This window comes from Cnephaeus nilssonii, assembly GCF_951640355.1.
Source record: "Cnephaeus nilssonii genome assembly, chromosome: 4".
Lineage (NCBI taxonomy): Eukaryota > Metazoa > Chordata > Mammalia > Chiroptera > Vespertilionidae > Cnephaeus > Cnephaeus nilssonii.
Genome location: NC_137075.1, coordinates 76583186 through 76655274, shown reverse-complemented (window position 1 = coordinate 76655274; position 72089 = coordinate 76583186). Strand labels below are relative to the sequence as shown.

The following is a 72089-nucleotide window of genomic DNA, read 5'->3' as shown; positions in this document are numbered from 1 at the left end:
TTACCTGAGTTTGTGATTTTTTTTTGGCGTGTTTTCTTTTTAATTTGTAGGCCAAGACTAAAGTGGGGGTGCAAGGGAGAGAGAGAACGAAAGAAGATTCTTGGAACAGGAATCCTCTGTCATCCTATAGTAGACAAAAATATTAGGATAAAATAGCTAGAATTTTCAAAGTCCAAGTGGTGATCCTTACCTTACTGTTTGGGGAAATGTGTGTGTGAGAAGGTAATTTTCATGTAATGAACTCAGAGCCACAGGATATCTAAAAAACCACATGCCTAGAGGAAGAATCATCCCAGACAACCTGACAAGTGGGTAAGAGCAGGTGACCAGCGCTGGGAGGATTTAAGGGAACTGCGGGTCCAGCCTATGTTAGTCATCACTGTGGCTCACATGGGCTCAGAGCTAGCAGCAGTCCTCAAGGAAGATCCATAATTCATTCCGCCTGAAAATATTTATTGAGCACCTAAGAGTTAGGATAGGCGCTGGGAATATAAATAAAGAAGAATATGATTTGGCCCTTGCCCTTAAAGAGCTAACACTCCGGCGGGGGGAGTCAAACGTATAGATAAATTAGTGTATTACAACCTTTAACACAGACGTTTCGGTAAGGTACGGTGGAAGCATTAAGAAGGGAGAGGGAAAGTCTCTGAGGGGCCCAGTCAACCGAGCCAGACTCCCTCCAGGAGGGGCAGGCTTGATGGGTTAGCAGGTCAGCAGTTCTGGGCAGGGGAAACCAAGGGACGAGCGGAAACGGCGCGGGCAGAGGCGCGGAGGCGTGAAACTGCGGGTTCTGCCTGGGATCGCCCGCACGCTCCTTTGTCTCCAGGGGGCGAAAAGGTGGCGAAAGCCCGTCGGAGCCCTCACGCTAGGGTAGGTCTAAAGAAGTCTGGGAACGTAAATCCTAGCAACTAGAGAAGCCCGGCAGGATCGAGCCCGGGGACATTCCGAACAGCTGAAACGGGAGCCGCCAAGTTTCCCGCAGGAGGGGTCTCCGGTGGCGGCGGGGCTGCCGGAGTGGAACGGTGCGGTCGCGGACACTCGGTCCTCAGGGCGCGCTGCCCCTGGTTCGCGCCCCGACGGCTGGCCCGCGGGTGTGCCGAGCGCGCAACGCCCTCACCCTGCGTCTGGAGCCTACCTGCTCTTCGGGCACTGCTCGGGGACTCGCCCGGCGCCGCCGACAGCCGGGCGTCACAACGGTCCGGGGGCCCGGCCCAGCCCAGGGGCTCGCGGCCGCCTGCCCAGCGCGGGCTCCTCACGCGCAGGCCCGACGCGCACGGATGCCCCTCGCGCAGGCCCAGACCCGCGCGCCAGGGGCCCAGACCCCGCGCCGTCAGAGGCCCAGGCCCCGCGCCGTCAGAGGCCCAGACCCCGCGCCGTCAGAGGCCCAGGCCCCGCGCCGTCAGAGGCCCAGACCCCGCGCCGTCAGAGGCCCAGGCCCCGCGCCGTCAGAGGCCCAGGCCCCGCGCCGTCAGAGGCCCAGACCCCGCGCGCCAGGGGCTCAGACCCCGCGCGCCAGAGGCCCAGACCCCGCGCCGCCAGAGGCCCAGACCCCGCGCCGCCAGAGGCCCAGACCCCGCGCCGCCAGAGGCCCAGACCCCGCGCCGTCAGAGGCCCAGACCCCGCGCCGTCAGAGGCCCAGACCCCGCGCCGTCAGAGGCCCAGACCCCGCGCCGTCAGAGGCCCAGACCCCGCGCCGCCAGAGGCCCAGACCCCGCGCCGCCAGAGGCCCAGACCCCGCGCGCCAGGGGCTCAGACCCCGCGCGCCAGAGGCCCAGACCCCGCGCCGCCAGAGGCCCAGGCCCCGCGCCGTCAGAGGCCCAGGCCCCGCGCCGTCAGAGGCCCAGGCCCCGCGCCGTCAGAGGCCCAGGCCCCGCGCCGTCAGAGGCCCAGACCCCGCGCCGTCAGAGGCCCAGACCCCGCGCCGCCAGAGGCCCAGGCCCCGCGCCGTCAGAGGCCCAGACCCCGCGCGCCAGGGGCTCAGACCCCGCGCCGCCAGAGGCCCAGACCCCGCGCCGCCAGAGGCCCAGACCCCGCGCCGTCAGAGGCCCAGACCCCGCGCCGTCAGAGGCCCAGACCCCGCGCGCCAGGGGCTCAGACCCCGCGCCGTCAGAGGCTCGAGGGCTAGCGCGTGCCCCCGCCGCCCCCCTCCCCCGAGCGTTCATTTGTGTTTATCCCCGCGCCTTGATTTTTATTTAATCGCCCGCACCCTTGGTTGTGAGAAGTTTCTGCCCTCGTGCTGCTGGAGGCAGGCGGTCTCCACGTCTGGGAACTCCCAGGCGCTGGACGGGAAACGTGGTGCGTGGAGTTGTCATCCACAGTCATGATCCGGACCCGGAGGAAGGAGCGGCCTTCCCGCGTCCTGGGGCCACTGTGGTCCTATCTTGGGGTGGGGGGGAAGGTCAACCTCCCCGCGCAGGATCGCCTCCTCTAGGGAACCCACACGCTCGCGCCCCCGCCGCCGCCGCCTCTCCGCAGGACTGCAGGGGGGCGCACGGCGGAGGGACGCGCCCGGGCGCCCGGGCCAGTGCGCGGACAATGACCCCTTCTCCCCTAGCCGCCGCCTCCCCCCGACACCGCCCCCCTCGAGCCCCCGGGCGAACCTATTAGCCATTCAGCCCGACAAAACCCCGCGGCCCGCGCATTGTCCCGCGGAGCGCCCGGCCGCCGTCATTAGCCCTGATTACGCTGAGCCGCCTGACAGCCCCGCGGGCCGCCGGGCGGACCCCCCACTCACCCCGCCCCGGCCGGCCGCACAAAGGCAGCGGAAATCGCCGCGCACCCCGCGTCCCGGCTGAATAGAGCGAAAAGCTGCTTCTCCTCTCCTCCCGCCCCATTCACGTTGCCTTTTGATACAATATTTTTTTCCTTTTTTGTTAAAATTAGGGAGAGAGACCGAGGTCAAGGAAGATTTTGCTTGAGCTCTTTGCCTGGCATTTGTTTAATGTAAACAAAGAGCAAGTCCTCCCCTACCCCGGCGTCTCTTCCCCTCCCTCCCAGGTTTTTATAAACACACCGGGGACGGGAGAGGCGGCGGCGGGGGAGCGGGCGCGGCCGGGGGAGGCGGAGTGGGTCTTTAACGTGGAGGCGACGGGAGCTGCGGCCTTTGGGGAGCAGGAGCCATCGCGCTTTGGGTGGAACTGGCGGGAGTTTGAAATACGTATAACCGGTAAAGGAGCCCGAGCTAGGGCTGGGGTTTAATCCTCACATGGGCCAAGTCTGCTGAAATGTAAAAATGCAGCTTCTTTCCACTTTGCTGGAGTAACTGGTGTTTTTGTTTTGTTTTGTTTTGTTGTTGTTTTTTGGAAATTGTTACAGGAAAGGAATTTCAAGAAAGAAAGGAAACCCATCATATGGAGATTTCTCCAAATTCAGGAAACATCCACATTGCTTCCTCCTGAAATTAGAACAAACAAACAAAACAAAACAAAAAAAAACCCACCACCTTTCAAGACTAGGATAAACAAAAAATTTTTAAAGGAAATGAAACGTTTACAATACCTGTCCACGGGAAGATTTGGACCAACTTCCAACATGTGATCATGAAAGACTTGATTATTCACAAAAGCAATTAGGTGCCACCGGGTTTCACATAAACATTTCTTTAAAGTCTCTTAAATAATAGGCCACACATTAGATAAATCTCCAGATTGGTGAAACAGAATAGCTACTTTTAATGTAATCCTTAGGCAGCTTGTTACTTAAAGCAAATTAGATGTATTTTTTAAAAAGATATACTTGAAAGGCTTTCACCAAAGCAGGAAGAAAAATCTTCCATCACTGTTTCCCTCCCCCCACCTTTTTTTTTTTCTGAGCAATTGTTATTTAGAAATTATTTGTAAAGAGAAAGCTTAGTTCTTGGCACGAGCCCCTTTTTCTTGAGAATGCAGAGTGGACATTTCCTTTTGCTTTTAGGCCTCATTTGAACTGGTGAGTGGGATGGGATTTTAGAATCTCAAATTCCTTTACATAAGTCCACTAATTAGTCCTTTCCCTTCCCCGTTGGATCTGGAAGCATCAGCTTAAGAGATAAAATTTGCCAACTATCTTCTTCAAATGCTGGTTCTGGACAGCTCCATAATTAGGATGGGGTGAGGCTGGGGAACCAGGCTGGAAATCCCTTGATTTTTCCATTGAAGTACAGTACTCTTTGGCAGATTCAGGACTAGAGTGAGGCAAGGGAGGCACCTAGAGTGCAAAATTTAAGGAGGCACTCAATCCCGGTGCCTTGCACTTGCTTGACCTTTAGAGTGAATGCCTCCTTAAATTTCAGGTGCCTCCTTTGCCTCCTCTGGAGAACTGGCCCAGTTTCTTGGCATTCTAGGAACTACCGGGGACTCTGGGAAACATAACAAAGTCTGGAGGAAGCTCAGCCATCCAAGCCTTTCAGGATTCGCAGTAGGACTTTTGCTTGCTTTTTGGAAGAGCACAGCTTGATCACATAGACTTCCCCACTCTTCCACCTAGAGCTCTTGTGCAAGAAAGAGAGTGTTGATTGTCAACAGATCTCTGGATAAGGGCTGCTGTCTACAATGACAACCACTTATAAAGCCCCAATGAGGCCAAATCTGTTTCAGCCATTGAGAAACCAAAAATCAACCTTTATTTATGTTGCAGGCTTCCCCGTATATCTTGCCATTTGACTGCTTTTTGTCTTCCGTGACTTCACTTATTTTTGTTCCGTTTGCACATTGGCATATCCATCCAAATAAGTTAGCAGCCTACTGTTAGGGACAGAAAGGCAAATTGAAAGGAGTCCAATGGGGAGGAGAGCTTGAGGAGGGAAGTTCAGCTCAACTTATTTAAATATCAATGTCAAATTGTATAATATGCTATCCTTTTCACTAGGAAAAAAAAAAGGAAAGCTTAGAGACTCTCTGGATAGCATTTACATTTTTAGTGCAAGAACTGTGTGTGTGTGTGTGTGTATGTGTGTGTGTGTGTGTGTGAGTGCCTGCATGTGCCTGCACACTTAGGGAGGGCAAATTAAATACTAAGAATATTTATATTTTTAATTGAAGCCATTTCAGGACAATGAAGCTCTTGGTGATTTCTTTCATCTTTAATATAGAAGTCAAGATTTAACTGAGGCTTTCTATTTCACCTCAATATGTGACATGATTACATTCTTCCCGCATCGCAGTATATTCCTTTTGTTGAAAATAATGCATTTGATTAAAACCTGCTTCTGCGGCAAGAAGATGCTAGTCTAGTTATTACAACCTCTCCTATCTCCTTTTGTCTACATTTAATGAGTTAAATCCTAAATGGAGTATATGCTCACTCTAGCATGATCGTGAGTACCTTCTGCTTTTGTATGGGAGGGGGACTCAGAGGAGATGGAAAGTCTTTCTCACTGCAGAGACTGTCAGATTAATCTTACATTTTTATCAAATAGGATTCACTATTAAGCCCTAGAACTTGGCTTTCTAAATTGTTCTTGAAAGCCGTTGACACTTAATAAAAGGGAGTGTCAGGTGGATAAGCCATAGTTACCTGTGCTGGGGATGTGGGGAGTTGCCTTATAGGGGATGATCACTTGCCAATTTCTAGGTTTAAATATATCATGCACATGTATGTGCATACATACATACACGCAATTTGACTTGGAAGGTGGTTATGGACTTAGCATAAAATATACCAGGAGACATCAGAAAAGGCAAAGGGTACCATTTGCACTAGAGTCCTCGCCTGCCTGATGAAGATAAGGATTTTTTTTTATTGTTTAAAGTATTACATGTCTCCTTCCCCCCCCATTTAACCCCTCCCCCCAAAAAAGGATTTTTTTTAAGGAATCCGAGAGTAGCTCCCTTAATTAGGAAAGGTTGCTCACCAGATTTTTATTGTTTGACTTCCTCATACAGAACCCTGCACCTTTAGAAACAGCAAGTTTCCAAGATACAGGGAAACCTACCATACCAGTCTCTTAAATAAGTAAACAGCATATATATGTTTTGTTTAAAAAACTTTAAAGCAAAAGTTATACATATAGCGTCCTTTCGACTTGAAATACCCACGGGAGATTCAGAGATTGGGGCAGGCGCTCAGTGTGCAGTTCAGGTTCCAGAGGCATCTTCGCAGCACTCTCCTTGGGAAAAAGCAAAGCAAAGAGAACATAGCGCTGGTCGGGCCTCACCGTGGGCCCCTGTAACAATGGCCGGAGGGTGCCAGTGGAGCCGGCTGGCCACTGGGCAGACATGCCAACCCTCTCGCAGGCACCTCATCCAGCGTCCCTGGCCACCTGGCTTCCAACGCGCTGCATTTGTTTGGTGGGTCTCTCCTCTTCCCTCCCGCCTTCATTTTTGTCTGTCTTTTTATACACAGGGTTCTGTTTCTGAGCCTGCTGTGTGGGCAGCCTAGATGTCGCACTCGCTGTCGCTTGACGTGATGGAGATGGCTGAAGTGGCTGCCTTGCTGGATAGGCTGGCGGCTGGGCTGGCTGTGGTTCCCAGCACCTCGGTAGTGCCCTCTTCCTCGGCTCTTAGCACCCGCCCGGAGCCCTGAGACAGGACTTGCTGCTGGAGTCTACGGGGAAGGAATGGAACACACTTAATATATTTCCCATTGCCCCCTGGTCAACGGCTCTCCCACAGAACCCGGGCGTTAAAGCGAGCAAGATGAGGCCACAGGGGTTGGGCAGGAGTCCTCAGCCACCTCTGCAGAGCCCCGCAGTTGCCCCACCCTTCTTCAGAGCCCCTTCTACTCCCAGTCTCCCCAGGCTTCCAATGCTGGGCTCCCCGGCTCATTCCCGGTTGTTGGCCACCTTTGAGAGATTTACAATTCTATCAGGATAAATGAAGTGTGGGTGACAAGGGCGGAGTAGGCTCTGGGGCAGGGTGTGTCTGTGCCTCCAAGGCCTGGTTGGCCCAAAGCTAAGGGCAAAAAGGGCTGCCTGGGAGTTGCAGGGAGCATCTGGGCCTGGGGGAAGAGGCAGTGTTTTTGGCCAAAATGCTCGGCTGATTGAGGGCCATACGCTGGAAAATAAAAAAAGCCATAGCCCACTAATTTGCTGTTTTGAGAGTGGGCTGCCCACGCCTGGGAAGAGCTCCACTTCCCACTTCTTAGAAGCAGAAGTTCACGGAAAACTGTTTTCATAGCATCAGAGAAGGATGCATCCGGGCTCTAAAGAGGCCAATAAACGGCCGCACTGCTAATAAGCCAGGCTTTCCTTAATAATAAGAGCTTGGGCCGCAGCTGACAAGAATTAGCTTTGGGCCTTGCGGTCCCTCATTGTTTCTGGGATTTTAACTTCTTTCCTCCCCCCAGTGCAGCCTGCATTTGGTGACTGGAACCAGCTGCTGGATCGACTCCCCAGGCTCCCAGAAGGCGACTGTGTAGAACCAAGCGCCCGGACGGAACCCCTGCCCAGAATCCCAGAACGCAGGGTCTCAAAACCCAAGGCGCAGACCGCGCTCGCAACCCTGCGGCATCCAAGTCGCGGGGACCGAGGTAACGGCGCCCAGGGCCGTCGCCCGCCCCCTTCCCCGGTGAGTGCAAGGCGGGGAGGCTCCAGGTACTGACCTGTTCTTTGCCGCAGCTGCCCGGTCCCTTTGTCGGCGGTTTTTGAACCAGTTGCCCACCTGCGTAGGGGTCAGTCCGGTCGCCTGGGCGAGCTCACGCTTTTTGCTGGGGTTGGGGTACGGGTCCTGCAGGTACCACTCCCGCAGCAGGTGCCGCGTGCGCTCCTTGAAGCAGTGCGTTTTCTGTTCGCCGTCCCAGATGGTGCGCGGCAGTGGGAACTTCTTCCTCACGCGGTACTTGTCCACCGGCCCCAGGGGCCGTCCGCGCAGCTTCTCGGCCTCCTGGTAATGTGCTTCGAGCCACAGCGCCTGCAGCTTGGCGTGCGACTCCTTGGTGAACTTGTGGTTCTCCAGGATGTGGTAGAGCTCGCGGTAGTTGCCGCCGTGGAAAGCCACGATGGCTCGAGCTCGCAGCACCGATTCATTCTTGTTGAGGGCCTCGCAGGCCGCAGGGGCCACGGGCAGCGACCAGAGGAAGCGACCCAGGCGCTCCACGTCGCCGCTCTCCTCCAGAGTCTCGCATACCCCCGCCACTTGCTGGGGGCTGAAATTCAGGATGGGCAGCTGGAACATCGAGGCGGCGCCGGCGGCAGCGGGGGTGCCGAGCCGGGAACGGGACGCGCGGCAGATGCCCACTGGCCCGCCGGGTGCGCCAGGCTCTTCTCGGGGAACCAGCTCGGGGCAGCCGGACTGACTGCTGGGGCGGCGGCGGCGGCGGCGCAACTGCGGGGAGCAAGCGAGCGGGAGGGATGGGAGGAGGCGCGGGCTCCGCGGCTCAGGTCCAGCTTCGCTCCGTTAGGGCCGAGCAGGCGGGCGAGCAGGCTTCTCTACTCGGGTGGGCGGATTGGCAGCACGGGCGCCATGGAGACCCCCTGTCAGTCACTGGCCGGCTCTGCCAATCAAGACCGCAACCAGGGCGTCTAGGCCATTTCAGCACCTCCCCGCTCTCGACAGCGCCCACTGTCCGCCCGTGGACTTTTCCGCAGTATTTTGCAGAAGCCCGAGGAGGGAAAAGACTTGCGAGTAGCTGGGCGGAAAAAGAGTCGAGAGCAGCAGCGTTTCAACCGGCCCCCCCCGCTTCCTAGCCTTGTTCTTCTGTCCCCCGCCCTCCCCCCACAACTCCCACCTCCGCCCCCAAGAGGCAGCGAAGCTACAGGAATCCACTTTGGGGCGATGCTTTGCCTGGGTCAAGAGGTCTCCAGAGGACAAAGAGGACTGGCCAAATTGAAACCCTCCAAGGATCCGTCATTTAGTTGTAGCCAAAAGGCAAACAGTGCGGGGAGCGCAGGAACGGGAAGGGCGGGAAAGCGGATCCCCTCATTCCTTCCCAGCACCCATCCCCGCATGCCTTTCCTCCCTTTCTGTCTGCCAAAGCAGCCCAGAGGGAAGCCGGTCTGAAGCAGAAGGAACGGACCCGGGATCTGTAGGAGGTCAGCGTGGACTCTGTACCCCACCACCACCTTCAAAAGCCTCCTGAAATCGTTCAGAGCCAGGTGCTGACCACGAAGTCAAACACTCGTAAGAAAAGGGGCATCGCACCCTCCAAAAGTTTATACCTTTCAGCCCTCCCCCCCACCCCCCCCACCCCCCAGTGTAATGGACTTGAATAAATGTGCAGCATAGCCACATCTAGAGTGAGAAGTCATTGGTAGGTCAGGACAGCAACTTAAAAGCTTATTTCAAAGATTTTTTTTTAAATATTGATTTGCTTTTTCTTGAAGGCTAGTTTTTCCCCTAGTCTGTGTTGGAACATTTAACTCTTAAGCTGGGGATAGAAACTCTAACCTTGGCCTTTTTAGCGCAAAAGTAATTCAGTAGAAGTAAAATGGGGGGGGGGGGGAGGAGTGGCACAACAATGGTTTGCAGGGGCGGGGGTGGGAGGGGGGAGGGCAGAAAGCGCTTACTAAGCTGCTGAGCACTGACCCCGCCCGCAGAGAAGGGCCTTCTTGGCCGCTCTGCCTTCAGGCCCGCGGGTTGGATTCGTAACTTTTATTGATTTCCAACTGACGTTTGCATCCTACCGTGTTCTGGGGCCTAGGTAAAAAGCAACCCGTCTCACCTGGGCCTTTCACGGGGGGTTATTTAGTTTGAAGAAAATGATTGGGAGGGGGCGTCCAAGGAAACCCCCCTTTGGAAGGCCCATCCCAAGAAAGGAATCAACGAGGAAGGTTCTCCCGGAACTGGACTGGGCCCGGGCTGCCTTTTCTTTAGTATCAAGTACAATCTGTACGCGGCCGTACAGCTCCGGGAAATCAGAAGGCGGATAGATAGCACAGATGGTTGGAGGTGTCGGGTCAGATCATGCTACGCCTGAGTGCAGGGCAAAGCTCGTTCTGACGGAAAACCCTGATATTATTTTCACAGATCTTCACAGTTCACTCGCAAAAAAACAGCAGAGGGGAAGAAAAACGCCCTGCAACCATTTCCATCATTTCTGTGAGATTGCCAACAGAGAGGCTTTCTTTTCTAAGAGCTCATTTTCTTGAAATGCGACAGGGCAGGGGCAAAAATAAAGAGAGAGATGAGGGTAATGACAAAAGCACAGACCTTTTCTAGCTTAGGGTGACTCCCAAATCCGCAGGAAGGACAACTTGTCGCGAGACACGTCACGCACGAGGGCCCACGGTGCAGAGCACAGCGCGGGCCTCAGGGGCCCGGCCACGGTGAAGGGAGACCACGGAGGGCCGCGTGCGTGGCACTTCTGGCCGAGGATGGAAGGCATCCCCCTGCTCCAGTTCACCTAAGTTCCTCCGGTCTCTCGGGAGGTCTTTCCCAGCAGAGTCGCTTCCCATCCGTGCGCGGAAGCCGCCGGGGGTGTCTCGGGACCTTACAGGCCCAGCGCCCGGAGCAGCTGCAGCTGGAGGTGATAAGTTGCGGTGCCCCAGGGGACCGAGCCTTCTGTACCCCCCTTTTCTGCGCCAATTGAAAGCGGCGAATTCCGAATTCGGGGAAAACTGGCTTCTGACCCTTAGTCTTTGTGAGCAAGTCGTGTGAACGTTCCGAGTCTGCGTGCCATAACCAGGAAATGGGAATATTTATCCCACTTCTTGGTCAAGAGTTATGCAAACAGTGAATTAGAGGACGCGTTGGCTTCCGCGTGTCTGGGGCTCTCGGACGACTGGGACCCAAAGCGAGGACTGGCTGCGCTGGAGCCACCACGGAAGGCTTGAGCCCACGTCCCACCACGTCCCAGTCCCACCCGACGCGGCGCCTGGGCGCGGGGCGGATGGGGTCTGAGAAGTGTCTGGAGGCTCCAGGAAATTCTATCTTCACCATTGCAGGGGGACTTGGCTTAATTTTGTTAACTCAAAGGAAATAAACTGCCCCCCCCCCCGCACATTGGGATCATGTATGCGTTCATCAGCTTCCTTAGGGGGAAAAGGACAAACGGAGGAAATACGTGGGGCTTCCCCATCCCTGGAAAGGAGACAAACTCCGGTGGGTTCCTTAGAAATAATCTTACTGTGGCGAAGGCAGTGACCCACACCCCCCTTTAAAATGCACTTCTCTCGGGTTTGCCAGGCAAAAGCTGGACCTTCGGGCTGGCTTTTCTTAATTTCACTTCAGGCTAGATTTTTACCAGTTTTGGAACTTTGCGCCCGACTCGCTGTCCCCCGCCCCCACCCCGGTTTTCTTTTGCGCTTGACCAGGAAATCTAGGAAGTGCCGGGCAGCCCCTGGGCTCGGGCCTGTGGGTGCAGCTCGGTAACGGTCTGCTGCTGTTTGCAGCTCGTGGGTTTGGGAGTGTTGGTCAAATATTCGATTCTCACTGGGAATCCATAGACGTCTGTTCTGCTTTCTGCAGACTCAGTTTTACTTTATGGGAAAAATATGGAGAGAGAGAGAGAGAGAGAGAGAGAGAGAGAGAGAGAGAGAGAGAGAGAGAGGAGACATTGCCCCCGGGGCTGATTCTATGTCTGTCTAACTGTTAACTATGGAGGCAGCCAGGGCAAAAGGCCTCCAGGGAGTTGTGAGGTTATTACTAGAGATCTTCAGAGTTCGGTCTGGGACTTAATTCTTGCACCTCATTTTGCCCCTTCTGATTTTGCTCTCAAGAGCAGAGGGACCCGTGGAGTCCTGGTTATACTCTGCCGAATAGAGGTCAATACATCATCTCCAATCTCTTGTCTTGTTGGCTCTTGGCGCTTGTCTTACTTTTTATTGGACTCTTCCTAAATCAAACGCCTGTGATATAAATGATGTCTTTGTTTTATTTCCTACACAATTTTGTCTTCAGGGATTTTTAAGAATGTAGCAATTGAAGATATCTGAATTCCTTGATAAAGACATCTGTGCTGCCTGTGAGAGTCAGTCACAGGCTGGAAGGACAGTGAGAGCCCAGCCTTCTGTGTATGTCCATTTTTATTTTGGGGGGAGAAATCTTGAGTTCCCCCCCCTCAAAGCTGTATGTTGCCAGTGAGTGAGAATAATGTTAAAAAAAGGTCTAGAAAAATAAAATTACTGTCTTTAGAATTATAGTATTAAAATTTCACACTCTCAAGTATTTACTAATGAATTTAGGATTCTGATTTCAGAAGATATCATATGCATAAATATAGGTATATTTGTTTATGTATTTGATGGTCTTGAGCTTCAGATTATGGAATTAATTCAATATCCTCGTTTTAGGGTGCTAACTATCCTAATAAGCTCCCAAGGTAGACTGCTCTATTTCATGCATTCTTCCCCTGCCAGTATGCACCTTGTAATGAAGAAGAGAGATGCCTCTTTATTGTGTACTTCTGAGAACAAACACCACTGGGGAATGTTTTGTAGAATGGCACCATAAAATTAACGGACAAAAAAAAATGTTTTAAAATTAAAATATTGATCTAATTTTAAAAGATTAGGATATTTTTGTTATTTGCAAAACTGTTCACCAGCTATTTTTAAAATGATGCAAAATTGCTTATGTTAAGCAGAGGGAAATTTTCATAAGTTTAAATGTGGGGAAATGTACCATTTGAAAGTAACTATTAATTAGCATTAATTTTTTTAAATGTTAGGCTGACTATGCAACTCTGATTTGACCTCTTGTTTGTGGTTGTTCCTAGACATTTGATGAGAATTTGTATTTAAGCCAAAGAGTGTATTGCAAGTCATACTTCTTGTTTAAACTATGGTCTTGAATTCACTTTTCTCTCCCCTGCTTCTGTGGGGTAAGTCTAAATTTTCACAGAGCTTGTTTAGGGATATGTATCAATCAGTGGGTTCTTGTGTGAAGGATTAATGTTAAAAAATGTAACCAGTGTGTCACTTAACTTTATAATGAAACATTAGTTGAATGACTGAAAGAATGATTAATTCATAGTTCTCTGCTTGAACTTTATTTTTTTCCACCAGCAGGTTATTTTTTTACCATTTTCAAATCTACGATCAAAGTATCTTTCTAAAATACACATAGAAACTTTAAAATTCAATGAAGTAAAAACTATAAGTTTATTTATGTCCTCTGGGATGAGCCAAACATTATCACATTAAACTATATGCATATCATATATAAGTATTAATGATGTGTTATATGTGTAGTAATAATTCCCTTCTAAGTACTGTAAAATCAAATAGAGGCATTAGCCTCCAATAAATACCTTATGTTCTCTGAGTTGATCCATATGGTTAGCATAAACTACTTTAAAAATTGCATTAGAAAAAATACATTTACATGGCATCTTACCCTTCAAAGCAGCGAATCTCATCAGAGGGCAATTTTACACCCCCTTCCAAGGGACATTTGGCAATGTCTGAAGACATTTTTGGCTGTCACAACTGGCATCTAATAGGTGGAGGCCAAAGATGCTGCTAAACATCTTACAATGAATAGGACAGCTCTCACAACAAAACACTGTTAAGATCCTGCTTTAAAGGATTCCCAATAATCAACAAAGACAGACATTACTAACACTTGCTAAAATTCTGTTTATTCTGGTGTTGAAGCACTTTCAAAGGAATCAGTGCCCTTTTAATTTCACCTTAGGTCTATGCCACACCGATAAAATTTGTTCCTAAGAACCTACTATAATTTTGTTTCTTAAAATTTGCTATAAATACTTATAATGACTGAATACTTAAAAATTTAAAAATATCTCTGGGGAAAGTGTTTCTATTATGTTACGATCTATGATTTTTGAGTATTTGCTGAGACAGACGACAATGGTTGAAGGCTATTGGTCAGGCCCTCTTCATTTTACAAATGAATAAAATATGAAGACCAAAGAGGTTAAATGATTACTCATATTATATAACTAGTTAGTGGTAGAGAGATTTAAAACACAGATTCAAACCTCTGTCCATTAGATACCTTGCTTTTCCTACCCAAGGAAGATGGTATAATTCCAGCTGAGTTTGAGGGCAGAGGATTTGAATCACACATGAATATGTGTAAGGTCCGATGCTGTTTTCTGTTCTTGTGACTTTCAGAGTTTGGAGCACTCTAGTTCATAGATCTCAGAGATATTTAAACTATTCTGAGTCTTGCCAAGTAGTATACCCTTGTAAACCCTAAAAAATTCTTGAATCTCAAATGTGGCTCTGAGACTTCAGTTGTCTTATTTGGGGGGTAGAAATGTTGACATCTAGGTTTACTGAACACCTTTTTCTGAGTCATCACAGGAAAATGGAACTGAATCCAGCCTCTTGTGGAGGAGAGATTGGACTTGAGGTGCTGTAAGGCTTGGTTTAAGTAAACACACACACACACACACAAACACTCCACCCCCCGCCCCCGCAAATAAAAACCCACCCACCTCCAAACTCTTTTGTCAGGTCTTTCAAAAGAATAACAGTGATGCTCACTAGCATTTCTATAATTAACAAGCTGTCAACATTTCTATTACAACTACAGAAGTCTATTACAGACCACAGAATTGTGATAAATGTTTCTTTAGGTCTGAAATGTTAGCCTTCATCTTCTTTTCAGCTTAAGGGCAATTTTTGAAACCAATTTTGTTTCAATCATTTTGGATCAGTTGTGTGGTAATTTTGGAAGTGCAGATGCTCTAGGCCCACCTATTGAAATAAAGATTTTTAAATGGAAACACAGAGAGGAGTCTGCTTAAGCCCCAGTGGGGACCAGCTGCAAAGCTCTGGCAGGGAATTATGTAGACAGACAGTGGGAGTAGATTTAGAAATAAATAAGAGACAGAGAAATATGTGCATGTTTCCTTTAACAGCAGATTTTTTTCTCAGCTTCTTCAAACTATGGAATTCTGTTTTGTATTTTAACTGTTAATTACTTCCTCTACTATTTCTTAAACTAATATAAGAGAATTTGTCATTATAGCTATTAAAATTTGGGCTGAACTGATTTTTTTATTTTTATCCTTCATTTAGTTAAATTTTCTTTCTACCTTTCTCACCTCCCTTCTCCTTGTCTGCCTTTTTATTCTTATCAGTCCTTTTCATGGACTCTGAAAGTTCATATTTCCCAATGATTGGTAGTTCTCTGTATTATAATAATTTGTATTTATTTTTTCCCTTTCCTTTTCTGTTTGCTCTGATTCCGTGACTCTTTCCTTCTGCTTCCCACGCTCCATTGCCAAATATCTCCTCACTAAACTAAGCCTTGTTAAAACGTCCAGAGGTAGACCAAGACAAAGTGAGTGCTTACTCCTGAAAGCAGATGGGGGATGGGAGTGTTTATCAAAGAAGAAGGGTATAGTGTCTCTAGAATGATGTTTTAGGGCAGTGATGCTTCTCAAACTGAACTTTATGGAAGCAGATAAAATAGTAAAAACAGCAAGGATAGTTTACTTGAAATTCCCCAAATGTTCAGTGTATCAGTTTCCTGTAGTTGCTGTAACAAATTATCACACACTGGCTATTTTAAAACAACAGTTCTCTGACAGTTTTGAAGGCCACAAGACTGAGATAATCACTATTGCTTGGTGCATGTCATTATAGACCATTTTTTCTACATGCAGGTACATATTTTTTCCCTTTTGACAGAAATACTGTTGTATTATTCATACTGTTTTATAACCTTTTATTGTCATAACATTTTGTGAACATTTTCCTGCTAATAATTACACATTATTTTGAATGGCTGTATTGTGTTCCATAGTGTACATACTATAACTTATTTAGCAAGTCCCTATTGATGTTTATTTAAATTGATTCTAGTTTTTCATCAGATTCATGAGGTGGTCCAAACACATCTGACATACCGGCCATTCTTTCCCACAAAGAGGTCGATGGCCACCCTGGATGGTGTGCTCAGTGGTTAGAGCATCAGCACTAGGGTCGTGTATTTGATTCCCACTCAGGGGCACATGCCTGGGTTGTGGGTTCACTCCCCACCTCCAGTCAGGGCACATGTGGAAGGCAACTAGTCAAGGTATCTCTCTCACATCAGTGTTTCTCTCTCTCTCTCTCCTCCTCCCTCCCTCCCTTCCATTTTCTCTGAAGAGCAATGGAAGGAATATCCTCAGGTGAGGATTAATGAAAACAACAACAAAAACGAGGTTCATGGCCAACTAGGGATTTTCCCCACTGATGCCTCTTTTTCAAGGCCCATTTCTTCAGTCTCCTGGCTGGCGCACACATTATCAGTTTGCAAACTGGCCCCTGTGCCCAGAAGGCAAGGAGAGACCTAAGAAAGAGGCAGAGGACTCCAGGTTAATAGGCAGTTGGTTTAATAAGCTGAGGGAACATAATTACAAGACTTGTCTTGGGCCGAAACCGGTTTGGCTCAGTGGATAGAGCGTCGGCCCACGGACTCAAGGGTCCCAGGTTCGATTCCGGTCAAGGGCATGTACCTTGGTTGCGGGCACATCCCCAGTGGAGGGTGTGCAGGAGGCAGCTGATCGATGTTTCTCTCTATCCCCCCCCTCTTCCTCTCTGTAAAAAATCAATAAAATATATTAAAAAAAAAAAAGACTTGTCTTGGGGAGCTGTAAAGCAAGTAGATCTTCACAACTGTCTTGTCACATCTTAAAAGTTATGCATATAGAGGCCTTAACTGGATTCAGTCTAGTATTTAGTCAGATGGCCTCACAACTTACTCTTTCAAGGCTATGTCCTTGAAAATGGCTCCCACTGTGGGAATGATAGGCAGAGCACACATTCTAAGGACAGGGGAGGGGCTGAGGAGCCTCTGGTTGCCAGGGTCTAGCTTGTAGGTCAACTGGAGGTCATGTCCTTTTGACGACCTCCTCCAACAACGTGTATTACATAAATAGTTAATTTGGGATAAATTATATCTCGAATGTTCCCATTCAGGTACATGGGATGGTTCTCATTTATTCAAATGTCCTTTTGTATCTTTCAATAAAATTTTCTAGTTTTCCTCATGTTGGAAAAGCAGATAGGATAACTGAAAAAGCATTATGGTTTATTGTAAAGGTCTTAAGTCCTATACAATTCCATAGATTTTGAAGGCATCATTGTATTACAGTGTGGCACAATAGTTAACATTTACTATCGTTTAAAACGAATGAGGAAGTTTTTCCATTGACTCCCCCTGAGTTGGTAGATATGGATAATTGGAAGGGGAAGAGGAGCAGAAAATGAGGTTAGAGCTTGAAGAATTGTGTAAAGTAGGGCATGATAATTGGCTCTTCTAACCCTTCCCCCCACTCCCATGAATGCACCCAGACTGCAGCCTAAGAAATAATCTTTAGTGAAATTGAGTGATTAGCCTGGGAAGGTAAAGGTCACTCAAAGTGGAGTGTTTGTGCTTACTCTGGGCTTAGAAGTTATGCCAGAGCATTCAATTAGTAATGAGCCTGAAGGATTTGATGATATGGTGAAGAATATATATGATTTTTTCTGTAGATAGGGAGAAAAAGTATAATTAGAAACTCTAGGAAGAACAAAATTTGTGCAAGAAATCATGGCTCAAATATAAAACAAACTAAAGCATGGCATGATTATGATCAATTGATGAAAATTTAATTGACTTTGATGCTTGGAAATTTGATACAAATAAATTTTCAAATAGTATGTATAACGACACAAAATTTCATCATCTCTACTTTTGTGCATTTAAAAGAACTTTATAAGTGCAGGTGACATAAACCCAACTTACACTATCTTGAACAAAAATGTAATCTATTGGCTTAAAGAACTGAAAGTGCAAAGATAGTTGACTCCTCCATATCTTGCTTCTGCTTTTATTTGTGTTGCCTTCATTGTAAGGCTAGTTTTTCCATATGGTGCGAAAGATAATTATCAACTGCTCAAGCTTTACAAGGTTTTTGGAGTTCAGAGAGACTTTTTTTTTTCTTTTTTTAAATCTTATTTTTTTACTTTTACCATTCAACACATACTGTTTAAGAAAAAACTGGTTCCAGAGATGGAGTGCTTTGATTGGCCAGGTCATTGGTCAATGGTAGGAGGTTATTAAATGAAGGATAGAGCATTAGATGCAGATTGATGGCCAAGTCCATCCCTGAGATCAGAGTCCTGTGGGAGCTAAATGCATAGTATTATTGGTTCTTGTTAAGAAAAAGAAATTCTATTGTCTGAGGGGGAACTCTTGAACATCCTGAGCCTTTATTTCGCTCTAACCTTTTTTGTGAGTTTCTACCTCGCTGGATACCAGAAGCAGTGGAGTATGAGGGGGACAACTTTAAACTTCTGAGAGTTATCTTAGTTACTGCCAGTTTAAAAGTTTCTTTTAGATAATTTAGTCTTTCTCAGATAAATGCTAAATCTGCTTTCCTCTGCCTCTCTAAACTGTATTTTTTTATGGAGATGGGGCAAATGTGACTTCATAAGGTAGATGGGGTTTTGGATACATTTGGTGTCCTTTGGATCCTTTCTGGTCTCTGCTGTGGAATGAATGGTTTTATAGTATGGATTGGCCCCCATGAGGTCTTGTGGAGTATTGTACAGAAACTCATTACTAGAATCTAGGCTTCTAGACATTTACTTCTGGAGTGAAACACTATATACTTTGTCCTCTGCCCATACCTCTGTAGTCTCTTCACTAAAGTTTTATCATTTGAATCATCTGGGGTGATTTTGTTTCCTGCCCCATGGGACCCTGACTGATAACAGAGTTGCTGACTGACTTAGAACTACAGGTCATTGAGGTCATTGATTTAATATCCCCAAACTATCATCCCAATCACATATGTATATCTTTATTATAGTATTCATAATCATCAATATCTGTGTCAACAGTCAAATGGAGAAGTTTTTGAGAGCAAGGACTTTCTTCATCTTTATAACCCCAGTATTTATATACTTAAATACTACGTAAATGCCATAGACTCCAGAGAAAGTGCCACAGATCTCAGAGAAAAGGGATATCTATAATAGTCAGGATAGACTGTTTGGGGAAGTTGGGACTTGAACTCTGAAGAATGGATAGATCTTGATTGGGTCAAGAAGAAGAAACGTTCCAGTTGAGGGGAACATTGAACACAAAGTCATTAAGGCTTACACATGCAAAGTGTTTTCATGGATCAGTGGGGGAACTGGCCTGCTTAAAATGAGAGATTTTGTTGGGAAATAAAGTTAAGGTCAAATTATAGGAGGTCTTAAAATAGAGCAGAGGTATTTTGATGTAAAGCAGATGAAAATATAATCATTAATTTATATGGAATTAGGTGAGTACCATAATGAAATAGATGTAAGAAAAATCAGTATTGCTATAGAATGGAATAGAAAGAATATAAGATTGGTTGAAGGGGAGGGATTGTTCCCAGTCTGTTACAGTAATTTAGATGTGTAATGATGTAACCATTTTTTGAACACTTCTCATTCATTTAGTTATTCATTAACTTATCTATCTATTTAGTTTCTATCAGTGTCAGGCAGTGTGCTAGATGCTGGGAATATAGGTAAGCAAAAAAGACCAAAAAAAAAAAAGAATTATGTGACATAAAGGATAGAAAAATGGGGAGTAAATTAAAATTTAAAATCCCACTTAATAGGATTTTAGAGTAGTAGACATATTTGAGGGAAGCAGGTTTGCACCAAAAACAGAATCAAAGATATATGAACAGTAACACAATGGACGGATCAGATTAACATTAAATGGTGTCTACAAGACAAAAAAAACAAACAAAACACAAAGAACAGCTGGGTATTTTGCATTTGCCTACTATGGTTTGCACACACTTAGAGGGAAACCTACTAGTGTTAGGATTATTGTCGAGAAAGGATAACAGAATTATCTAACAACTACCCATATTTTACAGCCTTGGTAATTCAAAGAGGTGATGAAGGCATAAACCCAATTTGGCCAGGATGGTCAGCAGCACTAATCCCAACACAGGGGATCAAATGAGGAAACAAAGAAGGTTTTTTTTTGTTTTATTTTAATATTGCAATATATATTTAATCATGCATATTTGAAAATCCTGGCACACTTTAAGCCAGTGATGGGCAACCTTTTGAGCTTGGTGTGTCAAACTTCGCCAAAAAACTGAGCATAACTCGGGTAGTGTGTCACTTTGAGGAAAAAACATTATTTCGCAAATGTTTCATCCTCAGGAGCAGCAAATGTTTCATCCTCGGCATGCAGCCGCCTTAGCGGCCGCGTGTCATCAGAAATGGCTACGCGTGTCAGTGCTGACACGCATGTCATAGGTTCGCCATCACTAGCTGTTGTTTTTCCCACTGACATAATTGCCATTGATGTAAATAAATGTATTATCAGATTCACATTACTTTAATTCCTCTTCTATGACTGTTTCTCCTATAAGGGCAGTTCTTAGAATGAAGTGGCATTTTTTACCTTGGAATTGTTTGTGAATTGATTTGGGATTATAGCCATTTTGACAAACTACTAATGTAACCTATTTATTGTGGCTGCCAAGGTGTTTGTGAGTGTTGTGGGGAGGGGGAACAGAGGAGGTTGGGCCTGTTCTCATGAAATATAGTGGATGAGATAGATATTTCTATAATAATTATACAAATAATGTAGAATTATAACCATGTTAAAGGTTATAAAAAATAAGTACATGAACTTTGAGAGTTAAAGAATGAGTAGGAGGTTATTATATGAAGGATAGAGCATTAGATGCAGATTGATGGCAAAGTACGTAAATATAAATATTTGGATAATTTTCAGATAATAGGAGGGAACTGGAAGTATAGATTTGAGACTTTTAAGCACAGAAGTAAGAACTGAAGTTGTTATGGATGAATAATCCAAAGAAAAGAGGATGAAGGGTAGAATTAAAGAAAAAGCTTTGATAAGAGTCCATATTTGGGTAGTGACAGTGAGAGGGTAAGAAGTAAGAAGCTAAAATCAGAGGGGCAGGTAGGAGAGATGTGAGAACTAGAGGAGAGTAGTATCTTGGAAGTCAGGGTTGCAGAGAATTTTTTAATATATATTTTTAATTGATTTCAGAGAGTAAGGGAAAGGGAGAGATAGAAGCAGCAATGATGAGAGAGACTCATTGATTGGCTGCCTCCTGTAAAATCCACACTGGGAATCAAGCCAGCAACCCAGGAATATACCCAGACCAGGAATCTAACCAAGACCTCCTGGTTCATAGGTCAACGCTTAACCACTGAGCCACACCGGCTGGGCAGGTTGCAGGGAATTTTAATAAAACCGAATATAGAAGAGAATTTGAAAGAAAAAAAAGGGGGGGGGAATAAAACTGAGAAAAGGCCATTAGATTTGGAGCAAAAATATTTTATTGATTATCTGAGAAAGTGGTTAAATATAATGGCGATAGTAGTTGAGTTGAAAAAGTCAATGAGTAAAGGAGTGAAAAGGAATTGTAGGTAGAAGACATGCTTTCTGTTGGATAAATTTAGCAGTAAGAGAAAAGAAAAACAGTGTAATTAGAATGGGTTTAAATAAAGGATTCCTTCAGATTCTGATTTGCATGTATGGAGCAAGAGGGGAAGGTGCTAATAATAGGTAGGCAGAGATTTTTATGGGAGTACTTTCCCAGAAAATGATTTGCTAGGATAAATGTTAACCTGAGTTGATGTTCTATAATACAGTATTTCAAATGGAGCACTATATTTTATTGGGGGAATTTAGAGGGATGATTAAAATTTATTGTTTAAAATTCCAGTACATGGAACATCATCTTTATTGCTTTTCCAGAAGGGATTTTGGAATGGAATAGGTGGTAGTGGTGTTGGTAGAATGCAGGTGTATTTTTGTGAGAGTAATTAGGATATAAATAGATGTGAATTTAAATACAAATAAATTGATTTTCAGGTCTTTGTAAGGTGGCGTTTCTCGGTTTCCACAATTTCATAAGAAAACCTACTGTTATGCTGAAATGGATCAACTCTTTTGACCCATCAAAAATTTTTTTTACAATGATAGCAGTGTAATGGCAGCAAAATTAAATTATAAATTTAGCCTTTAGGTTATTCTCTCAAGTTTTCTTAAAAGGAGTAGTTAATAAAGATATTATAAACAAGTATACAAATAAAGCTGCTAAATTTATGACATCATCAAACTTATATTTGTTTTGATGGCTCACTATTATTAATGCTAACTAATGATTAATACATCACATTACAATAAAATTGGTTATGCATATATGATCTAAGGTACTTAAGCAAGAAAAGTTTCTGAAAGTTTCTCTTGTCATTTTAGTAATCTGAAATAACTTCGGTTGTGCTGAATTGAGGCAATTATTTAGATCATTTAGTGTTAAAAAATTTTTGACCAGAAATATACCAATAATTAAGGCAATTTGGGGGACTGGTTTGTTGAAATTATTTTTTCCCCATCCTTTATTTCACTTTGGAGATGCGAATCTAAGAGCATAAATTAGCAAAAGACAGCATTTTGGCCCCAGACTTTTGGCTCAGTGGATAAAGCATTGGCCTGTGGAATGAAAGGAACCCGGGTTCAATTCTGATCAAGGGCATATGCCTAGGTTACAGGCTTGATCCCCAGTGTGGGGTGAGCATGAGGCAGCCAATCAATGATTTGCTCTCATCACTGATGTTTCTGTCTCTCCCTCTCTCGAATCCATAAAAATATATTTAAAAATAAATAAAGACAGCATTTTATACAGAAAATGTTAATGTGCATTTTATTAGAAACAGATGACTCACTCCCAAAATGTTTGCTGAGGGAAAAAACGTGTTTGAAATCTTATGCTTGCTTTTCAAGAACTTTTGAGAAATGCTGATTGCAAACTGAATTTTTATGATTGATGCCAGTGTTTTTACTGTTAAAGTTAATATCAATGTTATTGTTGTTCTCAAAAAGCTTTTAAAACGGTTATCAGAGGAAATGAGTAGTGTTAAAATACTTTCTTAAAGAAACCAGGAGAGTCTCTGAGCGGTTCCCCATCCCTCCATTTAGGGATCCTCTCTGACTTAGAAAGCACCCGCTTCCGGGTTGTAAAGCGCTTGGTTCCTGGTTGGCCCGGAGGAAGCTGTGACTGGCGTAGTCTCGCGGGACTTGGATCTGGCTCTTCCGCTCTTCTGCGGGCGGCCAAGCGGGCAGTCCCGTGTTGGCGTCTGTCTTCGTGTGCCGGGGGCGTTCGATTCTGAGTGGATTCTGGGACCCGGGAAAGGAAGGGAGTGGACGTTCGGGTCCCGAGGGGCCATTGAGGTGGATGGGACAGGGAGCTGTGTGTGGCAGTTATTCCCCCCGCTGGCGGGCCCTGTCTGAGAACTGCGGGAGGTCGCGTTCTAGGGGCTTCTAGAAGCTTCCAGGCGCGTGGCCGGCCTTTGCCGCAGTGCGGCCGCAGCCGTGGGCGCCGCGTGGGCGGAGTGTGGGGCGGACTCAGGTGAAGGGAACCAGGCGGGACGCCGTTCCTGCCTCAGAGCGCGGAAGGGCCGCTGGGTTAGGAGTGGGGCGAAGCCCGCCTCAGGCGTGTTTTGTAAACCGACTTGGCAGGCCCGGGAAAACCTCCGCTTTCTGGATTCTTGGTGGTAGATTCGTAAGTGCACAGTGGCTGTAGGTTGGTAAGGGACTTTCTTTAGCTGTCTTGCTACTCCTAGTAGGACACATTCGGAAAGGACATATTGAGAGAGATTTATTTTATAGGACATGTCCCTTTGAGAGTTCTGAGTGTCTGTGGACTCCAGAATGTTCAGACAAGGTATGAGGGCTCCCCCAGAAGTTTGTCATGCAACAGCATTCGACAAGTATTGAGTCAGGTGCTCACTAGGTCTCTGCCCGGCACTAAGCTGAATGGGTCTCTGCCCTCCCCAGTACTTGCTCCATCCACATTTTTCTGTAATAATGCTATGTTAACAAATATCTTACTGAATATGTGCTGTTTTGCATACGACTTCAGAAAATCCTTCCTTACAATTTTTTTTTTAACACAGTATTCAAGATGAATGACAGCCTATTTGTCAGTTTGGACAAACTTTTGCTAGAATTTGGTAGGTATGACATAGAAATAAAGAAATATGTAATTATTTGTATTATCATTTGCTATTTTAGCAATGAAGTGAAGTCACAAAAGAATTATTTATTTTAGTTTTTCAGTATGAGCAAGATATAAGTACTAAAGAAGATATGATTCAACGAATTAATAGTAAGTAGTTTTGCATGATAAAAATTTCTTATGGCATGCAAGGTAATATGCAGTTGCCTTGCTTAGGGTAACTTATAGTTGGCATTATAACGTTTGTGCAGTTCTGTTGATTGCCTAATAATGTCCTATTCTGTATTCAGTATTTAATTTGTGTAGAAGTATTTTGCTTTAAGCTGAAATGACCCCCTGAGTGCAATTGAAAATAATGATATTTTTCTCAAATAACACAGAGTGAGTCAGGGGCCAAGATTGATGGATGCCATATTTTTCAGGGATGATAATATTGAAAATAATATTAAGAGTGAAATGGCAAAGCAAATTACATAAGTATATTTTAAGATTCTACAGAAAAACTATGAAAAGAAAATAGAACCATTTCTTAATAGTTCTGAAAAGATAGAATTTAGTTGTCTTTTCTGCAACAGAAAAGAATACAGGCTATGCAAATTTTATTTTAATCTTTTTAAGAAACTGTATTTTACTTTTATCCGTTTTAGTCACTACTAAAAAGAAATGAGTTGAAGGTGCATTTAATAATTAATTGACATGGAATTGAATAGAAATTTCACATTTGTCAAAAACAAAACTTATGTTATTATCATATATGAGTAAACATTTACATGAACTTATAGCTTCATTAGATGCCATTGATCTTAGATATCACTCTAACCCTCTTACAATTATCTTTCTCTTCGGTGCCAAACACAAATTCTTAGGGTATGGGTCTAGGAGCAAGCCTGGCTTTGGTTCTGTGCTTTCCAGTATAGGGCCCTTCCCATCTCATTTTCTCTCCATTCTCTGGCTATCTTCCTTTTAGGTAAATTGCCAAACTATTTTTTTCTATTGTATTTGTTTATTTTAATTTTATGCTTTTTACCTTAAGAAAATATTTATTTTCTTTTTTTCAGAAAGCTTTGAAGATATTAAACAAAATAAAGCAATAATTTGTAAGATACAGGAAACTATAAATACAACAGATGAGGAAATTGGTTATTACTGCAAACATAGTAAGGAAATCAAAGACAACTGTAGTAAGTGAGTATTTGAAAAAAAAGAACTTTGAGTAATTGTCATTAGATTCTTTTATTCAAGGTTTCTGAGTTTAGAAACTGCTGTTTTATAATAGTATTTTATATTAGCACAATGATTAATTAAGTCTTAAATTGCCTTGTAAGAAGGGATCACAGGAAATTCAAAAGAAAAATGCTTTAAGATCGCTCTAATTCAGATCCAACTAGTCTACTAGTAAATACTGAATTTTGAATAATCTAGGTTCAGTATATAAAATTACTATTACATAAATAAATTTGAAATAATTTACACCTTTGAATTTTTAAGATCGTATTTTTGTCTAGTAGAATCTAGGCTAAAATTAGTAGCTTTCCAAAATAAAAGTATTCACTATGTTAAGAATTCTTTTGATATGGCATCAGGTTCTAGATTCTAGTAGTTTAAATCCATTGTAAGATATAAACATTTTGAAATAAAGAATTGTTAATGGGACTTTATTGTATATACAAATACTTAAAAATAAAATGTGAGAGGAGAACCAACATGGCAAGGGTAAATGCCAGTACTCATCGCCTCCCACAACCACATCAAAATTACAACTAAAATGCAGAATAAAAGTCATTCAGAACCACCTGAAGGCTGGCTGAATTCAAGTCCTACAACTAAAGCAATAAAGAAAAAAGCACATTAAGACTGGTTGGAAGGGTGGAGGCATGGAACATGCTGGTTCGACACATAGGTGTGGCATTTTTTTAATCAGGAAGGTTATCTCCAAGGCTCCTTGTGAGAAGCAGAGGGGCTCAGCCCCACACCAGACCCCTAGCCCTGAGTTCCAGAGCTGGAAAGAGAAGTCCTTGTAACTTTGGGCTGTAAAAACCAGTGGGGATTGTGGCTGAATGACACAGAGGCTATTGGAGTCCGAGGTGTTCTCTTAAAGGGCACATGCACAAACATACATGGTCCCACTTCCCCTGAGCTTCAGCACCAGGTGGAAGCTTTGGGGGAATCTGGGACATACGGGGAAGAACTGGATTGTCTGGCATTGGGGCAGGAACTAGGGGGCGGCTTTCTCTCAGACAGGTGTGCTCACAGGGGTCATTGTTCTTGTGCTGGGCCCTCCCCTGTTGCAGAGCTAACTAGTAGCCATAACTGAGTTTCCATCAGCGTGGCCCACACTGTTCGCTCCGCTCTGGTGATTCCCTGAGACCCCACCCCATCCAATTTGCAGCCCTATCCAAGCTGTTAGCAGTGCTTTTCCATATGAATGGCCTGTCCTGGGTCAGTGTTCAGACTTTGTTAAAAACTCTTAAACAAGCAGCAGCTGGCATCAGTGTGCCCCAAACCTATCAATAAAAGGTCCAAGACCTGACACTAGCATTTACTTCACAGCTAGCCGTCACCTAGGCTCTTGCCCAACACAAATAGAGCCATTTGCAGGTCATGGTAGCTCCTGCCAGGTGGCCCCAGGCAGTGGCTGACTTTGCACCTCCTGGGATGCTCCAGAGCCAGTGCACTGGTGGACAGCTTCAGACCATACCAGATTACCACTCTACACATTCACAAGTGATACACACAAGGGACAGACTGAGCACCAAAGCCCCACAGAAATAAATCCTGCTCCATGGGGGTGTCTCTTGTACAGAAGCTCTTATATTTTAGACACTGCTGATCCTCACAGCCAATTGGCCTGGAGGTCAGTTCCTCCCAGGGATGCCAATTCTTCCCAGGGATGCCAACAGCAATCAAAGCTCAACTACAACAAGACTATACACAGCCCACACAGGGCCGCACCTAAAGTGCCCAGCTCAGGTGACTAGGGAGGCTTAGCCACTGGGCCCCATAGGATACCTAATACACATGGCCATTCTACCAATTCCAGGAGACGTAACAGCTCTACCAAATACATAGAAACAAACAGGGAAGCAACCAAAATGCATAGACTGCTGGATACAGAGTTCAAAATAATGATTATCCGGTTACTTGAGGACCTTAATGAGATTTTCAAGGGACTTAGTGAGACCTCAAGGATCTTAGTGAGAATTTCAAAGATATGAAAAAGGACCAGTCAGAAATTAAGCATACACTAACTGAAATAAGGAATAATTTACAGGGATTCAACAGTAGAGTAGAGGATTTCAAGAATCAACTCAATGATTTGGAATATGAGGAAGCAAATAACACCCAATAAAAAAAAAATATGTAGAGAGGGAGCAAGATATTGAAAACCTATTTGAAGAAATAATGACAGAAAAAGTTCCCCTACCCATGGAAAGAAATAGACTTACAAGTCTAGGAAGTACAGAGTCCCAAACAAGAGGAACCCAAAGAGGCCCATACCAAGCCACATCAGAATTAAAATGCCAAGGGTTAAAGACAGAGAATCTTAAAAGCAGCAAAAGAAAAGCAGTTAGTTACCTACAAGAAGCACCCATACGACTGTCAGCTGATTTCTCAACAGAAACTTTGCAGGCCAGTAGGGAGTGGAAAGAAATATTCAAAGTGATTAATAGTAAGGATCTACAACCAAGATTACTCTGCCCAGCAAAGCTCTCAGTTAGAATTGAGGATCAGATAAATAGCTTCACAAACAAGAAAAAGCTGAAGGAGTTCATCACCAAACCAGTATTACATGAATGTTGAATGGTATTCTTTAAGAGAAAGAAGGAGAAAGAGGAGAAAATATGAACAATAAAATGGCAATAAATACATATCTATCAACAACTGAATATAAAAATTAAATGAACAAGAAATCTAATGAACAGAATAAACTGATGAGCAAAATAGAATCAGAGGCATGGAAACATGGATCAGACTAACGAAACTCAGAGGAAAGTATGATTGGGAGATGGGAAGAGATTAACCAAATATATGCATACTAGAGGCCTGATGCACTAAATTTGTGCAAGGGGTTCGGCCCTCACAGTCCACGGTGGCTTGCCTTGGCCCTTACAGCCTTGGCTTCGTCCAGATGGTCGTCTGGCTGTCTTGTCTAATTAGCATATTATGCTTTTATTCTTATAGAATATGCATTGCCTATGGACACATGCAATGGGGTGGAGAAGGCCTGGGGCACAGAGGGAACTTGGTGGAGGGGGAAAAGCGGGGACATCTGTAATACTCTCAACAATAAAATTTTTTTAAAAATATATGAAAAGGGAGAGAAACCAAGATGGCAGCATAGGTAAACATCTAAACTGCTGCCTAGCACAACAATATCAAAACTACAACTAAAAGACAAAACGGACACAATCCAGAACCACAGGAAAGCTGGCTGAGTGGAAATTCTACAACTAGAAGGAAAGAGGAAAGCACATTGAGACTCAGAGGAGCTTCAAAAGGCTGAGGTACGGAGATGTGCACGCACAGAGGACGGGTGGCTGACTGCATGGGAGGCTGAGTGTGCGGCTGGCTTTCTAAAGCGGGAGGGAGACGAAGCTCCTGACCATGCTGAACTCCAGTCCTGGGCAAGACTCTGGGAATCCAAACTCATTTTGGGGGGAATCTGGACTGTCAGGAAAAGAGAAAGCACACTGAGACTCAGGGAAGCTGCTGAAGGCAGAGATCCAGAGGCGCGTGCGTGCAGAGAGGATTGACTGCTGAGTGCACGGGCAGCTGAATGCGCGGCTGGCTTTCTAAAGCAGGAGGGAGATGGAAGCTCCCGACTGCGCTGAACTCCCGTTCCGGCGAGTTTCTGGGAAACCAGACTCATTCGGGGAGAAACTGGACTGTCTAGCAGCGGGCGAAACTCAAGGGCGGCTTTCTCTCAGAGGTGCTTGCAGCGATTACTGAGGGACACTGAGACCCAGGAGCCTCATAGGGCAGGGCTGATGGGAAGCCAAGGTTGTCTGCTCCGTCCTGAGACTCCGCCCCATCCAAGCTGAGCACAGAGGCTTTTTCAAGTCTTCTCCCATAAGGGTATCTCCAGCACAGAAGTTCTCCCAGCATAGACACAGCTGATCCTCACAACCAATTGACCTGGAAGTCAGTTCCTTCCATTGATACCAACAACAATCAAGACTTAACTACAACAAGGCTGTGCACACAGTCCACAAAGGGGTGCACCAAAAGTGTCCACCTCAGGTAACTGGGGGAGGCTGAGCCACTGGGCCATATAGGACACCTACCAAACAAAGCTATTCTACCAACTCAGGGAAGCAGCGAAAATGCAGAGACAAACATCACAAATGAAAGAAATGGAAGAAAGCAAACGACTGGATATAGAGTTCAAAACCACAGTTATGAGGTTTTTCAAGAATTTCCTAGAAAAGGCCGATAAATTTAGCGAGACCCTCAAGGATATGAAAAAGAACCAACTAGAAATTAAACATACACTGACTGAAATAAAAAAATATTATACAGAGACCTAACAGCAGACTAGAGGACCACAAGAATCAAGTCAAAGATTTGAAATACAAAGAAGCAAAAAACACCCAACCGGAAAAACAAAAAGAAAAAAGAATCCAAAAATTTGAAGATAGTGTAAGGAGCCTCTGGGACAACCTCAAGCGTACCAACATCCGAATTATGGAGGTGCCAGAAGAAGAGAGAGAGCAAGATACTGAAAACCTATTTAAAGAAATAATGACCGAAAACTTGACCCACCTGGTGAAAGAAATAGACTTACAAGTCCAAGAAGTGCACAGAACCCCAAACAAAAGGAATCCAAAGAGGACCACACCAAGACACATCATAATTAAAATGCCAAGAGCAAAAGACAGAGAATATTAAAAGCAGCAAGAGAAAAACAGTTAATTACCTACAAGAGAGCACCCATATGATTGTCAGCTGATTTCTCAACAGAAACTATGCAGGCCAGACGGGAGTGGCAAGAAATATTCAAAGTGATGAATAGCAAGAACCTACAACCAAGATTACTCTACCTAGCAAAACTATCATTCACAATTGAAGGGCAGATAAAGAGCTTCACAGATAAGAAAAAGCTTAAGGAGTTCATCACCACCAAACCAGTATTATATGAAATGCTGAAAGGTATTCTTTAAGAAGAGGAGGAAGAAGAAAAAGGTAAAGATAAAAATTATGAGCAAATAACATGTTTATCAACAAGTGAATCTAAAAATCAAATGAATAAAAAATCTGATGAACAGAATAAACTGGTGAATATAATAGAATCAGGGGCATAGAAAGGGGGTGGACTGAAAATTCTCGGGGGTAAAGGGGTGTAAGGGGTGCGGAAAGAGGCTGGGCAAAAATCGTACACCTATGATGAGGACAGTGGGGGGGAGGTAAGGGCAGAGGGTGGGGTGGGAACCGGGTGGAGGGGAGCTATGGGGGGGAAAAAGAGGAACAATTGTAATAATCTGAACAATAAAGATTTATTAAATTTAAAAAATATATATGAAAAAAATGTGTTAAGTTTTTTGTAGTTCATTTTATGTGGATCATTGTCTTTGTATTAAGTACTATATTTTAGATTCATATTTGTTTTAAAATACATTTTTCAAAATTTTAATAAGCCTTTTTGGTTTTTACCTCATTACTTTTTTAAAAAATCATAGTCATTTCTTGACATTGAGCCTGAAACCTGGTCATGGCCCTGACCGGGAATCAAACAGTGATCTCTTGGTTCATGGTTCAATGATCAAACTACTGAGCCACACTGGCCCTTTCAGACCTTTTTAATAAATTTTAAACATTGCTACATACTAGAGGCCTGGTGCATGAAATTTGTGCACTTTGAGGGGGGGGGGTCCCTCAGCCTGACCTGTGCCCTCTCGCAATCCAGGAGCCCTCGGGGGATGTCTCACTGACAGGTTAGGCCTGCTCCCTGCCTAAGCCATCAGTTGGACATCCTTAGCGCTGCTGCGGAGGTGGGAGAGGCTCCTGCCACCACCACTACGCTTGCTCGCCGTGATCTGGGCCCCTGGGGGCAGCTCCTGTGTTGAGCGTCTGCCCCCTGGTAGTCAGTGTGCGTCATAGTGACTGGTCGTTCTGCTGTTTAGTCGATTTGCATATTAGCCTTTTATTTTATTGGATACTTGCATGCACATCTATCTACATACCTTTTCTTTTTACAAAGATGGGAGTATACCATATTTATTCTTCAACTTGTTTTATTAATTTAACAATATGTAATGTAAATGGTATTGTATATGTAATGATTATGTATAGGCTTCATTTTTTATCAGCTTCACAGTATTTTTTAGTATTGATGTGTCCTAAGTTATTTAACCATTCTTCTATTAATAGACATTTAGGTTGTTTTCAGTTTTTTCATATTATAAGCAACATGTCCAGGAATCCTTTCATATTTATAGACCTATTGCTATAGGATAAACTTCTACAAGTGAAATTGCTAAATCAAAGAGTATGCATGCATATTTAAATGTTTGATAGATAATGTCAAACTGCTCTCCAAAAAGATTATACTAATTTTATACTCCCACCAACAATGTATGAGAGTTTCTATTTCCTCAAACCCTTGCTAACACAGGAATTAGTAATTTAAATTTTTTGGCTATGTGATCTATAAAAACTATATCTTGTTGACTTTTAAATATCTTTTTGATTTAGGTTTTATTGTAATGGTTTTTTACCAGTGGTTTCCATCAACTAACTGCAATGGGTGCTGGGAAAGAACTGATTGTTTTGCCAGAGAACCTGTATTCAAGATGTATTGTACTTTATAGTACAATTTCATCTCTGCTGGGTTCTGAGGACAGTTAGTAGCATCTGTTGAGTTTAATACCATGACCACCTCTAGTTTATGATGTCAGCATGCTGGTTTAGAAATTTAAATGTTAAATTTAAAAGATGAATTCATAATAGTTCTAGAAGAAAATATAGAAGACAACATAATCTTTGAGAGAAAACTTTTCCAAATATGTCACCAAAAGTAGAAATCACATAGGAAATGGATAGATATGACTACATGCAGATTAAAAAGAAAAACACCCTAAAATGATACAAAAGGCAAAAGGAAACAATTTATTAAAACAATAATAGTAGTTATTTTTCAGTGTTGAAACTATATGGATTGATTTTCTGTGCTTCCAAAGTGGGCATTTATATTTTTTGAATCTGAAAAATTAAAAAGATTAGAAAGAAGAGCTAGAGAAAATATTTGAACAATACTTAGAATGGAGACTGCCATGATATATGATAATTTTAGATTTTTCACATTGGTAACACTTTTTGAGTCATGTAATAAGAATGTATAAGATGAATATTTATTTTGCTATTATCATCTGATTTTTTAATTTATTTATAATTCATTTTGGCCTAGTTCAGGAGGGTGTAACAACCTGACTTTTTAAGTTTCAAAGAAGAAAAAAACCTCTCTTTAGCCCTTATCCTAGCTCTTTGAATGCTTACTCCAAAATAATTTCTTAGCCAAGACCTTAGAAGTATGATGAGAAAGAAAGCCAGATGTTGCAGTGTTGCAGAGGATATTCCAGAAATGCCATAGGAGTATATACACAGTCCAGTCATGTTACAATTGCTGCTTCCCTAGTCATGATTCCAAAATGGGTTTTATGTAAAAACTAGAGGCTCAGTGCATGAAATTTGTGAACTAGGGGCGGGTCCCTCAGCCTGGCCTGTGCTCTCTCGCAGTTCGGGAGCCCCGTGATCGATCACTCCACAGAGCGCTGCCAGCCAGGTAGCCTGGGCCTCCCTCTGTGGGGCGATCGTGGGGTTATGGCGCCCACTATCCCCCCCCCCCCCCCAACTAATCGCATTGCACTCGCATTGGCTGGCCTGGCGCCAGTGCGTGTCATAGCATGGTTGTCCGGAAGGTCATCCGGACAGTCATTCTGCTGTTCAGTCATTTGGTCAATTTGCATATTACACTTTTATTATTTAGCTTAACAGATAATGATATTTGAGCATATGTATGATTGCATGAAGGATGGTAGTGATGATGGGAGATGGGACTATTTTTCTTGATGTAAGCTTGTTTTCTCCAGGAAGGGAAAAATTTGTTTATTTTTAAATGGTTGCATTCATTTTCATTATCTCTAAAAATTCATTTATCATTCTGATATGCTAATTATAATATTTTTTTCCTTAGCTGGAAGCCAACATGTGATGTTTTTCATAAATACGAAGACTATATGAAGGACCAATTTGCTATTTATCAAGAAACACTTGAAAAAGACAAGTACAATATATAAATGCTTTTATTTTGTTAAACCTCATCTGAGGGCATTTTGTCCATTGATTTTTAGAGCGAGTGGAAGGGAGGGAGGGGGGAAAGGGAAAGGTCCAGAAAGAGAGAGAGGAAAAAAAAAGAAAAACATCAATGTGAGAGAGACACATTGATTGGTTGCCTCCCACACATGCCCTGACTGGGGCGGGGATCAAAACTGCAACCCAAGTATGTGCCCATGACTGGGAATAGAAACTGAGATCCTTTGGTAAGCAGGCTGATGTTCTAACCACTGACCTATACCAGCCAGAGCGAGTTCCTATATTTAAGCTTATCAATCCTGTAAGTATTAATAGGATATGCTTTGTAAGAATGTAGAAATTTTGTACAGTGGGGGGGGGTAGTTTTTTGTTTTGTTTTTATTTAACTTTATTTTCATTGTTTATACTATTATAGATGTCTCAATTTTTCCCACCTTTGCCCACCTTCACCTAGTCCTCACTTCTCCTTCCCTCTGGCCAAGTAAAGCCATGTTTTGGACTCTTGGGGTGCTACTAAAGGCCTACCTATTTGTTATATAGCTCTATCAAACACTGGATTTGTTTACATATGTCCTTAAATAGAAACTATCAATAGCAATTACTATAGCAGAGTGCTTCAATTAATAGTACTTCAGTTACGACTGAATTGTTACAAGCAAACATCTGTGAGAATAGTTAGCTGTAGACTTAGCTTATGAAAAATTTGGAATACAAGTTTTACCCGCAACCCCAAAATAGAGCATTCTTATGAAATCCGTCATAAGCTGAAATGGTGTCAAGTGAAGAAGAAGTTACCATCAATTTATATGGAAACATTTTCTAGTGTTTCTGGACCTAAAAATAATCTATTAAATCATACCACATAACACATAAAACCAAATAACATTAACATTATAGTAAAAGCAGGAATGCACAAAGTAAATTGAGATAAAGCACAGCTGCTCACAGATACAGTTCAAGGTTGTGGTGGCTTGATAATGAGATGCTGAGTATAGTTCCCAGGGAAGGAACTCGGTAGTGCCAGTCTCACTGCTGATATTGCAATACCCTTCATATTCAAAGAAGGTATAGATTTGATCTTCATTGGCTTTTGAAATCATGAAAATAGATGAGATAGCCCAGGAAAATGTACTAGTATAGAGCAAAAATAAGAGAAAGGTAGAATACATAATCATTCAAGGAAAAGGCAGAGGGTGGAATTAGAAAAGGAGACTGTTACTTTGTCATTTATAGACCATGCTTCCATCCAAAAAGGATTTGAGATAATTTGTATAAATAGTACCATAGTGTTAAAAGAAAACTAAATATAAAAGTCAAGGCTACAGAGAAGTAAGGATAATATAGAAAGATGAAACCTTTGATCAGGATAGAAATTCATACTACATGGTTTTGCATATTTGTTAGATATAGGCATAAATTAGGCTTTGAAATTCCTAGTATTAGCCAAGGCATTATGGAAATGTGATCTGTTTGGAATTCAGAGTAATCATTCTAAAAACAAAAAAACAGTTCAATTGCTTAGGATAAGTAGAGGTTTTTCCTGGTAATAAGAATTGAGAGAAATTTCTCCCCTCGGTTCTCATAAAGGGGAAATTATGCAATGTGATAATCAGTATCTTAAATGTTCTCCCCAAAATAAAATATATATTATTGCTTCTGATAACATCTCTGAATGCAAGCCTTGGTTATAAAAGTTATCAAAATGATTCTATGAGGGGCTAATGAAAACCAGTACAAATATGGACTTTTTTTTATCGTGTTTGTTGTGGATTACTTCTCTTAGCTCGCCATAGCTGTTTGTTAAAGCTATATATTTTTTTCTTAAACCAGCCACATGGGTTGATTGAGTTGATGAGTCAATACCAGGCATCTATAAAAAGAAAAGAGTCTATTTGTTGGTATCATGGGTAATGAAAGAAGTAAAGGCACCAGCTCCTTGTTTCTCCTAATCTCCCATCCCTGTCCCAGGCATTCACGAAGACTAGTATACTAGTAGTTGGCAACAGATAAGATAGTAATGATTCTTCTTGAATCATGAGTTAGCTATGCTGGGCTCTGTCAGAGTTCCTATACAGAGTATGTTAGAAAAGTGGGCAGGAATATGTAATATGAACAGGATAGATGTGGTATGCTAATCTCATCAGAAACTGGTGTCTCAGACTCAGTTTTCTTACAGGTTATTTCCCTCCTCCCTGGACCATTTCCCTAAGTTAGTACTTAATTAGCAAATATGCATTTAGAGGAATAGGAGCTTGTTTGGGCTCAACTGCTTTATCTGGTTAAAGGGAACAGAATTTAGTAATATTAAGAAATTAAAACATTCTCAAGATTCAGAACTGCTAGTACAAGGCTATTAGCCCTACTTTTCTTCTTACTATACAAGCAGTTTATGAATACTTGTTCTTCTTACAGTTATCTTCTTATATTTTTTAAAATTTTTTTAATTGATTTCAGAGAGGAAGGGAGAGAGCTAGAAAGATAGAAACATCAATAATGTGAGAGAATCATTGATTGGCTGCCTCCTGCACGTCCCCTACTGGGGGGAATCGAGCCCACAACCCGGGCATGTGCCCTTGGCTGGAATCGAACCTGGGACCCTTTAGTCTGCAGGCCAATGCTCTATCCACTGAGCCAAACCAGCTAGGGCCAGTTATCTTCTTATAGATAACCATTATAGTATCTACACTAATAAAAGAGAAACATGCAAATTAACTGTCCCTCCACTAAGTCCACCAGCCAATCAGGAGCAAGTATGTAAATTAACCCAACAAAGATGGCTGTGGCCACAGAGCTGGAGCGAGCAGGAGGCTTGGGTTGCCCCCAGTGATGGAGGAAGCCAAGCTTCCAGCCTGCCCTGGCCTCTGCTCAGGGAGGGGCTGGGGGAAAAAAAGGAGGGGCTGGGAGCCTGGGTCACCGGGGGCCATGGCCAGCCTGAAAACGGCCCTCAGCCCCTTACCCAGGCTGGCCACATCCCCATGGGGTAAGAGTCCCCGCTGGGGGGCCTGACCAGCCTGCAAACAGCCATCAGCCCCTCACCCAGGCTGGACAGGCACCCCAGTGGGGACCCCCACCCTGAAGGGGGTGTAGCCAGCCTGAAAACAGCCCTTAGCCCCTCACCCAGGCTGGCCATACCCCCATGGGGTAAGGGTCCCCGCTGGGGGGCATGGCTAGCCTGCAAACAGCCATCAGCCCTTCACCCAGGCTGGCCAGGCACCCCAGTGGGACCCCCCACCCTGAAGGGGGTGTGGCCAGCCTGAAAACGGCCCTCAGCCCCTTACCCAGGCTGGCCACACCCCCATGGAGTAAGAGACCCCGCTGGGGGGCGTGGCCATCCTGCAAACGACCCTCAGCCCCTCACCCAGGCTGGCCAGGCACCCCAGCAGGGACCCTCACCTCATGGGGGTGTGGCCGGCCTGCTAACCACCACAGACCCCTCTCCCAGGCCACCCCACGCCCCAAGGGAACTCCCACCCTGATCCAAGACACCCTTCAGGGCAAACCAGCCATCCCCAACCCGTGCACCAGGCCTCTATCTATACCAGGGGTCCTCAAACTTTTTTAACAGGGGGCCAGTTCACTGTCCCTCAGACCGTTGGAAGGCCGGACTATAGTTTAAAAAAAAAACTATGAACAAATTCCTATGCACACTGCTAAGTCGGCTGCTAAGCAGAACAGGCAGTGGCGGCAAAAACACCCGGCGGGCTGGATAAATGTCCTCGGCGGGCCGCATGTAGCCCGCGGGCTGTAGTTTGAGGACCCCTGATCTATACTAATAAAAGGGTAATATGCTAATTAGACGGGGAGACCTTCCAGAAGACCTCCCGGATATTCTTCTGGACAAAGCCATGGTGGTGGGGCTGATGTAGAGGCGGTTAGAGGCGAAGAGGGGATGGCAGTTGTGAGTGATCAGCCGGTGTGGGGTGGGGGGACATTGGGGGTGCTCAGGCCGGCGGGCAGGACAGTTGGGGGTGAGCAGACCAGCAGGGGGGCTAGTTGGGGACAAGCAGGCCATCAGTGGGGGTCAGTTGGGGGTGATCAGGACAGCAGGGGGGCAGTTTGGAGTGAGCAGGGCAGCAGGGGGGCAGTTGAGGGCAAGCAGGCCATCAGTGGGGGTCAGTTGGGGGTGATCAGGACAGCAGGGGGCGCAGTTTAGAGTGAGCAGGCCAGCAGGGGGGCAGTTGGGGACGAGCAGGCCAGTGGGGAGGGGAGGTGGGGGCAAGCAGGCCAGCAGGGGGGGCAGTTGGGGGCAAGCAGGCCAGCAGGGGGGGTCAGTTGGTGATCAGGCTGGCGGGGGGGGGGGGGGGGGATGCAGTTGGGGGCGAGCAGGCCAGCAGACAGAGTGATTAGGGGCAATCAGGCAGGCAGACAGGTGAGCAGTTAGGAGCCAGCAGTTCCGAATTGCAAGAGGGATGTCTGACTGCCGGTTTAGGCCCGATCCCTGTAAACCGGCAGAAGGACATCCTTCGAGGGGTCCCAGATTGGAGAGGGTACAGGCCGGGCTGAGAGACACCCCCTGTCCCGTGCATGAATTTCATGCACCAGGCCACTGGTTTTTAAATAATTTCCCCATATAATATGGCTTAATTTATAAAATTTACAAAATTTTGAGCAACATGAAGATTATATATTTTTAGAATATTTTCTATGAGTATTAATTCTTGAAGCTAAGTATTTTATAAGAATTGGGTAGGAAGAAGATAATAAATATTTTAGGCTTTGTGGGCTACACAGTCTCTGTTGTAACTACTGAACTCTGCTGTTGTGGTACAAGAGCAACTTGAGACATTATAGAAATGAATGACTATTCCAATAAAACTTGGTTGATGGACATTACAGTTTGAATTTCATATAACGTTTTTTAACCTTTTTTTTGTTGTTGTTAATGGATATTTTTCCATTGATATTTAGAGAGAGTGAAAGGGAGGGGGAGAGACACAGAGAGAGAAACATTGATGTGAGAGAGACACATCGATTGGTTGCCTCCTACATGAGCCCCAACCAGTATGGGGATTGAGCCTGCAACTGAGGTACCTGCCCTTGCGGGACCCTTCAGTCCATGGGTCGATGCTCTATCCACTGAGCCAAACAGGCTAGGGTTGAAGTTCATATAACTTTAATGTGTCATGAAATACTATTAGACTTTTTATTTTTCCAATCATTTAAAAATGTTAAAAAACACACACATTTTTAGCTAATAGGCCATATAAAAACAGGTGGCAGGTTAGATTTGCCCTATAGGTCATAGTCACTGACACCCTACTGTAGTGCAAGCAAAGGTCAAATAAGAAGGAAGAGTTAATATCATTTTCCAAGAATTAACTATCTCACTCAAGACTTGTACCTAAATAGATGACCACCTACCTCTACCTGTGTTGGAATGGAGTTCCAAACAGTGCTGACATTTTCTTTCTAAAATAGTTTTTTTTTTTAAATATATTTTTATTGATTTTTTACAGAGAGGAAGGGAGAGGGATAGAGAGTTAGAAACATCGATCAGGTGCCTCCTGCACACCCCCTACTGGGGATTTGCCTGCAACCAAGGTACATGCCCTTGACCGGTATCAAACCTGGGACCCTTCAGTCCGCAAGCCAACACTCTATCCACTGAGCCAAACTGGTTAGGGCTCTAAAATAGTTTTGAAGTATACCAGAATGATTGTGAAACCAGAGTTCTAACACATAGAACATGACTTTATGTAATAATTTTGGCTTAGATAATTGAAGAAGATTTAAAAGCTGTAGTTACAGAAGTAGCTGAACTGGGGAGAATAGAGACTCAGAACTCAGGGGGAATAGAAATTCAAGAAGTGGTCAAAAGAACCAGGTTGTACACTGCCCAGTGTAGCTCCGTTGGTTGGATGTCATCCCATGCACCAAAAGGTTGCCAATTCGATTCCCAGTCAGGGCACATGCCTGGTTTTAGGCTCAATCCCTGGTGGTGGTGGTGGTGGTGGTGGGGGAGGGATGCAGGAAGCAGCCCATTGATGTTTCGCTCTCACATCAACGTTTCTCTCTCTCCCCCTCTCCTTTCCTCTCTCTCTAAAAAAGTTAATAAAAATATGTTTTTAAAAAGAACCAGGTTCTGTAATGTCAATTGGAAAGAGAGCTAAAAAGAGATATTGAGTTTGACAAATTAACTCATCGGTGACCTTGGTTAGGGTAGTTTCATCAGAATGGTGAGAATGGAAGTTAAGTAGAAGTGGATTAAGGAGTAAATAACTCAGGTAGTGAAGAAAAAGTATAAGAATTGGAAAGTATGATGGAGTTAAGGAAAATCTGAAGGACAAATGGTATTTAGGGAAGCAGGGATAAGTAGGTATTTGACTTGCCTTTTATGCTTAATTTAGTAGACTTTAACAAGTGATAGACAGTTTTAAAATATACTCTGTGATGATGACCTCATTTTTAAAAATTTTAACAGAAAAATGTACCATGGTTATGTATGTCAATATAAAGATGTTTTGAAGCAATACCAACTAAAATACTCAGAAGCACCCCTTTCACGTGAATATTATGGGAAGAAAAGAGAACATGAAGAAATTAAAAACAGAGTGTTGGCATGTACTGAACAACTAAAAATGAATGAAACTATTTTTATGGAATTTCTAGGTATTAATATTTTTATTATCTATTGTTTTAATAGTGGCATCTTCATAATGAAAATAATAACTCAATCTAAAATACAACTTTGTTTTTCAGTGCCTGCTCCCTTCCCATCACTTACTAAATGGACATTACATATGTATCCACAGTAGTATTTCTACTTAGAATTTTTATTAGATAAGTATTATTTCTGTATTTTAATTGTTATTGTGTTTCTTTGGTGAGAATCACATGGGTTTATTTTTTGTTTAATTAAAAAATTTTAGAGTTTACTTTAAAGTTCATCTGGGATTAGTTTTCATATATGTGCATGTGATTAGAAAAGGCAATTTTATTGAGAATAAAGTGCAATATGTATCTGGCTTTAAATGGTATGTCTTAGCAACCAAACCAATGAAAAAGTCATCTTGCTCTGTCTTACCAAAGAAAGAATTCCAATTACATCAGTTGATTCTAACTTGTTATGATGGAAAGCGGTAAGGAAGTGGAGTCACAATCATTCATTCACCTGTAGAAATTCACTAGGTATCTGCCTTGTGCCAGGCAGTATCAAGAAGATACAGAGCTTTCTTGCAAGGAGCTTTTAGTAGGGTGAGAGATGTGTAGGCAAATATTCTGATACAGTGGCATTGTATTAGATGCTTAGGTAATTCTTAATTGGTCTAAGTCTCATTTGTTTGTCAAGATCTTGCCTGGTGATGAACTTGGAACTTTAATCCTCTTCCAACCTCCACAATCCTTTATATGTTTCCCTATCAGATTATAACTCCACTGTTTGTACTAAGTCTTCTTTATCCCTGTACTCTACCTTTTGTCATTCTGCTTCATCCTCAATTACCCTTTTATTCCTTTGCTGCTTACTCTCTCCATGTTTGGGTTTTAGCTTTTTCTGTTCTTGGTTGTTCATCTGCTGTCCATTTATGTTTTAACTTCTCAATAGGAAAGGGCAGAGGTTGGTAGATGCAGAAGGTACAGCGGGGTTTAGGGAGTTGGATGTAGGAGGGATAAGATGTATGAATGCATGGCAAACAAGAAGAGATGTTACAGGTAGGGAGATGATTTAAATGTCTATATCTTAAAATTTAAATTGATACTGTTGATAATGGCATAAATAATGTTCATCTGAAATTTTATGTTCATACAAATCATATTTTAATGCAGAATAGAAAAGGCCTGGCAGATTTTCTCTGGAGTTTTTGTTTACTGTCCTAGTTATTTTTAAATTCTCCTAAATGAATTGTAGAGTAACTTAGGAAATTGTAGTAGCTAATAACCATGCAGGATGTCTATTAACAGCTGAAATTGGGTATAAATTTAGTTCAAGCAGAAAATCCAGATAGAAGTTCTAGCTCTCTTCTGAGTTCTGCAGGGTATACTGATGAACCTTACAGAGCAAGAAAAGGGTGTATTTTTAATGTTGACTTCGGAAAAAAATAAGTAATGTGGAAACATGGGAAGTTAGATTTGAACCTGAATTGGTTGTATATTATTAGTCATGCCAAATGACATGATGAACTTGGGTAAAAAAAGCAAAAGCACAAAACCACACTGTAAAAATACTTAACTAAAAGAAAAAAAATCTTAAGTATTTTGGATGAAATGTGTTTTGTTCTTGTTAATCCTCACCAGAGGATGATTTTGAGAGAGAGTGGAAGGGAGCAGGGGGAGACACAGAGAGAGACACATCGATTTGGTTGCCTCTCACACATACACTGACCAGGCTGTGAGGATCAAGCCTGCAATCAAGGTAATTGCCCTTGACTGGAACCTGGACCCTTCAGTCTGCAGGCCAATGCTCTATCCACTGAGCCAAACTGGTTAGGGCTAAAATGTTATTTTTAAGCTCAATATATAACATAGATAAACAATAAATTTTCTTTGTCAGTTTGACAGATATTTATATTCTTCTGTTTTTATATACTGTTAGTAACATTAATTATTTTTATGTGGAATATAAGTATATATGAATGTTATATGATATTACTTCTGATATAATACACATTATTATAAATGTAAAATCTGTTTGCATAACATAGTTCCTTAACATAGAAGTGTTAATTTGAGATGTAGAACACAAGATATTCTTAGACATGCCAACAATTTTTCCAAAATTTCATGTGAATTGAAGAAAGAAGTCGATGAAGTGGAAATAGAAATTAAATATTTAAACCAGGTATATATTATATGTATAAATGTATAAGTGTAATGGTACATTACTTTAAGGTCTTAGAAGAGTATTTCTAAAGAGTCTAAATATGGACAAGGGCATATGATAATTTATTTGTCTCAGATTCCCTTTGGAGTCAAAATGTAGGTATTGAGTATATCCAACTCTTGATTTTGGGGACTAGTTTAACTTTCTTTGGGGCTGGGGAAGAAAATGATGAAAAAATATTATCTAGCTTAATAACGAAAATTTAAAGGCATTAAAAGAGAACAAGACAGTAAATGGTTTAAAGAACTTAATTTTGAAAATGTATGACTATAATCTTTATAGAGCTAGGCTAGAACTAGTTTAGCCTTTAAGATTGATGGTACATAATAGTTTCTTGAGTACATTTAAAAAATTGATTTTAGAAAGAGGAAGGGGGAGAGAGAGAGAAAGAAATGTTGATTGGTTGCCTTATATTCACATCCTGACTGGGGGACCTAACCCAAAACCTGGGTATGGGTCCTGATGGGAATCCAACCTGCCACCTTTCAATGCATGGGACAACGCTCCTACTAACTGAGCCACACCAGCCAGGGCTTTTGAATATATTTTTAGTGCAATCTATTGAAATGTGGCTTTTGTTGACAGGTATGTGAAAAAAATCAAAGTCTAAAATTTTCCAAATTTTGAGAAAAAATTAATAGCTAATTTTCTAAAAATTGTGTTATATGGTATATTGATCATTCATAGATATGAGGTTCAAGATAAGTAATATCATTTGACTTCCTTTAAAGTTTATAGTAATTATGTCTCAAAGTAGGGAATCTGTCTACTTTGCTTCTAACTGTCCTTTTTTAAAAAGTGTAAATGTCAATAAATAAATAAAAAATAAATAAATTTTAAAAGGTGGAAGTTCACTGAAATCTAGGTTTGCTAATGGAGTTGTAAGGAAAAATTAAAGGATTAGAATTTATTGTTAATTTTACTTTGTTTTAGCAACTTTCACTAAACAATAGCTAATACACCCCACAATATAAATCTTGTGGTAATATAGAAAAAAATCATATTTATTAGTTAAGGTAAAGCATGTTCCTTAATACTTTGCAGGTAATTATTTTGTTTTGCTTTATCATTTTTATTTTTAGCAGATTACAAGATTTTATGAAACTAAGAATCTGGAAGAGAACACTAAAAATATAGAAAAAAGAAAGGAATTGAAAGAAAGGTATAGGTAAATTTTAAAATGGGATTTTATGTGAACAAGTATTCTACATCTAACAATTTTATTCTATATTTTATCCCAAACCACTAATATTTATACAGAATCTATATTCATATTTTGTGCATGCTATTTTCTATTAATTTCTTATGAAAAATATTAATTTTACCATTAAATATTATGGACTGATTTTCAAATTTGCTTGTTATTTAGTACAGCCAAGGATAATTTGTAAAGAGAAATGGGATAGCAGCAGCATATTCACTGTTCTTTAATTAAGTTGTATATTTCATCCAGTTTTCCATGATGACTCAGCAGTGGGAAAAATAGTAGGAGCAGCAACGTACTTACCTTTTTATCATCCTGTCACCAGCTTGACCAGTTCTTCCTTTGCCAGAGAGAGTGAAGATGAGCCAAAATGCTACTGAGTTGTGGCATCATATGTTTCCTTGACATTCATCCTAATGGTGATAAAATAGACATCAGTGCTGGAGGCGTTTAAAAAAAAGATTGATTTTGTTTGTTATTGTGTGATGAAAAAAACAGATGTATTACTATTGCTATGTCTGATAAACTTTCTGTTTTTCTCATCTGCTTATTTAAGGTAAAGCATGTATTACTTGATAATAACTATCAAAATCTATATTACATAAAATGACTAGTTTCTAAGTTCCTCTCGATATAGAGAATTTTCATATTAAAGATTTGTCAATAGCCTGGCTGGCGTGGTTCAGTAGTTGAGTGTCAACCTATGAACTAGGAAGTCACAGTTCGATTCCTGGTCAGGGCACATGCCTGAGTTTCAGGCTTGATCCCCAGTGTGGTATATACATATATCAAATTTTAGACTTTGATTTTTTTCATTCTTCTTAAGTTTCTCTCCTATGGCTCCATTGCTTTTATACTAATTTTTCAACATACTCCTCTCCCAAATTAATCTTCCTGATCCCACTTTCTTGGATCTGTTATTTTCTTGATCCCCCCTCTCCCGTGTCTCACATTCATAGTAATGTGTCTTTAATTTTGTAATCAAATTGATTAGAAAAAAATAGTAAATGTACAGAACCTCACTTTATTGACAAATTTTTTTAAAAAATATTTTTATTGATTTCATAGATGAAGGGAGAGGGAGAGAGAGAAACATCAATGATGAGAGAGAATCATTGATCAGCTGCCTCCTGCATGCCCCACACTGGGGATCAAGCCTGAAACTCAGGCATGTGCCCTGACCAGGAATCGAACTGTGACTTCCTAGTTCATAGGTTGACACTCAACTACTGAACCATGCCAGCCAGGCTATTGACAAATCTTTAATATGAAAATTCTCTATATTGAGAGGAACTTAGAAACTAGTCATTTTATATAACATAGATTTTGATAGTTATTATCAAGTAATATAATTATTTAAATTATTTAATCATCAATATTTTAAAAATTTTTACTTAGAAAATATTCAGTGAAATTGCTCTTCCAGTAAAAAACTTAAAATACTTATTTATGATCATAATGTTGCTTTAATGGTTTCTGTATTCATGCTAGTTGATTATTTCTAAATAAATCTTTTTAAAGTTTGAAGTATTTCAAAATCTAAAGCATGCTACTTATAAATATTACTAGAGACTCGGTGCACGAATTTGTGCACCAGTGGGGTCTCTTGACTTAGCTTGCGGGATCGGGCCAAAACCAGCTCTCCGACATCTCCTGAGGGGTCCCAGATTGCCAGAGGGTGCAGGTCAGACCGAGGAACACCACTGGTGCACGATCGGGGCCGGGGAGGGATGCAGGAGGTTGGCCAGCTGGGGAGGGACTGCGGGGAGGGCTCCAGGGTGTGTCTGGCCCATCTCACTCAGTCCCAATTGGCCAGACCCCAGCAGCAAGCTAACCTACTGGTCAGAGCTTCTGCCTCCTGGTGGTCAGTGCACATCATAGCGACTGGTCGAATGTCTGCCCTGTGGTGGTCAGTGCATGTCATAGCGAGCAGTTGAGCGGCCTTAGCATATCATTAGCATATTATACTTTGCTTGGTTGATCAGCCAACTGGATGACCGGACACTTAGCATATTAGGCTTTTATTATATAGGACATTTTAGTTTAAAATATTTTTGACATGTTTAGAGTTAAAATTACTGTGTTTTAAAAAATGAGAATGTGATATACTGAGAAGAGCACTAGACTTAATCAGGAAAGGTGTGTTTTAGCTGTGACACTAATAAGTAATTTAATAATATTGGGTAGATCTGTTAGATTCTATGGAACTCAGTTTTATCTGTGAAATAAGGAGTTTTAACTATTTCATACCTAAGTATCTCTTCTGGCTTTAATATTTGCTAATTTTTATTGAATTTATTGGGGTGACATTGGTTAATAAATTATATAGGCTTCAGGTGTACAATTCTATAATACATCATCTGTATATTGTATTATGTGTTTATCACCCAAAATCAAGTCTCCTTCTGTCAATATATGTTAATTTCTTACTTCACTAATACTTAATGTGATTTACTCTTCCCTTTAGAATTTTTGAAAAAGATGAACATGTACTTATATTGAATAAAACCTCACAGAAAAATCAATTATTTCTTCCAAATGAATCACAGAAATTAGTCAGACCAATAAATATTCTATCTTCAGAACCAAGAGTTATAGGTACAGTATATGTTTATTTCCAAAAACTTAATTTTCTTTGCAAACACCTAGAAGAAGAAATAGAAAGAAGCAATTTTAGTTATCATTTGATATAATTAAGAACAAACTGTTAGAAACCTATCAACTCAGGAAAGTACCACTTTGATTTTTTCTGAGAGCAAACAAGACATGCCTTTTGTACTTGGCTTTTTTCTCTTTAAAAGAGAAATCATTCATACTACATTTTTTTAAAAAGGTGTTCTGATTTGGTTGCACAGCTATCAGAGGAGGGTGGATATTTATATATTTTTTATTTGAGAAGTTGTCTTATTAATAAGTGGATAGCTGACTTGTGTTAATGATATTTGTGACTTAGTCACTGAGATATTTGAATCATGATTCATTCAGTAGATCTATAATTGTATTAGATAAATACATTGGCTATTTTTGCCTCCTGGTCATTAATATTACCACTCTGTCTTTGGTTCCCCATTATAAAGATGTAGTTTTGCCAGCTGGTTTTCATTTTACAGTCATAGTTACTGTAATAGCTATTATATAGTGAGGAATTAAGATTTGTATAATAATTTCATAATTCTATATTTTAATTTAAATTATGTATTCATGTAACTTTTTTTAAATTACAAGGTTAGGTTAAATGTTGGGTATGATATTTGAGTCTATCTCTGGAAATTATTTGAAGTTGTATAATTTAATAATCTAGATAAAAAAGAAGACAGTTCTATGAAGCAGTCAAAGTTTGCCAGTGTTGACTCCAAACAGAAAGAAAACAATATGCAGGTAGGTATTTCTTTTTTAATAATATAAATTAAATACTTGCTTGCATTATTTAGGATATGCTGTGTGTTTGTGTGTGTGTGTGTGTGTGTGTGTGTGTGTGTGTGTGTCTGTATTTGTGTTATAAATATATTATACTAGAGGCCTGGGGCACAAATTTCGTGCATTGAGGGAGAGGGGTCCCTCAGCCCAGCCTGTGCCCTCTTGCAGTACAAGAGCCCTCGGGGGATGTCTGACTGCCGGCTCAGGCCCAATTCTGTGGAGTGGGCCTAAGCCAGCAGTTGGACATCCTTAGCACTGCCGCAGAGGTGGGAGAGGCTCCTGCCACTGCCGCTGCACTCGCCAGCCATGAGCCCGGCTTCTGGCTGAGCGGAGCTACCCCTGCATTGAGCATCTGCCCCCGGTGGTCAGTGTGTGTCATAGCAACCGGTCATTCTGCTGTAGGGCCAAAAATAGCTCTCTGACATCCCCTGAGGGGTCCCAGATTGTGAGAGGGCACAGGCCAGGCCGAGGGACCCCACTGGTGCATGATCGGGGCTGGGAAGAGACATGGGAGGTTGGCCAGCTGGGGAAGGACCACGGGAGGGCGCCAGGGTGTGTCCGGCCCATCTCACTCGGTCCCGATTGGCCAGACCCCAGCAGCAAGCTAACCTACTGGTCGGAGCATCTGCCCCCTGATGGTCAGTGCACGTCATAGCGACTGGTTGACAGTCGACTGTCTGCCCCCTGGTGGTCAGTGCATGTCATAGTGAGCAGTTGAGCAGCCTTAGGATACCATTAGCATATTACGTTTTGATTAGTTGAACGGCCAACTGGATGACCAGACACTTAGCATATTAGGCTTTTATTATATAGGATCCGCCATTAGTACAACCTCAGGGTCTAAAAAAACTTAGAAGAGTTTCAACAGGGCAGCCTGAGCGTATACTGTAGCCTTCTCATATACTCCTAAAAATAATAGAAAAAATATTTTAAAATACCAAGCCCTGTACCCAGTAGACCAAAAACTGAGATATTTCTGAAGGATGAAAACAGGATTGGATTGAAGAGGGAACTTGTAGCCCAGGATTTTCATAGAATACTCTTATCGAAGTTATAGAGCTGAGAGCAATGAATCGGGCAATTGATTGGGTTACTTTAGTAGGTGTTAGTTTCATTAACATCTGTTCATCTCATAATCCTTCTGCCCTTGGCCAGGTGTCAGCAATGGGATTACTGTCTCTAGGTAGAAGCAGTGAATATAGGAGCTTGGGTTAGAGAGAGGTGGTACTCTGGGTGATTCTTGATTTGCATAAAGAACAAGGAGCACACCACCCAGAAAGCTAACTTCTGGTGTGGCACATCTCTCTTCCTTCATTCTTCCTGAAAATAGTCCAGAAGGAAATTCTCAATGAAAAATATAATTGTTTCCATTAACTCATAATTAATACACACAGATATAGGGGTAGTGGTGACCAAAGTAATTAGTGAAACATTAATTTTAAATATGTATTAATTTTAAAAATTTAAAAATATGGTACTAAAATTCTAGATGATATCCAATATGGGATGAAGGTGAAAAATAAATGAGGGAAACAAGTTTACTCAAGTTCTTTTTTTTATTCAGGGTTGGAGGTAAGGAGAAAATACAAATACTGATTAATCCTATATATTGCTGGAAAAATATAAATTTATGCATATGTTAAACATTTAAGGGTAACCAACAGTAGATAAATGGAATGTGTAAGTTTTAAAACAATAGAAAAAAAAGATGAAATGAAGAAAATTAGTCCAACAGAAGTCAGGAATGGGAGGGAAAATAAAATAGCTAGAAAGCATTTTATTTTTTAAAATATATTTTTAAAATTGATTTTAGAAAGGAAGGGAGATGGGGGGAGAGAGAGAGAAACATCGATGATGAGAGAGAATCATTGATTGGCTGTTTCCTGCATGCCCCACACTGAGGATTGAGCCTGCAACCTCAGCATATGCCCTGACTGGGATTCAAACCATGACCTGCTTTATGGGTCAAAACTCAACCACTGAGCTACGCCAGGCAGGCACTAGAAAGCATTTTAAATAGAAAACAAATAAGGTGCCAAAAATAGTTTTGAACAAATCAGTAATAATAAAAATCTGACATAGGTGCTTCTATGGAATATATAAACAAAATACAACTAAATACTTTTAAAACAGAACAATTGAAACAACTTGACAAATGAAGCCTGAAAATAAAAGGATGAAAAATATACATCAGGCAAATGCAAACAAAGCCAAACCAAATGTAACAGTGATATATAAAATAGAGTTCAAGATTTAAAAACATTAATAAGGATAAATATATTTCATATTTTTAAAAGAATAATTCACCAAGAAGTTAGAACCATGATGCACTAAATGATAGTTTCAAAATATATAAAGGAAACATCAATAGAACTTCAAAAAAGCAATTGAATCAACAGTTAAAACATGACCGCTCTATCAAAAACAGTGCTGACTCTGAATTTGGCTATATGTGAAACAATACAAAACCAAGCCATGAAATAACATTAAACAAGATAAACATTTCTTTTTCTCTTGCAATTCTAAAGTGACGCAGGTTCACTTTATTAGGGCTAATAGCACCATCTCCACAATTTCATTGTTTCTCAGGCTACATCTATGCTTTCTTTTCCTGCTATCCTTAAATGCTGAGCTTTTGCCTCAAGGTCACATCATGATTAGAAGCTAACTATTGCAACTTTGCTATTATATCTGCCTTCTAGGCAGGGAAGAAGGAGATCAAGGCTAGCTGATTCAGCCCCATTAAAAAATTTTTTTGTGTGTTTAATTGATTTTAGAGCGTGATTTGAGAACAAGAGAGGGAGGGAGGGAGGGAGGGAGGGGAGAGAGAGAGAGAGAGAGAGAGAGAGAGAGAGAGAGAGAGAGAGAGAGAGAGAGAGAGAGAGAGAGAGAGAGAAGGAAGGGGAGAGGAGAAAGAGAACATAGATTTGTTGTTCCACTTATTTATGCATTCACTGGTGATTCCTGTATGTACCCTGACCAGGGATCGAATCCACAACCTTGGAGTATTGGGATGATTCTTCAAACAACTGAGCTACCTGGCCAGAGCTCAGCCCCATTTTTAAAGATCTTTCCTGGAAGCTCTTTAAACAACTTACAGTAATGTTTCAATGGCCAGAACTTAGTCATATGGCCACCTCTATCTGGAGAGAGGTTGAGAAATATAGGTGGTTTTGTTTTTGTTTTTGTTTTTGAAATCAACACAAAAGGAAAGTAGATTTTGAATAGGAAAGAAAACTGACAGTTTTTGCCACAGGAAAAAAATCAAGTAAGATAAAAAAATAAGTAAGGATGTAGAGGATCTGAATAACATAATTAGCAAACTTTGTTTCTAACATACACAGAATTCAGTTAAATTTTCATTTGCAGTATTCATCAAAATTGACCAATTAATACAACAAAAAGGATATCTAAACCAATTCCAAAAAGAAGCTATCTTCACTTTTCCCAAGGAATGTTATGTAGAAAAACCTATCAGTGCGATTCCCTACATTAACAGATTAATAAATGACTACAGAGGTAAAATATATATCTATATATTTAAAATAGTGGTTTGTTTTTTTTAAAAAAAAAGAATGTAGGGACACTCATACTACCAGATATCAAAATGTTTCTCTTTTTACTTTTGGTATTGAGATAATTCACATATCATAAAACTCACCATTTTAGAGTATGATTTAATGGTTTTTAGTATATTCACAAGGTAGTGTAACCATCATCACTATCTAATTCCAGAACATCCCAAAACATTTTAAAATATTATCAAAATGTAGTAATTATAAGTGTGGAACAAGACAAGACAAATTTATTAGTGGACTACATCAAAATAAAAAAGTTCTGTATGACAACTAATGTTAACAAAATAAAAAACAGTGATGGGCCCTAGCTGGTTTTTCTCAGTAGTTAGAGCATTGGCCTTGAGACTGAAGGGTCATGGGTTCGATTCCATCAAGGGCACATGCCTTGGTTGCACGCTCAATCCCTGACCTTGGTCAGGGTGTGTGTGAGTAATGTCTCTCTCTCACATCAATGTTTCTCTCTGTCTCTCCCCCTCCCTTCCACTCTCTCTAAAAGTCAATGGAAAAAATATCCTCAGGTGAGGATTAACAACAAAAAGACAGTGATGGAATGGGCAGGAGATTGATATCCAGAATGTATACTAGTAATATGCAAATAAATACATAATAATTCTTACAAATTAACAAAAGAGAAAAATAAATGGTCAAAAATAAGGTAGTTTACAGAAAAGGAAAGATAAGGGTCACTAAACATAACAAGATGCTGACCTCAGAAGTACAGGAAAATGCAAATTAAACCAATGAGATGCCTGGTTTCACCTATCAGTTTTCAGACATCAAAATAATTGCCAACATCTAGTGAGGTCAATGATAGTGGGAATATAATTTTTTTTTATTTTTATTTTTAAAAAATATATTTTATTGATTTTTTTACAGAGAGGAAAGGAGAGGGATAGAGAGCTAGAAACATCGATGAGAGAGAACCATCGACCAGCTGCCTCCTGCACACCCCCTACCGGGGATGTGCCCGCAACCAATGTACATGCCCTTGACCGGAATCGAACCTGGGACCTTTCAGTCCGCAGACCGACGCTCTATCCACTGAGCCAAACCGGTTTCGGTGGGAATATAACTTGATACAACTACATTGGAGGACTGATTCAATGAACTAATTAAAAATAGAAGTGCACATACTCAGCAGTGTTACGTCTTGGCATCTACTGTAAACAAATACTTAAAATACTTGTACAAGTACTTGTATTAGGAGACATACTAGTATATAAAAATGTATATTTAAAATAGGCATCAAAAGAATACTTGTTCTTTAAGAGACAGGTGTTCCTTAAAGGACCAGATTTTCTATAATCTGAAAGTACAACAAGATGATAAAATTAAGACCAGTGGCTGTTAAAACAGAAAGAAATGGGATAAACTTTTCTATTAAAATAAAAATATCTTCATTTTGGTTAAATAAGAAAAATCAGGGACTGTTTAAAATTAGTGACTCAGGAAAAATTAAAGACTTGAAACAGACAATACAAACAGTAGTAAAGCAGTGGCTTAGATATTAATATCTAAAGTTAAAAATGAAATATTAACTGTCATCCTATATAATAAAAGGCTAATATGCAAATCGAACAGTGGAATGACCGGTCACTATGATGTGCACTGACCACGAGGGGGCAGACGCTCAATGCAGGAGCTGCCCCCTGGTGGTCAGTGCACTCCCATGGCCAACCTGCCACAGCCAGCCAACCTCCCCCGATCCCTCCCCCCAGCCTGCTGGCCCCTATCAGGACTTGGCGAGATGGCCCCGGTCAGCCCCGATCGCCAGCCAGGCCAACGGACCCCACCCGTGCACGAATTTGTGCACCAGGCCTCTAGTCTATATAAAAGCCTAATATGCAAATTATCCCCTCAGGAGTTTGACCGGGAGACCAGAAGTTTGATCGCTCACTTTGACGTGCGCTGACCACCAGGGGGCAGCGCAGAAGTAAGGCCCCGGCCAGCAGCTGGAAGGCCCCTATTGGCCTTGATTGCCGGCCAGGCCTAGGGCACCCTACCCATGCATGAATTTCGTGCACCAGGCCTCTAGTAAATAATAATGGTGATAACCAGGGTGATGATGCTCTTGGAGAGCTCTGAGTAGCCATGACAAGCCAAACATTTTTATTGTTTTGTGTATCAAATTCTAATGCTTAATTTCTTTTCTTCAGATATTTAATGACTCTGCTATGAATAACCCCTCAAAATGTTCACATGTTACAGCTATTAAAAGTTCACAGAATTTTATGCAGTTCAGGTAACTTTTAAAAATAAGAAAATGCTTTCATTTCTGAAATAATTTATCAACTTAGCAAATAATATAAAAATTATATTTACTATATTTTAGATTGGTAACCCCACAGAAACAGTCAAACTTCAATCAATGGTTTGAAAAAGGAAATACAGGTACTTATTTTCTGTTTATATTTTCCCTAAGAATTGGGACTAACAAATTATATCAGGTTTTTATGCTATTCAAATAAGTTATTTAGATTGATTGCATCTCTGGTTAATTGACCAGGCATGCCTGGTTTTTAAAGTACATTTTACCCTAAATATAAAACAAATACTTTTCATTGTAGAAATTTGGGAAACAGAAAAAAACGTAAAAGATACAAAAATACACCACTCAGACATAACAGGCTCTTTACACACTGGTATATATTCTTGATTTTTTTCCTATGCATATGTATGTTTTGTTCTTTGATATTTTCCCCACAAATTTGAAACATGCTATGTATATCATTTTGTATTTTTTCTTCCCACTTGATATACTATTGTTGAGGGTGTTTTTCCATGCCATTCAGTTGAATTTATTTGTAATGATTGTATGGATGTGCTATAATTTATTTAGCCTCCTCTCACTTTGAATATTTTGTTTCCAGTTATTTTGCTATTAAAATAATGCTACTATGTTCTTTTACATAAATCTTTTACTATCTTGGATTATTATCTTTGAATAAAATTATAGGAAGGTCACAGGATATATATCTATGAATTTATTATCCTAGAAACAAGTAGCTGTTGAAACTTTGACACATCCTTGAAAATACTGACTCATTCTCTGTCTCTCTGTATAATCTATTTATCATGTTTTAATATATCATGTTCACATGTATGCATATTGTGGTAACCTAGTAATAAATAATAATTATTCTACTTATAGACTATATAAAAGTCTTCACCTCTTCTTGTCTGTAGCATATGGATAGCTGACTTTTATTTTAAAGTTTTAAAAATGGCTCATTCTGGTAGTATAAAAATTCTGTAAATATATGCATATTCAAAAAAGTCATGTAATATACTATTTCTCACACAGTGTAGGATTCAACCAATACAATATGCTTATTTAAATATCCATGTAAATGGATATTCTTCCTGCTTTCTTCTGCGATAAAGAAATATATCTTATCTGCACAGGTGATCTGTTCCACCTGTTTATAATCCTCCATGCATGCCAAGCTGACTGAGTGTTAGACAAGGAAAGAATGGCTAATCTCTAGAAACAACACATCACTAGTACACTTATGTGGGGAAATGCATATATGTGGTGTAGTTCTAGTTGCAATGAGCAGAAATGGTGAGGTTTCATACTCAAGAAAGCATATAGTTATCTTAGAAGAAAAAAGACTCTGTTCAATAATTTCCAAGCCTATTTTTGAAGAAGTTAATATATGGCAAAAATAATATTGTGACTTAAATGCAAGAAGCAAAATATAAAGCTTTCAGATGATAAAGTAGAAAAATATCTATTCAAGATAAGGAAGTTCTATTAAATACGAATTAAAAAGCCCAATCATGAAAGATTGATAAATTTGGCTATATTAAGATTCAGAATTTCTATTCATCAAAAGACACTTAAAAAGAATGGAAGCTAGGTCACTAGGTCATCAAAAGACACTATAAAAAGAATGGAAGGCAAGATGATTTAGAACTGTCAGAAGACTAGTTTCCAAATATGTATAAAGAACTACAAATCAAGAAGAAAAAGAAATCCTATTGGAAATTGTGCAAGGTACACAAATAGGTACTTCAAATAGCAAAACTTTTGTGGCAGGTAAACTTCTGAAAAGTTGCTCAGCAAATCAGGAAACTTAATAATAAAACCACAATGAGATATTATTACACATCAATCAGACTAGCAAAATTAAGAAGTCTGACACTACTAGGTAAGTATTGATGAGAATATAGGGCAATAGGAACTCTCTTAATTATTGTAGAAACTGCCATTTATAAATGACCATGTATTGAGACCACACCTAAGTTCTAATTGGAGCTAATAATTTTGTCTGGTGAAATTGAATTATTTCCTAGAGTAGCTCAGGATGGTCAGTTGCAATAACAAAAATGGATAAACAGTTGGGAAGCTAAACTTTGAAAATAGTTTAACATCTTGTAAAATGGAAGATACACACACCCTAGAGAAATAAAAGTGCATAAATGCAAGTATACTGTATATGTAAAAGAATGTTTGTGATATTATTGTTTGTAATAGCCTCAAAGTAGAAACACTTCAAATGCCAATTTTCAGTAGAATAGATAGATATATTATGTGTGTTTGGACAATGGGATACTTTATACCATTAAAGTAAGCAACTTTGTCTATGTATAACAATACAGATGAATCTCACAAGCATATGCTAAACCAAAAAAAAAGCAAGATAAAGAGCATGTATATTATTATTTCATCATGTATTATTTTAAAACAGGAAAAGTAAACTATATTGCTTAGGTCAGTGGTCGGCAAACTGCAGCTCGCGAGCCACATGCAGCTCTTTGGCCCCTTGAGTTTTTAGCAAAGGCCAGCTTAGGAGTACCCTAATCCTATCTAATAAAAGAGTAATATGCAAATTAACCATTACTCTGCTACACCCATAAGCCACGCCCATAAGCCAATCAGCAGCAAATATGCAAATAAACCCAACCAAGATGGCTACGGCCACAGAGAGCAGGAGGGAGGCTTGGATTTCCCAGGCAATGGAGGAAGCCACGCTTTCTGCCTGCCCTTGCCGGCCTAGGCCTCCACTCAAGGCTACAAAGTTTCAATGATAGAAGATACATAAATCCAAACAGAAATGGCAGCAGCCAGAGAACTGGAAAGAGCGGGAGGCTAGGGTTGCCCCCGGCGATGGAGGAAGCCAAGCTTTCCACACACCCTGGCCTGCCCAGGCCTCCACTTAAGGCTACAAAGTTTCAATTATAGAAGATAAATAAATCCCAACAGAAATGGCTGCCGCCACGGAGCAAGTAGAAGGCTTGGCTCTGCTCCAGGCTACAAAGTTTCAATTGTAGAAGATAAATAAACCCCAGATACCAGGGCCTCTGCTTGGGTTGCCCAGGGGGCATGGCCGGCCTGCAAACCACCACAGGCCCCTTGCCCAGGCCGCTCCATGCCCCAAGGGAACCCCCACCCTGATCCGGGACATCCTTCAGGGCAAACCAGCCAGCCCCCACCCGTGCACCAGGCCTCTATTCTATCTAATAAAAGAGTAATATGCAGATTGACCATCACTCCAACACACAAGATGGCTGCCCCCATGTGGACACAAGATGGCCACCACAAGATGACCAGCAGGGGAGGGCAGTTGGGAGGGACCAGGCCTGCAAGGGAGGGCAGTTGGGGGCGATCAAGCCTGCAGGGGAGGGCAGTTAGGGGTGACCAAGCTGGCAGAGGAGGGGAGTTAGGGGGGACCCAGGCCTTCAGGGAAGGGTAGTTGGGCGGGACCCAGATCTGCAGGGGAGAGCAGTTGGGGGGGACCAGGCCTGCAGGGGAGGGAAGTTAGGGGCAAACAGGCTGGCAGGGGAGCAGTTAGGCATCAATCAGGCTGGCAGGGGAGTGGTTAGGGGGTGATCGGCTGGCAGGCAGAAGCGATTAGAGGCAATCAAGAAGGTAGGCAGGAGAGCAGTTGGGAGCCAGCAGTCCTGGATTGTGAGAGGGATGTCCAACTGCCTGTTTAGGACCGGTCCAGGTAGGATCGGGCCTAAACGGGCAGTTGGACATCCCTCGAGGGGTCCCAGATTGGAGAGGGTGCAGGCTGGGCTAAGGGACACCCCTCCCACAGTGCATGAATTTCATGCACCAGGCCTCTAGTTAAGTTAATAGCAGTGTGCCTACCTATATAGTTTAAGTTTTAAAAATTTGGCTCTCAAAAGAAATTTCAATTGTTGTACTGTTGATATTTGGCTCTGTTGACTAATGAGTTTGCCAACCACTGGCTTAGGTGATCTATACTAATAAAAGGGTAATATGCTAATTAGACCAGGTGTCTTCTGGACAATCATCTGGACATTCTTTCTGACAAAGCTGGGCCCGGATGAAGCCGCCCACCCTGCAGTCTTGGGGGCGCCAGCGCCAGCTGCCCACCCATGGTCCCTTGTGCCCGGGCAAAGTCGGCTTGGGTCCCAGGTGCCTGGGGCCGGCCAGAGGGAGGGAATCCTGGGTCCCAGGTGTGGGACCGAGGCAGAGGCAATTAGGGGCGATCAGGCCAGCAGGGGAGCAGGTAGGGGTGATCAGGCAGGCAGGCTGAGGTGGTTAGGGACGATCAAGCAGGCAGGCAGAGGGGTTAGGGGTGACCAGGCAGGCAGGCAGGCGAGCAGTTAGGAGCCAGCAGTCCTGGATTGCGAGAGGCAGTTGGGACATCCCCTGTGGGGTCCCGAATTGGAGAGGGTGCAGGCTGGCTAAGGGACCCCCTCCCCCCCCCGTGCACAAATTTCATGCACCGGGCCTCTAGTATAATTATATAAAGCAAATCAAGGAAATGATTATTACAGAAGTCAGAATGGTGCTTACATCTGAAAAGGAGGATATGAGGAATATAAAACCTTTTAGAGTACTCATAATTTTCTGTTTCTTTCATGGGTGGTGATTGTATAGGTATTCTCTTTATAATTTTGTTCATTAAACTGTTCATATAGTTTTTGAAAAATATATATTTTCTTATTTCAGAGAGGAAGGGAGAGGGGGAAAGAGAGATAGAAACAACAATGATGAGAGAATCATTGATTAGCTGCCTCCTACACCATTCCCACTGGGGATCGAGTCTGCTATCCGGGTATGTGCCCTGACCAGTAATCGAACCGTGACCTCCTGGTTCATAGGTCGATGCTCAACCACTGAGCCACGCTGACTGGGCTCATATAGTTTTTATTCTACTACTAGAGGCCCAGCTCACGAAATTCATGCCTGGGTATGGTCCCTAGGCCCAGCCTATGATCCGGGCCATCTTCTCTGGGTGCCAGCAGCTGGTCGCATCCCCCCCGCACCACCCACCCAAGTTCCCAGTTTGCCATCAGGCGATCGGAGCCTGACAGCCAGAGAGAGGGACTGAGAGGTTGGCAGGTCCCGCCCACTCACTGACCCTAACCCCGCCGCAGGTTACCCTCTGTGTGTGGGGCGACCAGTGGGGTGGGAGCCTTGGCCTGGCGCCACCTGCATCCCCCACTGCCCACCCCTGGGTCCCTGTTTGCCATCGGGCGATGGGAGCCTGCTGGCTGGGGAAAGGGACCAAGAGGTGGTCAATGCACCTCATAATGACTGGTCGAGGGATTGTACTGCCATTATGGTAACTGGGTTTTTATTATATAGGATCTATGTGCTGTGTTGAATTATATGAACTTGTAATTTTTGTAGGTCAAAAACAGTTAAATATTGGCAATTTCATATGGTGTGACATGTTTTATTTATAATTAAATTGCAAAAAGAAAAAATAGTTTGTTCTCATATAACAGATGCTGAGTGTGGAGATACAGGGACAGTAAGACAACTGAAAGAATCAAAATGTACTTCACAAGTAAGTCAAATGTTTAGTTTCTAATTTCTCAGCAAACATTCCAATTTAAATATTAGTTTATATTTTTATTTCAGATTTATTATAGTAAAGATTATTTATGTGAGGTATAGATGTTATTAACTTAGTAATCAAGTGGCTATGAGGTTATAGAATCTTAGAGTTTTAGATAAAAAATGAAGCTACAAAAAGTTTATATGAAAATATACAAAAAGAGTTGTCATTAATAATTGACTATATATATATATTGACACCACAACTAAATTGTAACTGAAGAAAAAATTTTTGTTTGGTAAGATGGAATAATTTACCAAAGCAATTTAAGACTAGTGGTTATCATAAAAATACGTTCAGAATATTTTTTACTAATGGAAAGCTTTAATGATGATATATATAGACATACTAAAGAAACAAATTGGTAATTATAAAATATTCAGGGGGAAGTAAGAAAAGTATAGGAAAGATAGTCAATAATATTACAGTAACTATGTATGGTGCCAGTTGGGGTACTGAAAATATTGTGGGGAATGCTATGTAAAGTATATGATTTTCTAACCATAAGCTGTACACCCTAACCAATACATAATTAAAAAATAAAATAAAGAACTTGAGAAAAACAAGAGAAACAACATAGATTTTTGCTGTAAAGAAATACAGGTAAAAAGCACATTTAGAGTTTTTTGGTGGAGCTACTCAAACTGTTTCTGTAATGGAATTAGGTATAACAAACATTTTAGAAACCACATTGCTAGCATATAAAATATTGTAAAGGAAAATTAGTTATTTAAGTTCTCAATTTTTGCTAAGAAAGTAGTATAATCCTATCTAATAAAAGAGTAGTATGCAAATTGACTGTATCTCCACTACACCCAAAAGCCATGCCCACCAGCCAATCAGGAATGAGTATGCAAATTAACCCAACCAAGATGGCTGCGGCCATGGAGAGAGCAGGAGGATTGGGTTTCTCCAGCAATGGAGGAAGCCAAGCTTTCCGCACATCCTGGTGGGCCCAGGCCTCCACTCAAGGCTACAAAGTTTCAATTATAGAAGATAAATCCCAACAAAAATGGCGGCAGCCACGGAGCTGGAGAGAGCAGGAGTCGTGAGTTGCCCCCGGCGATGGAGGAAGCCAAGTTTCCGCAGCCCTGGCCTGCCTTGGCCTCTGCTTAAGGCTACAAAGTTTCAATTATAGAAGATAAATAAATCCCAACAAAAATGGCTGCGGCCATGGAGTGAGTAAGAGGCTTGGCTCCGCTCAAGGCTACAAAGTTTCAATTATAGAAGATAAATAAATCCCAGATACCAGGGCCTCCACTTGGGTCACCGGGGGGAGTGGCCAGCCTGCAAACCACCACAAGCCCCTTGCCCAGGCTGCCCCATGCCCCAAGGGAACCCCCACCCTCATCCAGGACACCCTTCAGGGCAAACCAGCTGGCTCCCACCCGTGCACCAGGCCTCTATCCTATCTAATCCTATCTAATAAAAGAATAATATGCAAATTGACCATCACTCCAACACACAAGATGGCTGCCCCCATGTGGTCAAAGATGACTGCCCCCATGTGGACACAAGATGGCCACCACGAGATGGCCAGCAGGGGAGAGCATTTGGGAGGGACCAGGTCTGCAAGGGAAGGCAGTTGTGGGCGATCAGGCCAGCAGGGGAGGGCAGTTGGGAGGGACCAGGCCTGCAAGGGAGGGCAGTTGAGGGCGATCAAGCCTGCAGGGGAGGGCAGTTAGGGGTGACCAGGCCGGCAGAGGAGGGAATTTGGGGGTGACTGGGCCTACAGGGAAGGGCAGTTGGGGGGGGCCCCAGGCCTGCAGGGGAGAGAAGTTGGGGGGGACCAGGCCTGCAGGGGAGGGCAGTTAGGAGTGACTAGGCCTGCAGGGGAGGGCAGTTAGGGGCAAACAGGCTGGCAGGGGAGCAGTTAGGCATCAATCAGTCTGGCAAGGGAGTGGTTAGGGGATGATCAGGCTGGCAGGCAGAAGCAGTTAGGGGCAATCAGGAAGGCAGGCAGGAGAGCAGTTGGGAGCCAGCAGTCCTGGATTATGAGAGGGATGTCCATTTAGGCCTGATCCAGGTAGGATCGGGCTTAAACGGGCAGTTGGACATCCCTCGAGGGGTCCCAGATTGGAGAGGGTGCAGGCTGGGCTGAGGGACACACCTCCCCCCTGCACAAATTTTGTGCACTGGGCCTCTAGTGAATTTATAAAGGCAAAAAATATGCAAAGAACATATGCAATGAGAGCAATATTGCTTAGAAGTAAATTATTTCTCCCTTTCAAGGAGATACCATATACAACTCAACCCAGTGCATGATGTGGAAATTTTTCTTTTTCCCCCGTTTTGGACAGATATATTTTGTGTGTTTGGACAATTACTTTCATTAACTCATCTTATTTTACTTATCCTGTATAATAAAAGGCCAATATGCAAATCAACCGAATGGTGAAAAGACCGGTTGCTATGATGCACACTGACCACCAGGGGGCAGATGCTCAATGCAGGAGCTTCTCCCTGGTGGTCAGTGGGCTCCCACAGAGGGAGTGCCGCTCAGCCAGAAACCCTGAGCCGGGCTCATGGCTGGCGAGCACAGCGGTCGTGGCAGGAGCCTCTCCCGCCTCCACAGCAGCACTAAGGATGTCCGACTGCCAGCTTAGGCCCGCTCTCCGGGGGGAGCGGGCCTAAGCCATCACTTGGACATCCCCTGAGGGCTCCCAGACTGCGAGAGGGTGCAGGCTGGGCTGAGGACTCCTGTCCACCCCCCAAGTACACAAATTTTCTGTACGGCGCCTCTAGTGTAATGATACTATCATACATTAATATGGTATTTTCCACTTCACACATTTTTATATATGTGAGTTTATTAATGCAATAATGTTCACTTTTATAATTTTCTGTTACTTTGAATTTGCAGGTTATACATGAAGAACATTTGGGGAAACCAATAGATAGTAATAATGAAGTAGAAGAAAGGGCTGAGAATTTTCCACAGACTGCTGAAATTCCTTTATTTTTAAGAACTCCTGAAGCTGTGAAAACACCCGAATCTTTGGAGAAATTACTGTTCTCTAAAACACCCCCACTTGAAATGTAAGATTTTAATTAATAATTATGATTAAAGAATCTATGTTTTGAGTTACATAAATAATTGATAGGAATAGTAAAATGCCTATACCTTTAAAAAGTTTTTATTATGGAATATGTCATATATACAAAGGAGATACACACTACTATAATGACGCTATGTATCTATCACCCTGTTTGAACAATTATTCAGTTATTAACATTCTGCCATTCTTGTTTCATATATCTTCTACCCCATTTTTCCTGCAACATTTAGCTGAAGATGGCATAGATCCTGAGTACTTACCTAGTGCAATAGTCTATATATTTAAGATTTTCCAAAGGATAAAAAAAACCCTGTGGAAAATTTAAAATGCTGTTATCCCATGTGGTAGATTGTAGACATCATTGAATAATGTTACAGCAGTCATTTTTCCTTACGTTGCAATGTCTAAAGCAAGAATTGCTTTTCTGTAACTAACATCAATAGGCATAAATATCTCTAAAATGATTATTTAACTTTGAAAACCATAGATTTTTAATTTGCAGCTAAGAAAATAGTGCTGCATTTTGACCTTTTATAGTTCACTCCCTTCCTTAATGCTGATCCCTGAGATTCCTCTAAAACCTATGTCAAACAGATTTCACTTCATCAGGAATCTCTCACCTGTGTTCTGCTATATTTAAATTTTTTTTAATCCTCACCTGAGGATATATTTACTGATTTATTTTTATTTTTATTTTTTAGAAAGAGGGGAAGGGAAAGAGAGAGAGAGGAATATAGATGTGAAAGAGAAACATCAATCGGCTGCCTCCTGCCCTGACTGGGAATCAAACCCACAACCTTTCAGTGTATGGTACAATGCTCCAACAAACTGAGCAACATTGGCCAGGGTTCTACAGCTGTATTTTAAATTGCTAGTAAGAGTTTTATGTATATTAATGTAATACTGTTGACTCAAACATAGCATGTTCAAAGTGGGACTCATCATCAAATCAAGAACTGTAAAAGGATATGGCAATCATATGCTAAAACCTTTTTTTATGGATGAGAAAAGCTATCTATGAAGTTAAGTGATTCATTAATGGTCATAGAGGTAGTTATATAAGTTATCTTCAGATTTCTATGTATTTAACAAACACTTAATAGCACTAAGAATTTATAAATATTACTCATTTAAGATTCACAACAGCTTTATGAGATGTAAGTACGTTATTATCCTTATTTTATAGATGAAGAAACAGAATTACAGGTGATACAACTCATTAGTGTTAGAGTTGAGATTCAAACCCAGGCAGTTTTGCTTCCAGAATCCCCACTTTTAACCACTGTTTTACATACTGTCTTGTCTAATTATTTTCCCCAAATCTTTTTTTATTTAACTCCCTTATGCAACAATCTGTAATGACTGGCTTCTCATAAAGACTATAATTTTGTGACTGGCTTTCAGGACCTACAGAATCAAGGTTAAGAGTCTCAACTTTGAATCTGGATTGCTGCATTCAAATCCCAACTCTGGCACTACATTAATTGGAGCAAATTATTTAACCTTTCTATGCATTAAAATCTGGTTCTGTAAAATAGAAGTGATATAAATGGAAGTCATAATAATAATACCTATTTCATAGGGTTATTTGGAGGAATAAAGCACTTTTAGTGGTGATGGAAATACCTAGAATAGAGCCTAACAGTGTATTCTCAGTGGGAATTATTATCATTCCATAATTAATTGGTCCACTCAATTTAACATTATTTTCCACCTTAAACCATCTTTTTCTCCTTAGGTTGTCACTTCAGTAGCTACTTCCTCCCTTTCCCTATTGTGTCAATTCTTACCTCTATGTCAGTGATTTTCAACTGGTGTGTGGCAATAATTTTTAAAACATGCAATACCTGACTGTTTTGATGGACACTAACCTCTTTTCCCTTAGATGGTTAAATAAAAAAATTACAACACAACAATAGCTGTTAGATGTGCATGAATCAAAATTATACCTACTTTTTTTTGGTCATATAAGCAAAAAATATATTTTTTGGTGTGCTGCAGAATTTTAGTCATTAGTTTATGTGTGCCATGAGACGAAAAGGTTGAAAATCACTGCTCTTTGCCATTTGTTATGGTACTTACCACTCTGCAATATTAAATAATGTGTTTGTAACGTTTTGGTGATTTCTTATTTCTCTATAACAGAAACAGAAATATAATGCCTGAAGATCAAATACAAAAGGAATCCCCTGGGTTTTCTTTTCTTATGAGTTATACTTCTAGATCACCTGGATTGAATTTATTTGATTCTTCTATATTTGATTCAGAAATCTCATCAGATAAGGTAACATGAGAAGCTAAAGTTTTATTTCTAAAAAAAAATGTACACTAGAACCTCAAAGAATTTTAATTCTTTAGTACCAAACTATCTTGGGACAAAGGCAATTTTTAAAAAGATTCTGAATATTGATAATATAGCAAAATTCACCCATTATTTTTTGTTTTCAACTTCAGGTGCCCCAAATTGACATATATTTATTTAAAAAAAAGAATCTCAGGGCAGGAATGCTTTGAATTGCAGTTAAAGGCAGTTTAAAAATTAATCTGGCTTTGAATTGTATGTGTTTAACTTCGAAACAAATTTCCTATATTCACAGTGTAAAAACTCCAGGTTATTAGTTGGTCTTTCTATCTACATGATTGTATATAACAACATTATAATCAAATAATTTTAAAAGACCTAAAGAATTTCCGTCTAATAGTGATTTCTCCTGTTCAGTGATAGAAATCATGATAAAGTACTTATTTCTGTATTTAGCAATTGAAACTGAAAATTAAGACTATGTACTTTATTTGATTAGTAGAGATAGCATAGCATAGTGATTAACACCAGACTCTGAAGCCAGACCACTTGGTGTATACTGGATATAGGATTTTGGGTATGTAAGACTCTATTTTTTATCTGTAAAATGGAAATAATAACTTTTACCATAGGGTTTTTTACTGTTAAATGGATTTATGTATATAAAATACTTAGAAAAGTTCAAACCATTTAATGCCATAAGTAGCAATGTAATACAATATAAATATTATATTGTTATTGCTTATCTAATTTAGTCACAGCCAATTTTATGTGGATTAGAGTATTTTATTCCTATATCTAATACATAATATTAAAATATTGAAATTATAAATTTATTGATGGATGATGTAGTATTAGTATACATTTTGTAGTATTTTATGTCTTCAACTTTGATCTTAATTTATCTAAATGATTATTTCAAAAACAGTAATCCCTAGGGGAATTAAAAAATAGACTACAGTTAGTTAATTCTCATTTACAATAGTAACATAAATGCAAAATACATGTATGTAACTTTAGCAGGAAATATGTCCATTTGGATAAAGAAAAAATATAATTGAATATATCAAAATATATATGACATACCTGTATAGGAAGAAAATATTGTAAATATATATTTCTTCCCCAAATAATTTATAAATATCCAATTCTAATTGGAGTCCTGGCAAGCTGATTTACCTTTAATCTTTTGTTTTGATTTTGTAGTGGGGTTAAGGAATGAGATTGGCATAATAATTACTAAGTTTTCTGACCAAGAATAATAAAAATGTTAAAAAAAATAAGATTTGTAATAAACTGAAATGAAATTCTAAGACGACATTTAGCCCAAAGGAAGGCAGAGAAGGAACAGCATAACTAGATACATAGGAACAAAGTGAAAACAAATAGTAAAATGTTTGACAAAAATATGAAATTTTAAAATAATTACATTCACCATAAATGGATTAAACACTCCATTAAAAGGTAAAGATTGTAAGAATGGATAAAAAGCATGACCCAACTATAAGTTATCTACAAGATAACACTTTAAATATAAAGACAAAGACAGATTGAAAGTAAATGGATGGAAAAGGTATATCATGAAAACTGTAAGCATAAGGTCACAATGGCTATATAATATCATTTTAGGTAATCTTCAAGGCAAAGAATATTGGCAGAGATAAAGAGGAGCATTTTATAAGGATAAGAGGGTCAATCCTTAAGGAAGATATAACAATGACAAATGTGTACATGCCTACTAACAGCATCAAAATACAGAACAAAAATTGACAGAATTAAGGGATAAATAGGTAAAAACACAAACTAAGTTGGAGATTTTTAAGCAATTAAAATCTGTCAGCAATTTATATAATTAGACAACAGTCAATAAATGTACATTATAAAATCAGAACAACACTATTGATCCCCTTGATCTAACTTACATTTATAGAACACCACACCCAGCAACTGATGGTGCATTCACCAAGACAGATCATAATCTGGGCCATAAAATGTCTTAAGAAAGATAAATCAATGAAATAGAAAACAAACAGAGAAAATTAACAAAGCCAAGTTGGGCCTTTGAAGAATATTAACAAAATTTATAAACTCCTGCCCAGTGGTTGAGCATCAACCTATGAACCAGGAGGACACAGTTCAATTCCTGGTCAGGACATATGCCAAGGTTGTGGGCTCCATCCCTGGTGTGGGTTGTGCAGGAGGCAGCCTGTCAATGATTCTCTCTCATCATTGATATTTCTATCTCTCTCTCCCTCTCCTTTCCTCTCTGAAATCAATAAAAAATATTTTAAAAACTTATAAACTCCTTACTAGACTGACAAAAAGATAAGACAATTTAACTACATTAGGAATGAAAGAGAGAATACCATTATAGATCTTATGGACATTAATAATAAGAGAATAAATAACATGAAGTAGAATACTGGTGGGTGTAACTTCACTCTCTAAATAATAAACATCCTATAAACCTAGAGCAGTCAAAATAGTATGATAATGGTCCAAGGATTGAGAGATTGATCAATGGTATGGGCTCCAAAATCTTGAAACAAAGGAGTTTAGAATATGATAAATATGGGATCACAAAATAGTAGGGATAAATTGGGCATTCATTTTACACTGTACAGCAATAGAAGTTATAGATTCATTAAATAAAAGTGTTGCCCTGGCTGGTGTAGCTCAGTGGGATGGCTGTCTCTCTCTCTCTCTCTCCCTCTCTCTCTCTCTCTCTCCGCCCCCCCCCCCTTCTTCCCTCCCTCCCTCCTTCCCACACACTCTCTGAAAAGCAACAGAAAAAATATATTCAGGTGAGGATTAACAAAAATAAATAAATAAATAAATAAATAAATAAATAAATAAAACATTTCAAAGCAAATATACGGTAGGTGAAAATTATGAGAGCTTAAGAGGAGGAAGGATTGAGTCTCTAAGCACAAAAACAATGGAAGAAGAGCCAAAAGAAAAATTGTTTAAGTTTGGGTTTGGTTACATACAAATTTTCACATGTTAAAAATTTTAAAGGTAAAATGATAATGTGACATTAAGTATTTTAATGTTTAATATGTAAAGAGCATATATGTACCAATGAGAAAAATTACTGCCTCAATAGAGATAATGGACAAAGTCCATATAGTGACTAGATAATTCACTGAAAAAGAAATTCAAATGATTTATAAAATCTCTGGGAAAAACAGCTTTCCTTATTAATTGTCAAAGAAATGTAAATCTGTGCATAACAGTATTCAGGTGTGCTTTTTATTAGAAAAAGAAATAGAAATAACTTAAATATCCAAAATAAAAGAATGATTGAAACTGTATGGTATGTCACCCAGCTGGCATGGTTCAGTGGTTGAGCATCGAATCCACCTATGATCCAGGAGGTCATGGTTTGATTCCCGGTCAGGGCACATGCCAGGATTGCGGGCTTATATCCCAGTGGGGGAGGGAGGGTGTGCAAGAGGCAGCCAATCAATGATTCTCTCTCATCACTGATACTTCTCTCTCCCTCTCCCTCTCCCTCTCCCTCTCCCTCTCCCTCTCCCTCTCCCTCTCCCTCTCCCTCTCCCTCTCCCTCTCCCTCTCCCTCTCCCTCTCCCTCTCCCTCTCCCTCTCCCTCTCCCTTCCTCTCTGAAATTAATAAAATATATTTTTTTTAAAAAGAAACTGCATTGTATGTTACTATGGAGAAATATTAAAATGCCATTAAAATCAGGTTTTGGAAGAATAATAACATTAAAAATGCTCATAATGCAATATTAAGTTAAAAAAGAACAGAAAACTGTTGTAAGGATTCCTTTTTTTCTTTTAAATCCTCACCAAGGATATTTTTTCCATTGATTTTCAGAGAGAGTGGAAAGGAGGGGGGATGGAGGGAGAGTGAAAGAGAGAAACATTGATGTGAGAAACATTGATTGATTGCCTCCCACATATGCTCCAACTGAGGCCAGGGATGGAACCTGCAACCCAGGTCCATGCCCTTGACTGGAATCGAACCCTAGACTCTTTGGTGCGCTGGCTGATACTCTAACCACTGAGCAGGCTAAGGCCATGATTCCATTTTTTAAAAGCTTGTTTGACAGAGCAAACAGGCTTTGGCAGCAAAACTTGATCTGAAGTGATGTGAAGCTATCATACTTCCTATTACTTTACAAAAATATATCTTTATTATTGAAAGTATTAGAATGTCCCCTTTTTTTTCTCTTTGAACCCTTCCATCCCCTTTGGACCTCCCTCCCAGGCCTACTGTACTATTGTCTGTGTCCAATAGTGCATTATGCATATAAATCCTTTGGTTAGTCTCTTCTTGCCCTCCTCCCTGCCCCCCTTCCCTCTGAGATTGGTCAGTCTGTTCCATGCTTTCATGTCTCTGGATCTGTTTTGTTCCTCAGTTTATTTTGTTCATTATATTCCACATATAAGTGAGATATTGTGATACTTGTCTTTCTCTGACTGGCTTATTTCACTTAGCATATAGGCAGGAAAACAATATTAAGAACCTAATTTGTAAAAGAGGCTTCAGAATAAAGCAAAAGTTAATTAGAATTTTAGGTTTTATTAATATTCCAAAGTAGGAACTTCCTTAGTAAAATATATGTTGCCTGCTAATATTTTATCTGTGCCAAGAATCAAATCAATAAGCCTTATTTTAATATAAGCATTATTTTAATATTTTAATATAATCAAATGATAAGTTTTGAAATCTCTTTTTAAGTACAATAGTGTACTATATAGAATGTTGCTGTTTTGTCTACTCTGATTATGCTTACTAGAAGAACCAGACTTTAGATTCAAATATAAATGCTATGTATACTGTTTTACTGATTTCATGAGTAATACTTAATGGAAATTATTTTTCAGTTTAATGAACACTATTCTGCAGGAAATTTAAATCCTCTCTCATCACAACAAGAAGTTGGTAAGTGATATGTAGTTTGCATCTATATTAAGGTGACCAGATCGTCCCGCTTTTGGCGGGACAAAACCGATTTTTAACAATTTGTCCCGCGTCCCACAGCGTTTTTAAAAAGTCCCTATTTTTGGAAAAACGCCGTGGGACGCAGGACAAATTGTTAAAAATCAGTTTTGTCCTGCAAAAGCGGGACGATCTGGTCACCTTAATCTATATTCATGAGGGATACTAGTCTGTACTTCACTTTTCTGGTAGTGTCCTTTCTGGTTTTGGTATCAAGGTAATGCTGACTTTATAAAATAAGTTTGGGAGTGTTCCCTCCTCTTTGATTTTTTTTGGGAAGAGTTTGAGAAGGATTGGTGTTAATTCATCTCTAAATGTTTGGTAAAATTCACCAGTGAAACCATCTGACCTTATTTCTGACACTATTATTGATATCTCTTCATATCTAAAATACCTGTTGACATTAGAAACTAAGTATAGCCGGGCCTTTGTGGCTCAGTTGGTCGAACATTGTCCTATGCACCAAAAGGTTGCTGGTTTGATTTCCTGATCAGGGCATGCCTAGTCGGGATACTCGTGGGAGGCACCTGATCATCATGTGTGTGTGTCTTTCTTTCTTTCTTTCTTTCTCTCTCTCTCTCTCTCTCTCTCTCTCTCTCTCTCTCTCTCTCTCTCTCTCTCTCTCTCTCTCTCTCTCTCTCTCTCTCTCCTCCCCAATATTTTAGTTCTTTCTGGACCTATAGCTGTATTATATCAATCTTCCTTAAGTCTACTGAATGTCAGTGGAACAATAAAGTGAGAAAGGCAGAGAGGAAGTACTCAAGTATCTGTAATCAATCCATCCATACATCTACCCACCCATTCACCCTACTGCTGGCTGGTTCAGATTTATTTAGGGTGAAATAACTAATATGTTTAAAAATATATGAAATTTCTAAATGGCACAAACTAAATTGTTTTGCTTAATGTACTCTCTATGAAGAAATATAGGTGTTTTAAAAGACTTGTTTCAGGTAAGTCTTTGGATTACTGTACATTTTAAATAACTTAACAATAGTTATAATTAAGATGTTGAAATATATCTATAGTATTAAATAATAAAATGAATGAAAAAGAATATTTTTTTCTTAATAACAATTCTGGGAATTGTTATTTTTTATGTAAAATTGATTTTTAAAAATTTATTTTGAAACTATAGAGCCCTTTTCACTGCTCTGTCATTTCCTAGACCAGTGATGGCAAACCTATGACACGCATGTCAGCACTGACACGTGTAGCCATTTCTGATGACACGCGGCCGCTGAGGCGGCCACATGCCAAGGATGAAACATTTGCGAAATAATGTTTTTTCCTCAAAGTGACACACTACCCGAGTTATGCTCAGTTTTTTGGCGAAGTTTGACACACCAAGCTCAAAAGGTTGCCCATCACTGTCCTAGACCAATGTCATTAGCAGTAATTGTAGTTACTCATAAATAATATTTGAATACATTTGACTTATGCAATGTCCCTTAGATCCAATATTTCTTTTTCCATTCTTTTTGCTGCAATTTTAGGTAAGGCCAAGCTTTTATCATTTCTTTTCTGTTCTTTTTACTTCTAGACACTCTCCTCTTCCAGCCTTTCTACATATTCTCTCCTGAGTAACTCTTATATAAAGAAGTACAAGTCCTGTCATATCTCTTCTTGAAGATGTTTAGTGGCTTTCTTTTACTTACCAAATGAGGTCCAGTTCTGTAGCTGGAAATTCAGCAGTTTTTCCAAGCTTATCTTCATTTATTCCCTTTTAATAACTTTTTATTATTTCTCAGTGCTCCTGAAAGCTGAATTGATTTCTGTCACCCATATATTTCCTATGCATACCTATTTCTGTGCCTCTGTGCTATATTCTCCATTTGAGTTCTTTACCCTTCCTTCCACCTTATATACTACTTCTTTATGTACTTGAGTTCAAATTACTTTAAAGTAGAATTTAAGTTTGAATCTCTATAACCTTCCATACTACAAAGGATATTACTTTGCACATAAGAGAAATACAGTTAAATATCTGCATAATAGATAAATGATTCAATGTTATCCTATTTATTGTAAGCTATATACTGTAATTTAGTAGGTTATACAAATTATGTAACATGAATAGCATGATATTGTGTATATATTTTCTTCAGGAAACTTATTTGGGAAGCCAGAAGGAGAAGATGCCTTTACATTTTCTTTTCCATCAGACTCTTCAACTCATACATTTGGAGCTGGAAAAGATGATTTTAGTTTTCCATTTTCATTTGAACAGGATCAAAACTCAACACCCCCTTCTTCTGTAAAAGGTTTTTCATCTTCCTCACAAAATACAACTCAGTTTACTTTTTTTTGAACTAATTACTAAGTTCTTGAATTATTTTACTGCTCTGTAATCCTCTAGGACATAAATGTACATTATTAAAATATAAAGACTTTTTTGTCAATTAAAGCAATAATGGGTTACCATAATTATATTATTTTATTATATTATTTAAATATTGAAGGAACTTAAGCCCGTGTCATTTAATTTTGCTTTTACTGTGGTATTAGCTATTACTATCATTATTTTGGTTTTGATTTTGCAAGCCATATTCTGGCAGAACTTTTACTAATCTTAATAGAATTTGATGTTTTTTCCTTTAATCTTTATTATAAATATGAAGCCTGCTTCTCCACAGAACCTAAGTTTCATTTTGGTAGTATTTTAGGTGCTTTGATAAGAACAAGAGCTCCTTCATGCCATCAAAAGACCTTTTAGCAGTAACTACTAGTATGCAGAATTAATGTTGAGATGTACTTAGTTTTTAGCTACTAAAAAGTGCTTTTAAAATGCTGTGTTTCACTTACGCTTTACTCTCACAATATAAAGAGCAATACCTTAATAATATGTGTTTTCTTATAATACAACAAGGGATAAAATTACAATTTTATCAGTTTTTCCCCCAATTTCTTTAGTAGAAGAAAAGGAAATGTGAAACATCATTTTCTGAAAATCGGATTGTTGTCTTAATGGTGACACTGTTAATGTGTTTTTTTTCTTAAATATTTTAAAAGAACATTTAAAATTTTGTTTCCTGTCTTCAACAAAAATATATTTTATGTGCAGCATTTGCTTGTTAATCAGTTCTATAGCTTAAATGAAAATATTTAAAATTCTATGAAATTATATAAACATATTGCTCAATATTGTATTTTGTATTTTTTAATTAGTTGTATTGTGTTATTAAGTAATAAAGAATCTGACTCCATATTTTGGATTTTAAGCCTCACCCTGTTTTCTTCCCCTTTTGCCCTATACTAGTATTTGGTCAAGCTGATAAGAAAGCCCAGATGTTCCCTCCTTTGGCATCACATTAAAACAATCTATAGAAACTCTTGCTCCAGCTCCACCCCTACTGATATAAAAACCCAAAGCCAATCTTCTTTCTCTCCTCTCTTAAGCCATTTTCAGACCAGCTTGGAATGCCTGGCCTTCTCTCCTCAGAAAAATGTTATTATGCAAGTAACAAGACTTCTCATATCCTATTGGAGTGTGTTTGGTATTATATCTCAATATCCTAAACAAATTTGGAGTGAGAGTCTATCTTGCTTCTTTAGGATGTCCACAACATATCACAATTGTATTAAATTAAGACTTCTCAAAGTATATTTTTAGAAGTAGAAGGATGATATATAACTAATGATAGGAAGAATTTAAGAGAACTTTGGACTGTTTATAAAAACAAAACAAAAGAACTTTCAACAATAGTTGAAAGATGAACATTTCAGTGAAGCTGGAGGGGGTTGTTTTTTGTGGGGTTTTTTTCCTCGTTTTTAAAAAATGTATTTTTATTTATTTCATAGAGGAATGGAG

General features: G+C 40.8%; 2 protein-coding genes and 1 pseudogene across 3 annotated transcripts in view; 1 reads left to right on the top strand and 2 right to left on the bottom strand.

Moving 5' to 3' along the window:
• LOC307098300 (single-stranded DNA-binding protein, mitochondrial-like) overlaps positions 1–2322 on the bottom strand; it is a 4509-nt pseudogene extending 2187 nt beyond the window's left edge. The window contains exon 1 of the transcript in view: positions 2207–2322. The product of the transcript in view is annotated as a single-stranded DNA-binding protein, mitochondrial-like (transcript). The remainder of the gene's footprint in view (positions 1–2206) is intronic.
• A 4031-nt stretch (positions 2323–6353) lies between these two features.
• On the bottom strand, positions 6354–8090 carry SIX6 (SIX homeobox 6; the record flags this gene model as incomplete). The annotated part of the gene is made up of 2 exons (XM_079769829.1): positions 6354–6522; positions 7519–8090. 2 exons carry the CDS (start codon positions 8088–8090, stop codon positions 6354–6356), a joined length of 741 nt encoding a protein of 246 aa, XP_079625955.1.
• Positions 8091–23742: 15652 nt separating this feature from the next.
• On the top strand, positions 23743–70589 carry LOC307098870 (protein SIX6OS1; the record flags this gene model as incomplete). The annotated part of the gene is made up of 17 exons (XM_079769995.1): positions 23743–23791; positions 23890–23946; positions 24855–24981; positions 32987–33076; positions 39527–39714; positions 39805–39847; positions 41761–41881; positions 43006–43085; positions 45595–45725; positions 46429–46505; positions 52279–52364; positions 52455–52513; positions 57836–57897; positions 60812–60987; positions 63153–63291; positions 68164–68221; positions 70387–70589. The coding sequence occupies 17 exons, from the start codon at positions 23743–23745 to the stop codon at positions 70587–70589; spliced, it is 1746 nt and encodes a 581-aa protein (XP_079626121.1).
• Between the last annotated feature and the right edge of the window lie 1500 nt (positions 70590–72089).